This window comes from Staurois parvus, unplaced genomic scaffold (genome assembly GCF_062004578.1).
Source record: "Staurois parvus isolate SC_StPar_1 unplaced genomic scaffold, SC_StPar_1.0 ptg002419l, whole genome shotgun sequence".
Classification (NCBI taxonomy): domain Eukaryota; kingdom Metazoa; phylum Chordata; class Amphibia; order Anura; family Ranidae; genus Staurois; species Staurois parvus.
The window spans coordinates 10,282-74,352 of NW_028320215.1; the positions used below are offsets into that span (position 1 = coordinate 10,282).

Genomic DNA, 64,071 nt, shown 5'->3' on the forward strand with positions numbered 1-64,071 from the left:
GTTGTTGCTGCTGTCAATCACAGCTAGTGAGCCACTGAGGAGAGAGCAGGGTTGTGAGGCCAACAATGTCCTTTTACAGGAGAGCAGCTTGGGAGAGAGCCTGCTTAAGTGCCCCCTCAGCAAGAGGCTTGCCATTGGGAGCAATTGACAAAAGGGGGGAGCCAGGACTGCCGGGGAGGGACCCAAAAAAGAAGAGGATGAGGGCTGCTCTGTGCAAAACCATTACACAAAGCAGGTAAGTATAAGGCCCCTATCAGAAGGGGCGGACCGGCCAGCGGATCTCCCCGCTGAGCAAGCGGATGACAGATCTGTGTCCGCTCCACTGCTACAGAGCGGACACTGACACAGCCTGTTTTTTCCTATGGGGTGGTTGGATGGAAACAGACCGCCTGTCCATGCAGAGGAATACAAAGCAGCATGTCAGTGTTGACAGGGGAGAGCTATGTTTACACACAGACCTCTCCCCTGTCAGCTCCACCGATGATCACCGAGTCCCGGTGATTGACATCCCAAGGAGCCAATAGCTGTGTAAGCATGCTGCTTTGTATTGCTTTACTGTGCAGAGCAATACAAAGCAGCATGTCAGTGCTGACAGGGGAGAGACCTATGTTTACACACAGACCTCTCCCCTGTCAGCTCCACCCACGATCACCGAGTCCCAGTGATTGACATACCGAGGAGCCAATAGCTGTGTAAGCATGCTGCTTTGTATTGCTTTACTGTGCAGAGCAATACAAAGCCGCATGTCAGTGCTGACAGGGGAGAGACCTATGTTTACACACAGACCTCTCCCCTGTCAGCTCCGCCGACGATCACCGAGTCCCAGTGATTGACATGCCGAGGAGCCAATAGCTGTGTAAGCATGCTGCTTTGTATTGCTATGCTATGCAGAGCAAAACAAAGCATTGTGCTGGAGCTGATAGGGAAAAGATCTGTATTGCTTATATAAAGACCTCTCCCCTGTCAGTGTTCGTAGGCAATCGGCGGGGAATCTCCAGCCAGGACCCGGTGATTGACACCTGTAGTCGCCAATGGGGGCATGGGCAGGGACCTACCCGGAAATACAAAATCACATATACATACGTGATTTTGCGCAGCCCTGCCGCCATGTAGCAACAGTTCTGCTATAGGGCGGTAGGGAAGCGGTTAACCTCTTGATCGACGCATTGCGCAAAACTGCGCAATGAGCGGCTCCATTCGCTTGAGGCAACGGGGTATAATTCCTGCAACAAAGCACAGTATCGCAGCTGCAGCATGGGAGGGGGGGGCTCAACTGCCAGGTTTTACTGCCCCTCCCACCTTATGTGTGACACTCATACCCTGCTTTGGTGCCAAAAAACAGAGCGCATGTCCACTTTCACTACGTTGTGTTCACGGGCGGACTGATCATTTGGGAACTCAGGCACTGCCTGAGGGCCCGGGGTCAGTAGGGGGCCCTATGAGATGCCCCTGGTACCTTTCATAGGCTTTTTTGGGTGTGGTTTAAGTTTGGGCGAGGACACAGGGGCCCCATGATCCCCTATTACCCGGGGGCCCCATGAGGTGTCAGTCCGCCCCTGTGTTGCATTGGCTGCTCATACAGATGAATAGGCAGCCGCTGCATGCAAAAAAAAAAAACACGCAGTAATGCGACGGGTCGTAAAAGAATGAAAATTTTGCATTTCAAGTCGGTGATTTCACCCTCCAGCCTCTCCCATAAAGAAAAGGTCAGTACGGGGCGGAGTGACCCTTTTAGAGACCGCAGCCTGTTGTGACCTCCAGCGAACTCCCCCGCGAAGGAGGGCAGCGGATACAGTGCGGGTCTTTGTCTTTCAGCGTTCTCCGTCTGAGTCACGCAGGAAGGAGCCGCACGCCGTCATTGTCCATCTACTGGAGAGGTGGCGGCTTCTGCGGACGAAGGTTTCAAAGACTCGTTCGTAAAAAGCCGAAAGCATTTGAATGTAGAGCTTCGAGTCGTCCAATCACGAAGGAGCGATAGCACGCATGGGAAATGCCATTCACTTCTGCAGTCCCTCTGTAGGGCGCTAAAAACTGTTGCATGCAGCATTTTGATTTCTATGCCGACGTAGCAGTGCGATGACAACCTTTACAAATCCTACCAATAGTAAGAGCCGCCTTCGCAGGACTTTGCTAGGTGTAGCCGAGAGCATAAGAGTACCATTGTCTGAGCGGTGCCGGCGAGGTCTCTGGAGGTTGTCCAATGACTGGCCCAGTCTGGTCCCTCCACCATTGTTCTGGGCCCCCGGTGTAACGGGATCCTCCGGCTTCAGGTAATCCCACCTGTACAGTCACCTGATCTCCCAATCTGCTGTCCTCACACCTGGCAGGTGACTCAGCCTGGGACCTGGAAAGCCCCATAGAGGACTGGAACAGCTCCATCTGCCACTAGCGCAGTGTATATAGCTGGCCGAAAATTATGTTTAACCCTGTGCCCTCCAGAGGATTCCCCCCCTTCCTGACCAGGCGCTGCTTTACAGCTCTGTTCCTGCATACTGTGTGAAAGGGGGGGGAGGTGTCCCTTCCCTCCAATCAGCTCTCAGAGCTCTCCTCACTGAGCAGAGTGTAACTTCAGCTCTCCGCCCCCTTTTTTTCTGATAGCTCAGACAAGCTTTCATCACTTTGAATGGATGCAGAGAAGAGAAAACTGCAGATGAACAAGTACAACTTATGTTGGAGGATATTTTTTATTTTTGTGTATCACTTGAGGCCACTTCACTGGGTATATGGAAGGGTTTACAACCAATTTAACCCCTCCCCCTTTTGAGGATTCCCCTTCCTGACCAGGCGCTGCGTTACTTTAACTGAGAATTGCGCGGTCATGCAACGCTGCACCCATTCAGCACTTTGAATGGATGCAGAGATGAGAAAACTTCAGATAAACAGGTACAACTTATGTTGGAGGGATCTCCAGCAGATTGACAGTCTCAGCTCTGTTCCTGCATACTGTGTAAAAAGGGGGGGGGTGTCCCTTCCCTCCAATCAGCTCTCAGAGCTCTCCTCACTGAGCAGAGTGTAACTTCAGCTGTCCGCCCTCTTTTTTTCTGATAGCTCAGACAAGCTTTCATCACTTTGGATGCAGAGAAGAGAAAACTGCAGATGAACAAGTACAACTTATGTTGGAGGATATTTTTCATCTTTGTGTATCACTTGAGGCCACTTCACTGGGTGTATGGACGGGTTTACAACCAATTTAACCCCTCCCCCTTCTGAGGATTCCCCTCCCCCTTCCTGACCAGGCGCTGCGTTACTTTAACTGAGAATTGCGCGGTCATGCAACGCTGCACCCATTCAGCACTTTGAATGGATGCAGAGATGAGAAAACTTCAGATAAACAGGTACAACTTCTGTTGGAGGGATCTCCGGCAGATTGACAGTCTCAGCTCTGTTCCTGCATACTGTGTGAAGGGGGGGGGGTGTCCCTTGGGAGTGTCTCTTCCCTCCAATCAGCTCTCAGAGCTCTCCTCGCTGAACAGGGTGTAACTTCAGCTCTCCGCCCCCTTTTTTTCTGATAGCTCAGACAAGCTTTCATCACTTTGAATGGATGCAGAGAAGAGAAAACTGCAGATGAACAAGTACAACTTATGTTGGAGGATATTTTTCATCTTTGTGTATCATTTGAGGCCACTTCACTGGGTATATGGAAGGGTTTACAACCAATTTAACCCCTCCCCCTTCTGAGGATTCTCCCCCCCCCCCCCTTCCTGACCAGGCCATTTTTTGCGTTACGGCGCTGCGTTACTTTAACTGACAATTGCGCGGTCATGCGACGCTGCACCCAAATGAAGTTTACGTCCTTTTTTTGACCATTCTTTCTCTAGTATTTGATCGCATGTGCGGTTTTTATTTTTTGCGCTGTAATTTTGAGAAAAAAAAACTATATTTTTGACTTTTTGCTATTAAACATATCCTGTAAAAAAATGTAAAAAATCTAATTTCATCATAAATTTAGACCAGAGTGCAAGGTTGAGCAGTAACTCGGAGGTCTGTAGTAAGTTACACAAAGTGCAGGGATCAGGAGTAAAGAACGCAGAGTGCAGGGTTGAGGAGTAAGTAACTTGGAGGTCAGTAGTAAGGCAGAGTGCAGGGGTCAGGAGTAACTCAGAGGTCAGTAGTAACGCAGAGTGCAGGGTTGAGGAGTAAGTAACTTGGAGGTCAGTAGTAAGGCAGAGTGCAGGGGTCAGGAGTAAAGAATGCAGAGTGCAGGGGTCAGGAGTAAAGAATGCAGAGTACAGGGTTGAAGAGTAAATCAGAGGTCAGTAGTAACGCAGAGTGCAGGGGTCAGGAGTAAATAATACAGAGTACAGGGTTGAGGAGTAAATCAGAGGTCAGTAGTAACGCAGAGAGCAGGGGTCAGGAGTAAATAATGCAGAGTACAGGGTTGAGGAGTAACTCAGAGGTCAGGAGTAAAGAATGCAGAGTACAGGGTTGAGGAGTAAATGAGAAGTCAGTAGTAACGCAGGGGTCAGGAGTAAAGAATGCAGAGTACAGGGTTGAAGAGTAACTCAGAGGTCAGTAGTAAGGCAGAGTGCAGGGGTCAGGAGTAAATAATGCAGAGTACAGGGTTGAGGAGTAACTCCGAGGTCAGTAGCAACGCAGAGTGCAGGGGTCTGGAGTAAATTATGCAGAGCACAGGGTTGAGGAGTAACTCGGAGGTCAGTAGCAATGCAGAGTGCAGGGGTCAGGAGTAAAGAATGCAGAGTACAGGGTTGAGTAACTCAGAGGTCAGTAGTAATGCAGAGTACAGGGTTGAGGAGTAACTCAGAGGTCAGTAGTAATGCAGAGTGCAGGGGTCAGGAGTAAAGAATGCAGAGTACGGGGTTGAGGAGTAACTCAGAGGTCTGTAGTAACGCAGAGTGCAGGGGTCAGGAGTAAAGAATGCAGAGTACAGGGTTGAGTAACTCAGAGGTCAGTAGTAATGTAGAGTGCAGGGGGTCAGGAGTAAAGAATGCAGAGTACAGGGTTGAGGAGTAACTCAGAGGTCTGTAGTAACACAGAGTGCAGGGGTCAGGAGTAAAGAATGCAGAGTACAGGGTTGAGGAGTAACTCAGAGGTCTGTAGTAACGCAGAGAGCAGGGGTCAGGAGTAAAGAATGCAGAGTACAGGGTTGAGTAACTCAGAGGTCAGTAGTAATGTAGAGTGCAGGGGGTCAGGAGTAAAGAATGCAGAGTACAGGGTTGAGGAGTAACTCAGAGGTCAGTAGTAATGCAGAGTGCAGGGGTCAGGAGTAAAGAATGCAGAGTACGGGGTTGAGGAGTAACTCGGAGGTCAGTAGTAATGTAGAGTGCAGGGGTCAGGAGTAAAAAAACACAGAGCGCAGAGGTGAGGAGTAAGTATCTCGCAGATCAATGGTAATTACAAAGAGTGCAGGGGTCAGGAGTAAAAAAACACAGAGCGCAGAGGTGAGGAGTAAGTATCTCACAGATCAATAGTAATTACAAAGAGTGCAGGGGTCAGGAGTAAAGAATGCAGAGTACAGGGTTGAGGAGTAACTCAGAGGTCTGTAGTAACGCAGAGAGCAGGGGTCAGGAGTAAAGAATGCAGAGTACAGGGTTGAGTAACTCAGAGGTCAGTAGTAATGCAGAGTGCAGGGGTCAGGAGTAAAGAATGCAGAGTACAGGGTTGAGGGGTAAGTCAGAGGTCAGTAGTAATGCAGAGTGCAGGGGTCAGGAGTAAAAAACACAGAGCGCAGAGCTGAGGAGTAAGTATCTCACAGATCAATAGTAATTACAAAGAGTGCAGGGGTCAGGAGTAACACACATTTCCCCCCAGGATGCCAGAGTTAGTCACCCTATATCAGAGGGGAGGGAGTATGATAACTTGCTGGCAACTAAACCAAAAGAAGCTGACATTGGTGAGCCCAAGCCACCAAATTCCCAGGCCAGTCCTTTAGTCCAGGAGGCATGTCTCCTATTCCTAGGTTCCACAGCCTTCCTCCCCCCCCCCCCCCCGTTCCATTATGTACTGCGGCACCCCTGATTGGCTCCTTTTGCTGCTTGTCTCTCCCCCAGTCTGAGCTCTGCTGTACATGGACTGATACCAGGTCACATTCATGATGACAGAGCTGCATTCATTCTCTTCTTTTACAACTGAAGCAAGAGAAAAGGAACAGATAAATGTTTTATAAACCATGTTAAGCAGCCCCCCCTAGAGATTGTGTCCCCGGCTGCCCCCTCCAGAGTGTTGGACTGGGGGGGACGGGGGGTGATTAGGGGGGGTTGGTTCAGTTCTGAACAGATCGGGTGCCTGTGGAGGACTTAGAGGAGGAGGCCGGGTCTAACGGGAGACGCCAGTGCTGATCCAGCTAAGACGTTATTGTGATTCACAGCAGGAGGGACAAATCCCCGTCTTACACTCTATCTTCTTATCGGAAATATTCGTCTGTCCTAGACGGATACACCGCCAGGCTGACGTGGGGTGTCTGGGTCACCGGGACATGCGGCCGTTCACTCATCATGTGATCGGTATCGGTGGAGTCTGTGTCCTCATTAATGTGATAATAGGTCCCGATCAGGCCCGGTCATACCAGCACGGCTCTGTTCTGTGGAAACAGAAGGTGACGGAAAACAATATTTACCCTCCTGACACCCAACAAAAGCATTCGGGAGGGGCGTTAATGCACACACGCCGCACAAAAACATGTTCATTGACAGCTACAAGCACAGTGACCGAGCTGTCACAGACAGCTCTCATGATCTTGGTCGTGTGACCGTTGGCAGTGGGACCAACTCCTGATCATGTGACCGTTGGCAGTGGGACCAACTCCTGATCATGTGACCGTTGGCAGTGGGACCAACTCCTGATCATGTGACCGTTGGCAGTGGGACCAACTCCTGATCATGTGACTGTTGGCAGTGGGACCAATTCCTGATCATGTGACCATGGCAGTGGGACCAACTCCTCATCATGTTACCACTGCCAATGGGACCGGCTCCTGATCTTGTGACCATTGGCAGTGGGACCAACTCCTGATCATGTGACCTTTGGCAGTGGGACCAACTCCTGATCATGTGACCGTTGGCAGTGGGACCAACTCCTGATCATGTGACCGTTGGCAGTGGGACCAACTCCTGATCATGTGACCGTTGGCAGTGGGGCCAACTCCTGATCATGTGACCGTTGGCAGTGGGACCAACTCCTGATCATGTGACCGTTGGCAGTGGGACCAACTCCTGATCATGTGACCGTTGGCAGTGGGACCAACTCCTGATCATGTGACCATGGCAGTGGGACCAAATCCTGATCATGTGACCATGGCAGTGGGACCAACTCCTGATCATGTGACCATGGCAGTGGGACCAGATCCTGACCATGTGACCACTGCCAGTGGGACCAGCTCCTGATCATAGTGGGACCAGCTCCTGATCATAGTGGGACCAGCTCCTGATCATGTGACCACTGCCAGTGGGACCAACTCCTGATGATATGACCATTGGCAGTGGGACCAACTCCTGATCATGTGACCATTGGCAGTGGGACCAACTCCTGATCATGTGACCGTTGGCAGTGGGACCAACTCTTGATCATGTGACCACTGCCAGTGGGACTGGCTCCTGATCATGTGTCCATTGGCAGTGGGACCAACTCCTGATCATGTGACCGTTGGCAGTGGGACCAACTCCTGATCATGTGACCATTGGCATTGGGACCAACTCCTGATCATGTTACCACTGCCAGTGGGACCGGCTCCTGATCATGTGACCGTTGGCAGTGGGACCAACTCCTGATCATGTGACCGTTGGCAGTGGGACCAACTCCTGATCATGTGACCATTGGCAATGGGACCAACTCCTGATAATGTAGGAGTTGGCAGTGGGACCAACTGCTGATCATGTGACCACTGCCAGTGGGACCAACTCCTCATGTTACCACTGCCAGTGGGACCGGCTCCTGATCATGTGACCACTGCCAGTGGGACCAACTCCTGATCATGTGACCACTGCCAGCGGGACCAACTCCTGATCATGTGACCACTGCCAGTGGGACCAACTCCTCATCATGTTACCATTGCCAGTGGGACCGGCTCCTGATCATGTGACCGTTGGCAGTGGGACCAAATCCAGATTATGTGACCGTTGGCAGTGGGACCAACTCCTGATCATGTGACCGTTGGCAGTGGGACCAACTCCTGATCATGTGACCGTTGGCAGTGGGACCAACTCCTGATCATGCGACCGTTGGCAGTGGGACCAACTCCTGATCATGCGACCGTTGGCAGTGGGACCAACTCCTGATCATGCGACCGTTGGCAGTGGGACCAACTCCTGATCGTGTGACGGTTGGCAGTGGGACCAGCTCCTGATCGTGTGACAGTTGGCAGTGGGACCAGCTCCTGATCATATGACCATTGGCAGTGGGACGAACTCCTGATCATGTGACCACTGCCAGTGGGACGAACTCCTGATCATGTGACCACTGCCAGTGGGACGAACTTCTGATCATGTGACCACTGCCAGTGGGACCAACTCCTGATCATGTGACCACTGCCAGTGGGACCAACTCCTGATCATGTGACCACTGCCAGTGGGACCAACTCCTCATCATGTTACCACTGCCAGTGGGACTGGCTCCTGATCATGTGACCGTTGGCAGTGGGACCAACTTCAGATCATGTGACCAGCATCACCAGACGCCGTGCCTACCAACACCCCCAGACATCGCACCCTACGACCCCTCCACTCGCCGATCCACCGGACCCACTGAAGACCCCTCGGACGCCAGCATACTGCACCCACAGATTGCAGCCAGCCAGCTGCTGGACTTTACTCCCACTCTCCCCCTACAGAAGGACTCTAGTGGACTCCTCCACGGTGATACAGACTCTCCACATCACCTCGCCCTGACCCATATCCCTTCACCTCCCCTGACCCGAACAGCACTGCACTCACCCCAGCATGCCACCTGCACTTCTCCTCCTCGTTTTCCTCTCCTCCATCCCAAAAATCGCCTCCCTCTACCCGCCCACCCCCCCCAAAACAGCTCTACATTGCCCCTTCACTTCTGCCCTCTCCCCACTACAGCACTCACCACCTCCTCCTGGTACTCCACTCCCCCGTCGACCCACGTGCCACCACTACCAGACCCACACACTCCTGCACCTCCCATTCCCATGCCACCCTCCTCACCCTTCTCCTATCCGCTGGGGACATCTCCCCGAACCCTGGCCCCTCACCCCCCCTCCAGGGACCCCCCTGCTCCCGCCAGCCGCCGCAACCCCCTCAACCTCATACCTGTGCACCTCCTCCCCGCATCCACCCCCTCTCTCTCGGTTGCACTTCTGAACGCCCGTTCGGTCTGCAACAAACTAACTGCCATCCATGACCTCTTTATCTCCCGCTCCCTCAACCTCCTAGCCATCACCGAAACCTGGGTACAGGCCACTGACTCTACCTCCCCTGCGGCACTCTCCCATGGAGGTCTCATCTGGTCCCATTCACCAAGACTGAGGGGTTACAAAGGTGGTGGTGTCGGCCTGCTCCTATCACCATTGAGCACCTTCCAGGTCCTCCCTAACCCCCCCTCTCTAACCTTCTCCTCCTTCGAGGCTCACTGCATCCGGCTCTTCTCACCCACCCCCCTAAGGATCGCAGTGATCTACAGGCCTCCCGGATCCATACCCCGCTTCCTGGATGACTTCGCTGCCTGGCTTCCCTTCTTCCTCTCCTCTGAGCTACCGACCATCATCCTCGGGGACTTCAACATCCCCATCAACGACCACACCCCAGCTACCTCCCAACTCCTCCACCTAACCTCCTCCTTCGCGCTCACACAGCACACTCAATCCTCCACCCACACCATTGGGAACACCCTGGACCTTGTCTTCTCCCACCTCTGTACCCTTAACCACTTCACTAACACCCCCTTCCCTCTCTCCGACCACCACCTCCTCAGGTTCTCCACCTCCCCTTCCCCTAACTCCCCCCCCCAGTGCGCCAAACCATCACCAGCCGCAACCTCCGCAACCTGCACCCGGCCCCCCTCCACTCGGCTGCCGACCGCTTACACGACAGCATCCTTCCACTGTCATGTCTTGACATAGCCACCACCGCGTACAACGACTCAGTATCAGCTACCCTAGACTCTCTGGCACCCCTAACCACACGCAACATCAAACCTAGACCGCTCCAACCATGGCAGAACGACCACACTAAATGCCTCAAACGTCGCAGTCGTGCGCTGGAGAGACTATGGCGCAAAACCAAGTCCCCTCTTGTGTTCTCCCTCTACAAATCTGCCTTCCTCACCTACACCTCCTCCCTCCACGCCGCCAAGCAGGCCTACTTTGTTAACCTGATCAACACCCTCTCCACCTGCCCTCGCCGACTCTTCTCCACCTTCAACTCCCTGCTCTCTCCCCCCCTTCCTCCACTCAGTACCTCACTTACCGCCCACGAGATTGCCACTCATCTCCACAACAAGATTGACGCAATCCGCAAGGACATAGTCAACTTGCAATCTGCCTCCCTCTTTCCATCACCCCCTCATCTCTCCCCTCCTCTGACCTCGCAACGGCACTGCCCCCCACCACACCCAAGGCCCTGCCTACCGTAACCCCCCCATCACTGCACTCCTTCAGCCCTACTACCACTGAGGAAGTCACCAGAGTCTTCTCAGAAGCCCGCCTCACTACCTGCCCCCTATCCCCTCTCAACTCCTCCGGTCACCCCCCTCTTCCCTCATCCGCTCCCTTACCCACATCTTCAACCTCTCCCTCTCTACTGGCGTCTTCCCCTCCCCCCTAAAACATGCGCACATCACCCCCATACTCAAAAAGCCCTCCCTGGACCCCACTGACCTCAACAACCTCAGACCAATTTCCCTGCTGCCACTCACCTCCAAGCTCCTTGAGCGCTTGGTCTACGATCGCCTAAGTGCCCACCTAACTGACAGCAACCTCCTTGATCCGCTTCAGTCCGGGTTCCGTCCCCTACACTCCACCGAAACTGCCCTCCTCAAAATCACCAACGATCTACTAACCGCCAAAGCCAAAGGCGACTACTCTGTCCTCCTTCTCCTGGACCTCTCCGCGGCCTTCGACACAGTCGACCACCCCCTCCTCCTTAATAAACTACTCTCCCTTGGCATCAGAGACTCCGCTCTCTCTTGGTTCTCGTCCTATCTATCCCAACGCTCCTTCAGCGTTTCCTACAACGGTGCCACCTCCCCTTCCCTCCCCCTCTCTGTTGGGGTCCCCCAGGGCTCTGTCCTTGGACCCCTTCTCTTCTCCATCTACACCTCCTCCCTTGGCAAACTCATACACTCCCATGGCTTCAATTACCACCTCTACGCTGGTGATACTCAAATCTACCTCTCCACCCCTCTCCTCACCCCCACATTCTCCGCCCGCATCACTCACCTCCTAAACGACATCTCTGACTGGATGTCGCTCCATTTCCTCAAGCTCAACCTCTCCAAAACCGAGCTTCTTGTCTTTCCCCCTTCCCGCGCCCCCCCTCCCATCCTTTCCATCACTACCAACAACACCACCATCAATCCCGCCCCGCAAGCCAAGGTCCTTGGCGTCATTCTGGACTCTAACCTCTCCTTTCAACCTCATGTCAAATCACTTACAAACACATGCAGGCTCCACCTCCGCAACATCGCCAAGATACGTACGTTCCTTACCCCAGACACCACTAAACTACTCGTACACTCCCTGATTATCTCACGCCTTGACTACTGCAACTCCCTCCTCTCCGGCCTACCCCAGTGCAGGCTCTCCCCGCTTCAGACCATCCTGAACTCAGCGGCCAGACTCATCCACCTCACCAGCCGCTCCCTCTCTGCCTCTCCCTCCACTGGCTCCCCATTGCCCAACGCATTAAATTCAAATTGCTCACTCTGACCTATAAGGCCATTCACAACACTGCCCCTAACTACCTCACCGACCTGATTCCCAGGTACCACCCTACCCGTACCCTTCGCTCTTCACAGGACCTCCTTCTATCTTGCTCCCTGGTCTCCTCCTCCCACGCACGACTGCAAGACTTCTCCAGGTCCTCCCCCATCCTCTGGAACTCACTACCCCAATCCATCAGACTGTCACCTTCCCTCCTCACCTTCAGGCGCTCCCTGAAAACCCACCTCTTCAGGGAAGCCTACCCCACCCTCACCTAACAGCCGCTGCCCTTCCCTCCTCCTACCACTCAATCCCCCACAGCCATTTCCTCCTGTACCTCTACCCCCTCCCTCCTAGATTGTAAGCTCAAAAGAGTAGGGCCCTATAACCCCTTATGTGCTGTTTGATGTTACTGTTCTGTTTCATGTATTGTCCCCCCTCTATTGTACAGCGCTGAGCAAACCCTTTGGCGCTATATAAACTCGATAAATAAATAAATAATGTGACCGTTGGCAGTGGGACCAACTCCTCATCATGTGACCGTTGGCAGTGGGACCAACTCCTCATCATGTGACCGTTGGCAGTGGGACCAACTCCTGATCATGTGACAAATGTGCCAAAGAATCTCAAGTACCATTGTTTTGGCCCTGAGCCAAGCGGGTTTGGGGTCTTCTTTTTTATGTTGTGCAAAAAATGCAACTGATACCCATGTTTGGGACCGCCCCTAAGTGCCTAATTATCCCCGCCCCCTTTCCTGCTGTAAATTTTAGAATACTAGAAATTACTTCAAAGCTGATAAAGTGGTTGTAGACCCTTCCATAAACCCTGTGAAGTGACTGGCCTCAGGTGATACACAGAGATGACACAGATCCTTCTGCATAAGTTGTACATGTTTATCTGTAGCCTTCTCTTCTCTACAGCCATTCAAAGTGCTGCAATAATATAGCTTGTCTGAGCGTTCAGAGAAAAGGGGGCGGAGAGCTGAAATTACACACTCCAGAGCTCAGCGAGGATAAATCTGAGAGCTGACTGGAGGGATGAGACAAACACCCCTCCACACAGCTCACAAGAACAGAGCTGGGGCTGTCAATCACAGGCTGTGTGCTGGAGGTCCCTCCCCTGTCACCATGTTCCTCTTGGCGTCAGGAAAACTTGTCAGAAGTGATTCATGCTGATAGCAGAGAAACAAAGCAGAAATGACACTCGGTGCTCTGGACTGAGACAAGTACACACTATAGAGGGATAGGCTTTGTTCATATTTCATGTCTGAGGTTTACAAGAAATTTAAGGGGCGTATTTCTACAAACATTCTCTGTGCGACTGTCTCTGTGTCTGCACAGCCTCTGCCAATGATCCACGTAATGTGTCTAATATACGCATTTCCAATAATCGTCAGCGCCATCTAGTGGGCATAATGATCATTTTCCTGAAATACCGCAATCAGAAACAAAAAATGGCCACTAGATGGAGCTGACGATTATAAGTAATAAACATGTTAGATGAATTACGGGAATTATTCGTGAGGGCTGGGCGCTTTGTGAACCCATCCTGAGATACAGTGATAATCCCAGAGAATCGACCCTTCCCAATGTACTTATAAATAAACCGTCTGACTTCTTTCAAACAGATGTTGAAGTTATATTTTGCCCACATGGCATTGATTGATCTCTTTATAATATGCGGAGTGACGGAGGGATGACTGTGCTGGTACAGCCGAGCTATGGATGTGTCACCAACAGGGGAGGGGGCAGGCGACTGACACATGACTGGAGGCAGCAGATGGATCCCCAAAGGTCACTTGTGAGGAGGAATGCGGAATGGAGTGTCCGAGATTCCACCCATAATCCAGCCCAGGGCCCGGCCTGCTCTCATGTGGCCGGAGGGGAATTTCCAGCCCAGAAAAGAGATGAGGCCTTGGCCAGATCCAACACCATATCTTCTCTTCACTGAGCCAGTCCCATCAGTCTCTGCACCGGAGGAGCTTACGCTCTAATGTCCCCTCCCCCACAGTCCCATCAGTCTCTGTACCGGAGGAGCTTACACTCTAATGTCCCCTCCCCCACAGTCACATCAGTCTCTGCACCAGAGGAGCTGACGCTCTAATGTCCCCTCCCCCACAGTCACATCAGTCTCTGCACCAGAGGAGCTTACACTCTGTCGCCCCTCCCCCATAGTCCCATCAGTCTCTGCACCAGAGGAGCTTACACTCTAATGTCCCCCCTTCCCCACAGTCACATCAGTCTCTGCACCAGAGGAGCTTACACTGTAATGCCCCCTCCCCCACAGTCACATCAGTCTCTGCACCAGAGGAGCTGACACTCTAATGTCCCCTCCCCCACAGTCACATCAGTCTCTGCACCAGAGGAGCTGACACTCTAATGTCCCCTCCCCCACAGTCCCATCAGTCTCTGTACCAGAGGAGCTTACACTCTACTGCCCCTCCCCCACAGTCACATCAGTCTCTGTACCAGAGGAGCTTACACTCTACTGCCCCCTCCCCCACAGTCACATCAGTCTCTGTACCAGAGGAGCTTACACTCTACTGCCCCCTCCCCCACAGTCACATCAGTCTCTGCACCGGAGGAGCTTACGCTCTAATGTCCCCTCCCCCACAGTCACATCAGTCTCTGCACCAGAGGAGCTTACACTCTAAGGTCTCCTCTCCCACAGTCACATCAGTCTCTGTACCAGAGGAGCTTACACTCTAATGTCCCCTCCCACACAGTCACATCAGTCTCTGTACCAGAGAAGCTTACACTCTAATGTCCCCTCCCCCACAGTCACATCAGTCTCTGTACCAGAGGAGCTTACCCTCTAAAGTCCCCTCCCCCGCAGTCACACACTAATAACAGGACTCAGCACATGTTGCAGGAGGTGAGGTAGTGGAGGTAGGTGAGGTGGGTGTATTACCAGAGGAGATGATTGACTGATCTTCGGGGGGGGGGGGGGTCGAGGGGGTGACACCTGTGGGCGTGTCTCGCCGTGCTGGGACTGGCTGCGATCTCTGACGCACACGACTGCCTGCAGCCAGACGCTGAGCTCACACAATACACAGCTAGAGAAAACCAGACCGACCTCATGAGGTATTGCAGCCAGAAATAGAATCTTATCATATTAGAGATGATTTCATTGGCTGAGATCACAGATGATGCGAGGAAAGTAAACGCCAACAATAAATATATCCCAACATATCCCTATGAAAGTGTTTTGTTATATCTGTTCCTGAAAAAAAGAAAATATGTGGTGATCCTGCCAGAAACCGTGTGAGCTGACAACTTCCTGCGCTCTCCGCCTCTGGACTGTCATCAGTTAGCACTGCGCCCGGCTTTCTCTATGGACTACAAAACCCCTCCCCGTTATGGAGACATGCAGGAGGTCGTCCCAACATATTACCTGTCTTAGAGTGACAACGCTGCTCAGTACAGTTGTCACCCGAGGACAGGAAGTGTGTTAATGGCAGGATCGCAAGTTTAAAAAAAATGAGGAAAAAGCCTGAGAAAAGAAAACGAATGCAGCCACCACATCTTCGGACGGGCGTGCCACATTACTGGGGTGTAGATACTTTATCCCTCCCTGTCCGCCCCAACATCCCTTTAAAAAGTTCCGAACGTCCCGGGGGTGGGAAGGATTGGTAGTCATGTGACCACTGGGATCTGCTGTCGTAGTGGTCACATGATCAGGAGCTGGTCCCGCGATCTTTAGTCCAGATCGAGCTTGGTCTGTGTGCTGTGAGCGCGCTCTCAGCGCAGAAACGTTGGCCGCATGCTAAAGCCCGCCCTTTGGGCACGGCACGTATGTGTTGCACAGGCAGCAACCGGATTCGCTGTCGTAGTGGTCACATGATCAGGAGCTGGTCCCGCGATTTTTAGTCCAGATCGAGCTTGGCCAGTGTGCTGTGAGCGCGCTCTCAGCACAGAAACGGCCTCACACAGGCGCGTATGCGCATGCTAAAGCCCACCCTTAGGGCACGGCACCTATGTGTTGCACAGGCAGCAACCGGATTCGCTGTCGTAGTGGTCACATGATCAGGAGCTGGTCCCTCGATCTTTACTGCAGATCAAGCTTTGTGTGCTGAGAATGAGCAGGGAGCGCGCTCTCAGTACAGAAACATTGGCCGCACACTGGCGCATATGCGCATGCTAAAGCCCGCCCTTTGGGCGTAGCACGTATGTGTTGCACAGGCGGCAACTGGATTCGCTGTTGTAGTGGTCACATGATCAGGAGCTGGTCCTGCGATCTTTAGTCCAGATTGAGCTTGGTCCGTGTGCCGAGAGCGAGCAGTGAGCGCACTCTCAGCACAGAAACATTGGCCGCACACTGGCGCATATGCGCATGCTAAAGACCACCCTTTGGGCGCGGCACGTATGTGTTGCACAGGCGGCAACCAGATTTGCTGTCGTAGTGGTCACATGATCAGGAGCTGGCCCTGCGATCTTTACTCCAGATCGAGCTTGGTCTGTGTGCTGTGAGCGAGCAATGAGCGCGCTCTCAACACAGAAACAGCCGCACACTGGTGCGTATGCGCATGCTAAAGTCCGCCCTTTGGGCGCGGCACGTATGTGTTGCACAGGCGGCAACCGGTCATCTTAGTTTTTTAATTTTAACATTCCCGGTCCTTTAAGAGGTTCTAAATGCTTTGAGGCGGAGGTGGGCTGATCATGTGATCACTGTGAATGGCAGTCACATGATCAGGAGCTTCCTGGTACCCGCCAGTTAGCGCGCTGGGAGCATGCAGGGAGCGCGTTCTCAGCGCAGCACATAGGGACACATATATGCAGCCGCTCGCATTAAAGACCACCCGCCGAGAGGCCGCAAGAAGTGATTCAGGGAGACGTTTGAGCCCCGGTTTTACCTCCCCCAACTGCCCACCTAAACAAGGGGATACAGCTGCTCAAGGCAGTAAATGCAGCTGTGATGCTTTGCGGCTGCGTCATAAATGAAATGGCACGTCCAGGGGTGGACTGACCATTTAGAAACTCGGGCACTGCCCGAGCGCCCGGGGTCAGTAGGGGGCCCCATGAGATGCCCCTGGTACCTTTTTCATAGGCTTTTTTGAGTTTGGGAAAGGACACAGGGGCCCCATGATCCCCTATTGCCCGGGGGCCCCATGAGTTGTCAGTCCGCCCCTGGGCACGTTGCATTGGGCGGGTGGTCCTGCTGCTGAACATGATCCATTGTGAATGCAAACGCAACGCGGCGGGTCGGCCCTTTCAGGGTTACACCAGGCAGTGAGGAGGCTCCTCCTCACCGCCTGTGAATCGTCTCTCCAGAGAAATCCATCACTGATCGCTTTTCAGAGGGAAAGTACATAAGAAGCCCTTTAAATGGTTTTTGGGCATTTCATTTTTTTTGTGTCTTTCCTTTATTTGGTGTTTATTTTTTCCTTTTTTCCACATATTTCCAAATTTCAAAAATAATTGAAAAAATTTCAAAAGGCACAATTTCATTGTTTTTTTTGCTAACACTCAACAATGAAATATATCAAGAAAAGAAAAAAAAATAGACCTTTTACAGTTACTGTTGGGGGGGGGGGGGGGTAAAAACGCCATGTTTTTGCTGGCGTTAGCAGGCTACTAAAATTGCCTGCAATTGCTGCACCCGCAGTGTACATTGTTGCGATGGATCGCACACAGCCGGTGTATTGATTAGCGATCGATCACTTCTACCTGCTACGCCTTATGGTTTCTTGGGTGTAGTGATCGTTCGCTAATAAGTAACCCCAATGATTTTTCTTCAATAGTTTCTTTTATTATTATTATTATTATTATTATTAATAATTATTGAATAAAAAAGAAAACTGAGCTGATGCCCCTCAGTCAGCATTGCAGAGGGCGCCCACCCCGGCCGGCTCAGTGCAGCAATGCCATAGCTAGGGCAAACCTGCAAGTCTGCAGTGCCATCTTCTGGTAGGGTTGTGTACTGCGCTTACACCTATATTCTGCTCTCTCAGCAGGCCAGGATATTCAATTCATGTCAGGAATCAAAGGGAAAAAAGTTATTATTATACAGGATTTATATATTATTATACAGGATTTATATATTATTATTATTATACAGAATTTATATTAATATTATTATAAAGGATTTATATATTATTATTATTATACAGAATTTATATTAATATTATTATACAGGATTTATATATTATTATACAGGATTTATATTAATATTATTATACAGGATTTATATTATTATTATACAGGATTTATGGCGCCAACAGTTTGCTCAGCGCTTTACAATATAACGGGAGACAATACAGCAACAATACAGTTCAATATAAGAGGGATAGGAGGGCCCTGATCCTTAAAAAGGAACTCGTCAGGACTGAAAAGAGCTGCCAATGATAAGCTGAAGATGCCAACTTCCTAGCTGGTTAGACGCAGAACCAGAAAATTGCAGTTGGTACATCCATCTTTCATCCATTGGGGTCAGTGATGGACTGTTGGGACTTTAAAGGGGCAGCAGACAGTGCCAGAGTTATAAGGGGGCCGAAGGAGCAATTGCCCTGGACCCCCCTCTGCCATAGGGGGCCCCAGAATTCCTTTATTTTGAAAAAAAAATGTAATAATTACATTAGTTCATCCTGATTTAATATTCAAAAAATGGATGAGGGCTTCTGGACAGTTCTGATGCTCACGTGCCCATTGTAGGCTCTTTTGGCTCTGGCTATGGGTCAGCATGGGTACCCTGACAGGTCTGCGGCTACACAGCCCCGAACACAACACTAATGAGCCTTCCTCCCCTGCCCCCCACCTCCATCAATGAGCCTTCCCTCCCCCTCCATCAATGAGCCTCCCTTCCCCACCTGCAACGATGAGCTTTCCCTCCCCACCTCCACCGATGAGCCTTCCCTCCTCACCTCCACCGATGAGCCTTCTTCCCCCCACTTCCATCGATGAGCCTCCCCTCCCCACCTCCATCAATGAGCCTTCTCCCCCCGACTTCCATCAATGAGCCTCCCTTCCCCACCTCCACCGATGAGCTTTCCCTCCCCACCTCCACCGATGAGCCTTCTCCCCCCCACTTCCATCGATGAGCCTCCCCCTCCTCACCTCCACCGATGAGCCTCCCCCCCCCCACTTCCATCAATGAGCCTCCCCTCCATCAATGAGCCTTCCCTCCCCACCTCCATCAATGAGCCTTCTCCCCCCCCACTTCCATCAATGAACCGCCCTTCCCCTCCTCCATCAATGAGCCCCCCCCATCAAGGAGCCTTCCTTCCCCACCTCCATCAATGAACCTTCTCTTCCCCACCTCCATCAATAAGCCCCTCCCACCTCCATCAATGAGCCTTCTCTTCCCCACCTCCATTAATGAGCCTACTCTTCCCCACCTCCATCAATGAACCTCTCTTTCCCACCTCCATCAATAAGCCCCCCCCCCCCCCAATCAATGAGCCTTCTCTTCCCCACTTCCATCAATCAGCCTTGGCCACCCATAACCCTATCACTGGTTGGCCAGTTTTCCTTCCCGGGCCACTTTTGGTCAGTTCCAACCTTTGCAGACCGGGAACATCCCACAAAAGAGCTGCAGCTTTGGAGTTGCTCTGACCCCGTCATCTAGACATTACAATTTGGCCCTTGTCAAAGTCCCTTCAAACCTTACACTTGTCCGTTTATTCTGCTTTCCACACCTCAACTTCAGGGATAACATGTTCACTTGCTGCCGAATATATCCCACCCACTTTCAGATGCCATTTCATGGAGATAATCAATGTTCTTCACTTTACCTGTCAGTGGTCAGAATGTTATGGCCGATCGGTGTATATTAATCTGGCATACAGGTAGCAGCTCTCTGAGAATTAAAGGCTGGAAAGTCTACAGTGAGCCAATGACTGCTGGAAGCAGACGGGGTACATAGCAAACCTCCGTGATCGAAGGATTAGAGACAGGGGTGGACTGACAACTCATGGGGCCCCCGGGCAATAGGCGATCATGGGGCCCCTGTGTCCTTGCCCAAACTCAAAAAAGCCTAGGAAAAAGGTACCAGGGGCATCTCATGGGGCCCCCTACTGACCCCGGGCCCTCGGGCAGCGCCCGAATTTCCAAATGGTCAGTCCGCCCCTGATTAGAGGTGATCACAGCATTATTGGAGATGATTTATTGCTGGCACCATTTTAATTAACCCTTTCCTCAGCAGAGATTAAAGACTAGGCGCCCAGACCAAATGCAATCAAATCAACACACCTTGGATGAAGTGTATTGCTCATGCATTACCCAAATTGACCACCACCCCCCCCCAAACTTTTTTTCCCCGCTTCCTGATCATGCCCATGCAGTATTTATTGTTCTTAATTACTCCAGTAACTTGAAGTTAGTGGAAGACAGCGTTGGAATGGTTTAACTGGTAGGTATCTCCATGGAGAATATGGGAAGAATCACTTCTGGTGGGTTGTCACCCAAGTGGTGGAGGGTGGCGATAGACTCCCTTGGGGTCTGGAACTCCTGCCTTTCTGACACAACGATGAGGTCATTTCATTAGAAGACACTCAGGTGAATATGAAGAAGTGCCTGGTGTCCTCCTGTAATGAGAAACTGCTTGTGTTACCCTGTGAGAACACCAAGGTTGTAAAATTCAGAGTTGACTGCTGAGAGGTCAGGTCTTGTTGACGTAGGTAGTCATGGCCAAAAACCTTGGCACCCCTGCATTTCTGTCAGCAGTCACTTATCAAAATCACTACTTGTCAGACTTGTAATAGAAGGAAGTGTGCCCCCATCCCTACAGTACACCATTGCGCCCCTCCTGGCCACCCCTTGTACTGGACCGGCTACACAGTGTGTGAAGCTAAAGAGTTTTTGGAAGGTGGAGTTCTGGAGATGAACAGTCATGGCCAAAAATCTTGCCCCCACCTCCATTTCTGTCAGATAATGCACCACTTGGCCCAGAAAATTGTTGCAATGACCACTGTTTCAGCATTCTCATGTTTTTTTTATTTCGTTTGTATCGGTACGACAAAATAAAGCGGAGAAACAAAAAGCCAAATCTGACACATTCCACGCAAAACCCCAAAAATGGACTGGACAAAATTATTGCCACCTTCTCAAAATTGTAAGAAAAAAGTGCATTTTATATTTGTGATGCTCCTGTAATTTGTCATTAAACTCCCCTGTATCAATGACCAGGTGCTGACAATATAGAAATCACACCGACAACCAGCTAAAATGGTGAAATATTTACTCAGCCTGTCTGTTGGGTGTCTCTATGTGCCGCATGGAAAAGAGAAAGAGCAGCAAAGAATTGTCTTGAGGATTTGAGAATAAAAATGGTGGAAAAGCATGGACAATCTCAAGATTACAAGTCTATCTCCAGAGAGCTTCATGTTCCTGTGTCCACTGTGTGCAACATTGTCAAGAAGTTTACAACCTGTGGCACTGTAGCTAATCTCCCTGGATGTGGACGAAAGAGAAAAATTGTTCAAAGACTGCAACAAAGGATTGTTGGAATGGCAGATAAAGAACCTCGATCAATTTCCAGACAATCCAAGCTGACCTCCAGGCACAGGGTACAACTGTGTCAGCTCACACTATACATCGCCATCTGAAATGAAAGGGACGCTATGGTAGGAGACCCAGGAGGACCCCACTGCTGACACAGAAATATGGGAGGAGACCCAGGAGGACCCCAATGCTGACACAGAAATATGGGAGGAGACCCAGGAGGAGCCCACCGCTGACACTGAAATATAGGAGACCCAGGAGGACCTCACCGCTGACACAGAAATATGGGAGGAGACCCAAGAGGACCCCACTGCTGACACAGAAACATAAAAAAGCCAGGATTAGAGTTTGCCAAAACTTACCCAAGGAAGCCAAAATCCTTCTGGGAGAATGTGCTGAGGACAGACAAAACAAAATGACTGCATTTTGGTAAAGCCCATCATTCTACTGTTTTCAGAAAAGCAATGAGGCCTTTGAAGAAAAGAATCCAGTCCACACATGGTGGGGGGTCAATGCATGGCATTGTGAAATCTGAAGGCGACCAAAGGATTCTGGGATGCAATGTAGAGCCCGGTGTCAGAAAGTTGGTCTCCGTTAGAGTCATGGTTCTTCCAGCAGGACAATGACCCAAAGCACACGTCACAAAAGCCCCCAGAAATGGTTTCAGACAAAGCGCTGGAGAGACTGAACTGGTCCAGGCAATGAGTCCAGATCTTAATCCCATAGAGCTCCTGTGGAGAGACCTCAGAACAGCAGTTGGGAAAAGGAACCCTTCCAATCTGAGAGACCTGGAGCAGTTGGAGAAAGAAGAGCGATCCAAAATTCCAGTAGAGAGATGGAAGAAACTCATTGATGGTTACAGGAAGCCATTGATTTCACTTATTTTTTCCAAGGGGTGCGAGACCAAATATTAAAATTGAGGGCGCCAATAATTCTGTCCAGTCCATTTTTGGGGTTTTGCGTGGAATTTGCCAGAGTTGGCTTTTTGTTTCTCCACTTTCTTGCATCACACCGGTACAAACAGAAGAAAGAAACATGAGAATGCCAAAACATTTGTAACTGCAACAATTTTCTGGGCGTAGTGGGGCATTATCAGATAGAAATGCTGGGGTGCCAATATTTTTGACCATGACTGTACATCTCCAAAACTACACCTTCCAAAAGCTCTTTAGCTTCACAGTGTGTAGCAGGGCCAGTACAAGGGGTGGCCAGGAGGGGCGCAATGGTTTACTGTAGGGATGGGGGCACCTTCCTTCTATTACAAGGCTGACAGGAGTAGAGATAGTGCAGTGCTTCTCAATTATTTTCTGTCATGCCCTCCCTAGGAAGAAGAAAACATTTCGCGCCCCCCGCGCGACTGTAAATGGTATCATTTGGGAAGAATAGCGCCCCATCATTGGTGTCGGTGGGAGGAATAGTGTCCCAACATTGGTGTCAGTGGGAGGAATAGTGTCCCAACATTGGTGTCAGTGGGAGGAATAGTGTCCCAACATTGGTGTCAGTGGGAGGAATAGCACCCTGTCAGTGGGGAGAGGAATAGTGCCCCATCATTGGTGTCAGTGGGGGGGAGGAATAGTGCCCCATCATTGGTGTCAGTGGGGGGGAGGAATAGTGCCCCATCGTTTGTGTCAGTGGGAGGAATAGTGCCCCATCATTGGTATCAGTGGGAGGAATAGTACCCCATCATTGGTATCAGTGGGAGGAATAGTGCCCCATCATTGGTGTCAGTGGGAGGAATAGTGCCCCATCATTGGTGTCAGTGGGAGGAATAGTGCCCCATCATTGGTGTCAGTGGGAGGAATAGTGTCCCATCCTTGGTCAGTGGGAGGAATAGTGTCCATTCATTGGTGTCAGTGGGAGGAATAGTGCCCCATCGTTGGTGTCAGTGGGAGGAATAGTGCCCCATCGTTGGTGTCAGTGGGAGGAATAGTGCCCCATCGTTGGTATCAGTGGGAGGAATAGTGCCCCATCGTTGGTATCAGTGGGAGGAATAGTGCCCCATCGTTGGTATCAGTGGGAGGAATAGTGCCCCATCGTTGGTATCAGTGGGAGGAATAGTGCCCCATCGTTGGTATCAGTGGGAGGAATAGTGTCCCATCGTTGGTATCAGTGGGAGGAATAGTGCCCCATCGTTGGTATCAGTGGGAGGAATAATGCCCCATCATTAGTATCAGTGACACCAATGATGTGGCACTATTCCTCCCACTGACACCAATGACACTTGCTGACCCCTGTTGCAGTATGGTGCTGCTGCAGCCAGCATATGTGGTTGCAGCAGCACCTCTGCACTGCACACTTACCGGCTTTTCCGCGCGGTTCCGCCTCCTCGCCCGTGATTGGCCGCCTGTGTACCTTTCCTGAGCTACAGTTCTGGCGGCCAATCACGGGTGAGGAGGCGGAGCCGAGCGGCAGGAGTGAGGGAGTGGCCGGAGTGACGGAAGGAGCAGCGCTTCCTGGATGGATCATCGTGGGAGCCAGGTAAGAGACAGCAGCCCTCTGCCCACCCCTGTACTTAGTGTCCCTTCTGTCGGAAGGGGGGGGGGCAGCACCACCCCCCTAAAAAGTTCCACCCTAAAGTATACCGGCGTATAAGACGACCCCCGACTTTTGAGAAGATTTTCAAGGGTCAAAAAGTCGTCTTATACGCCGGAAAATACAGTATGTTCCCCGAGGTCAAACGCGCCCCCCTTGACAGAGCCTTGCGCCCCACTATTTGAGAAGCACTGAGATAGCGGCAGTGATTTTGATGAGGGACTGCTGGGCATAGGATCCCCTAAGTTTGCACATCACGAATGGGGGAAGTGGGGCACAGTTTGGAATCTTTGCCCTGGGCACTGGATGACCTTGTCTTGGCACAGGTGCATGGGCATGCTCTTGGGAGCAACATAAATTGGAAAGAAAGATATCGAATTATGCATTTGGAGAGCAACAGAGAGGGGTAGGGCACTGTTTGGCATTTCAGTGCAGTAGAGACCCCCGTGTTGTCAGCCCAAACAGGAACGTAGGCACTCACAGGGTTTTCTTGCAGATCAGCAGATATTTTTTCGCACTCGGATACAATGTGGAGACGTGTATCGAGTGTTAGGGTGGCTCCACTCTATGGGGGGGGGGGTTTAAGGGAGCCATCCTTGGATAGCCGCAATATCAACCAGTGAATAAAGGAAGTGTTAGACGTGCTAACAAATTTAAACAGTCTTAGAGATTGGCGAGAACCTCCCTGTGGCCCCAGGGAGAAGGGAGGGACCTACTGGAAAGGTAAGTGAGCCAGTCAGAACTGCTGGAATAGTAAAGCCAGGGAGTACGAACAGGATACAGGCCTTCAAAGAGGTAAGGAGCTAGGATCGAATGTGGGTGGCAGGATGTTCTCTAGCCACGGGGACTAGGCTGACCCTGTCCAACTTATCTTCTCGCGGAGCAAGAACATCCTTTGGATAACCCTGTTCTTTGAAGGTTAATGAGATCGTCCTCCATGCCTTTGCTATACGTCTCTTAATAGTGAAAATAAGACTTTGAACCCTAGTCTGGTGCAGGTCATAGGTAGTTTGCAGAGTAAAGCTTCCACATTTTGTGCAAGGAGCTTGCCTAATACACTGTTCCAGAACGGCTGGACCATGGGACAGTCCCCCCCCCCCCCCCCCCCCATTGCAGCTAGAGGTTCCAGGCAAGTGGCAGCCTCTGAAGCACATAAAGGGAGACGTAGAGATTGCCTTTGAGACACAGGCGGGTAGGAGGTACCAATGAAGCAAAAGCTTGTAAAATTTGCCCCTACAGCTAGCACATGGGTCAAGCTTTTAGATGTTGCATTCAGTAGAGTCCCATTCCTTTCCAGTGCACATTCTGTAAGCAACTCCTATTTGCATTTGTGGTACAAGAAGGATGGGAAGATGTTTTGGAAGATAGCAATTGTAGATCTAGTGATATACCCAGTAAACCGATATGTTTGAAGTCCATAGAATAGCATGGAGTATCTGCAAGCATGATAGAGGAAATAAGTGGTTTGACTTTGGGCACCTGATAATCATTTGTTACATGAGGCAGACTACACTCAACCAGATATTTAGGCCTATACTGTTCCTCATGACTCTAAACCTAGAGCTCACCCGACACAAAAATGTTAGGATTCAGGATTGTAGCAATCGGAACTGAAAGGTTTGTATCCAGGTCAGCAGAGATTTGGCCAACAGGATTATTTTTGGTAACGGTGATTTTGCCTAACCCCCAAGATGTGATGGTCACCTGTTATTTGAAATGCCCGATGATAGATTCTCTCCCCCCCCCAAAGCATACAACCACCCGGCTAATACCAATCGTCACCCCATTAATCATGGGGAGGTCCAGGGGGATAGTTATCAGGGCTCTCTGCATGTTTCGACATTCTCCTGAGACTGCAGCATAGGGTTTCAGAGCCCAGCCATGTTCTCAGCACCATCTGGCCTTCCATGTGTCTGATGTGGCTCCAACTATCCTATATTCATGGACTTCCTGACCTCCTTTTCTGCATGTTTGAGAGTGCATATTTTTTCAATTAGATATTTTTTATTACTGAATTTTTTATTCAGTTTCTTTACACTGGGCTTACATTCTACTTGCCCATAGTTAGCTAACTTTGTACTCAAACTTTAGGGCCTTCTCTTCGTATCCACAAGTCTACCCCCAGCTACATCACCAACCTGGTCTCAAAATATCAACCAAACCACGCTCTTCAATTCTCCAAAGACCTTCTGCTCTCTAGTTTCCGTGTCATCTCCTCCCATGCTCACCTCCAGGACTTCTCCCAAGCTTCTCTCACCCTACCCCCAATCTGTCCAGCTGTCTCAATCTATCCACCTTTAGACAATCCCTGAAAACCTCTTTAAAAAAGCCTCTCCTGCTTCTACCTAGTAAACAGCCCTTTATTTTGGCCATCAGCTCCTCCCCCACAGCTATTACCTTTTGTATCACTCAAACCTTCATTACCTAGATTGTAAGCTTTAACGAGGCGGGCCCTGTTTCCTCTTGGGCACTATGACTCCCACCGACGGGGCACTATTCCTCCCACCGACAACATTTTCTACTCCAGCCGTAAATTAGACCAGCATCCACTTCAGTGGTAGATTATGGCAACATCCATCATTCCAGTAGTCTGTTATCTAAGCAGCTAGAATACAACTATCGCAAAGTTGTAAAGTTCTCTGCACAGGAGTGCCAAGTCCAATTTAAACTGAAGTGGTGCTACACTGCCCCCAATCACAGGTACATATGGTAGCCAAAATGAGCCCACAGTTGTTCCCAGCTCTCCTACTGGATCCTTCTTTGATAGATTAGTTCTGGTGGAGTGGGCATCTTGAATAAAATCTGCTGTTCCCAAGGGTAAAGTGCCAAAAAGACATGATGGTGGCAAGTAAACCCAATATCTTGGCTTCCACCTGCAGTGCCATCATCCCTCCTGGACAGATCTTGGAGATTGAGGCAACTCATGGAGAAGAATATTCTCCTGTATAGCATCTACCTCAGCATTCCTAAGGGCCTTTTCTTCAGGTGGACAACATTATCTCCTGCACTACAGAAGGTACGTAAAAAGGACGAGTATGTCATCTACCCCACTTAGGATGTTTTGAGCACTCTTATGAAGAGCTTAAGAGTGAAATATGACCAATGCTCGTTTGATCACCTCAACTTTTGCACTCCTGTGGCTCAGAATCAGCTGGCTGTGGACTAAAGAGCACTTCCGGGTGACGTCACAGATTTGATCCAGTCTGAGAACATCAACAATAGTGTTGGTATCTACCAGGATTACGGACCAGCAGCTGGCTCAGCCTTTCCACACATTTGATGAGAACCTGAGCTAGCTGCTCCCTGCCCCAGCAGATGCTGGAGGGGCAGAGTAGAGAGCAGTGACCGACAGTCACCACTGGGCTTAAAAACAGACCCAAGAACTGAGCGTGATCAGCAGCCATGTGATGGCCATCTCATGACTGCTGATCGCCAAGTTCTCTGGCTTAGAGGCTGCAGCATCAAACCAATCAAGTCCATTACTTCCTGCACTTTAACCCCTTCACGCCAGCACTTCCCAGCCCTTTAAGGGTTCCAGAAGCTGGGAGGCAGGGCAGGGTTTAGGGTCATGTGACCGCCGTGACATGATCGGGAAAGGTTCCGAACGAAAGAGATCGGGACCTTTCCGTGAGTACCAGACGTGTGCTGGGGGCGTGCACTCCCGGCAGGTTTTTTTTTTAATAGAACGCAAATGTGCGGCCACTCTGCGTCTAGGCCCAGATGCCAGGAGGCCGCACATTTGTGTACAACTGGTGTGAAGAGGTTAAGGATGGGGGGCCACATTATGGGCTCCTTTGCACTAGCATTAGCCCTCTGAAGAGCAATCCACAGTGGGTGTTTAGAAGCAGTACAGAGGCATTAACCCCTAAAATGCCACACAACTGGATGCATTGCAGCTCTCATTTACTTGAAGGGGTTGCAAGCAGTAGAACCATCTGCCAAATGCAAAAGGAAGTGTCATTCTCGCAATGGATTTTAAACAAGCCCAATACTGGGCCATGCTGGATTTAAACATTAGAACTTTATTTACACATGTCAGAGACAGTCAGTATAGAGAGCAGGTGGCCTGAATACAAAACATGTTTGTAATTGCTCAGCTGTTTGTCCCAAAAAGAAGAGCCCCAGCCACCTCCTCCATAATGTTCCACCATTTCTAACAATGAGCAACTGGGGCCCATGGAGGCCTTCTAAAGGAATGGAGGAGCCACCAGTGGAAACTCCTTACCACGAGACCGATTTATGAAAAGCAATACAGTTACCCATAGCAACCAGACTGAATCAAATGGTAGCCATGGGCAACAACTCCACGTTTCATAAAAATTGGCTCCACCACCAAACATCTCAATACAAAGCCTATGTTCTACCCATGCAGACTGATCTTCGGCGCTGTATATATAAACACCGATTAAAAACACACCCCATAATACATGCAAACCAGGTTTACTCCAACATAAAAAAAAAAAAAATTCCAACATGGTAAAAAAAACTTTTGGAATAAAAACTGATGCAGCATCAGTAATAAAATTGGATTCATCCTCCACTCTCAAAATTGAGAAAGTTAAAATAAAACATTGCCGTGCACACGATAAGCCGAGTCATCCTCGAATACCGCGTCTCCGGAAGTCTCAGTGCCAGGATGGCGCTCTGCATTCACCAATAGGCTGGTGACACCCTCCCCCACCCTGCCGCCATCTGCAGGGCAAACTCACAAAGCTTTGAAAGAAAAAAAAAAAATTCTGGAACAGTGGTTAGTCTCTGGTTCAGTTGGTGACCTCTGAGGTGCGTCTGCTCCAGGCAGTTCATCTCCGGTCTGACCAAATACACAAGCCTGACCCTCATTTCCCAGAAATCTGTGCAAATCTGATGGCATCTGGAGCATTGTGACAATATGGCGCCACCTTCTCCCGCTCAGCAGGACGAACGCCGCTTGATGTCCCCTCATAGCTTCTTGAGGCGGCTGTACAGCTCTCGCTTGCTCCGCTCCCCGGCCCAGGTCCGGCTTTTCATGCGAAATCGCCGCAGGTCCTCTTTGAAATCTTCGTGCAGCATGGGCCGGTAGCTCTGGGGCTCACAGAATGACTGTTGAGAAAGATGAAGACCATGAAAACCACCGATGGGACAAATGAAAGATTTCCATTTAAAAAAAAAACAAAAAACGGATAAGGGCATATCTTACAGGATGGATATCCAGCCAACAGTGGAAGTTCAAACAAACTTTATTGCTAGTAAAGCAAACTCACAAAAGCAGGATGGGACATACCACTCACTCCTATTATGCTTTTCTCCCCCGTAGCAGCTTGGTCATGAAGGGGAGAACTTCCAATGAGCAAATGGCCACATTAAACATACCCGGTCTATCAGCGAATTCGATACGTTCCTCTTTTGACCCAGCTACTACAGGTGGTAACCAAACTTCACTCAGACTCCCACCTCAACTCTCGTCTCCTGGACCCTGTTCCCTCAACTACTACAGCCTCTATCCTACGCACCCTCACACATTACAGTGGATGGAAAGATGCAAAGAATGGAATCACCAAAACTGTCCTCTTCACTCCTCCCAAGGCCTCCTTGCTGTCTAGCTCTAGTCTCCTCACCAGGACTTCTCCAGAGCCTCATTGTGACAAACCGCCCCTTTGTGATAACATTTTGCCCTGTTCAGGTTTTCTCCCCTTGCCACGCGGTCTTGCCGTTCTCCCCTTGCCACGCGGTCTTGCCGTTCTCCCCTTGCCACGCGGTCTTGCCGTTCTCCCCTTGCCACGCGGTCTTGCCGTTCTCCCCTTGCCACGCGGTCTTGCCGTTCTCCCCTTGCCACGCGGTCTTGCCGTTCTCCCCTTGCCACGCGGTCTTGCCGTTCTCCCCTTGCCACGCGGTCTTGCCGTTCTCCCCTTGCCACGCGGTCTTGCCGTTCTCCCCTTGCCACGCGGTCTTGCCGTTCTCCCCTTGCCACGCGGTCTTGCCGTTCTTTTTAAAGCTGTATATCTTTAGCAGCAGTTATGTAGACAGGCATTCTGCACTGTTTGTTTAGGGCAGGAGTAGGCAACCTGGACTACAAGTTCCATCATGCCTCTGCAAGTCATAGCTGTAATGGTCAGTTTTGTCATCTCTGCAATGCCTCATGGGAAATGTAGTTCAACAGCTAGAGAGCCGCAGGTTGCCTACCCCTGATTTAGGGGAATGTGAACTTGTAGTCTTTCACTTCTCTAGATTTCATACTGTGCTGATTGCTGTTGTGTTGAGTTTTGTTGTGGGTGGGGAAAACTAGGTGCCCGACTGTCTGGTGGGGGTGAAGGGGGCAGGGATTACTGCCAGGATGTGCTGTATATACTGAGCTGTGTTCAATAAAGATTCATTCACCCTACAAGAAGTTCCGACTCGTGGTTTGGGATATCGGGGAAGGATGTCTTTGAGCTCTAATACCGCCTTGGCAGAGCGCTGGAAGACTTGCAGGACAAGGGGACCATTGGCTGAGACGCATCGCTCTGCACAAGGAAGCCCAGGCAGAACAGTTCCACCACACTCATGTCCTCTGGCTGCTGCAGCATTTGGGTAGAGGGTTCCAATGTCACAGCACCCCAGTGTACTGCAGTCCTAGCTACATTTTCAGAATCTCCAAATTTGGAGCACACACAGTTAGGTCCATAGATATTTTGACACGGGCACAATTTTCACTTTTGGCTCCGTATGCCACCAGAATAAAATTAAAACAAACCAATCCAAATGAATTTGAAGTGCAGACTTTCAGCTTTAATTCAAGGGGTAGAACATAAAAATCAAATAAAAAAATTTTAGAACTTCAACCATTTTTATACATACACAGTCCCTCCATTGTCAGGGGCTCAAATGTAAAAATTGGACAAATGAATATAATCAAATAAAAATGTTCATTTGTAATATTTTGTTGATAATCCTTTACTGGCAATGACTGTCTGAAGTCTGGAACCCATGGACATTTCCAAAGACTGGGTTTCCTCCTTTCTGATGCTTTCGTCATGTCCATGGGTTCCAGACTTCAGGCAAAGCATCAGAAAGGAGGAAACCCAGTCTTTGCCTGAAGTCTGGAACCCATGGACATGACCAAAGCATCAGAAAGGAGGAAACCCAGTCCTCGGACGTGTCCATGGGTTCCAGACTTCAGGTAAAGACTGGGTTTCCTCCTTTCTGATGCTTTGCCTGAAGTCTGGAACCCATGGACATGACCAAAGACTGGGTTTCCTCCTTTCTCATGCTTTGCCAGGCTCTAACTGCAGCTGTCTTCAGTTTTGCCTTCAGCAAGTGAAATGCATGCTCAATTGGGTTGAGATCAGGTGACTGACTCGGCCATTGCAGAATATTCCACTTTTCCTTCAAAAGCTCCTGGGTTGCTTTTGCAGTGTGTTTTGGATCATTGTCCATCTGTACTGTGAAGCTCCATCCAATCAACGTTGCTGCATTTGGCTGAATCTGGGCTGACAGTAGATCTGTGAACACGGCAGAATTCATCCGGCTGCTTCTGTCACATCAATAACCACCAATGACCCAGTGCCACTGGAAGCCATGCATGCCCATGCCATCACACTGCCTCCACCATGGTTTACAGATGACGTTGTGTGCTTTGGATCATGAGCTGTTCAAAACCTTTTCCACACTTTGTTCTTCCAATCATTCTGGTACAGATCCATCTTCATTTCATCCGTCCAAAGAATGCTTTTCCAGAACTAGTCCGGCTTTAGATTTTTTTGGGCAGTCTAATCTGGCTTTTCTATTCTTCAGGCTTATGAATGGTTTGCACCTTGTGGTGAACCCACTCCAAAGACATGCTGGTAGGTTAATTGGACCTTTACTAAATTGGTCCTAATGTGTATGTATGAATGTGAGTTAGGGACCTTAGATTGTACACCCCTTGAGGGTTAGGAACTGATGTGAATGTACAATATGTGTAAAGCACTGCGTAAATTGACAGCACTATACAAGTACCTGAAATAAATAACCCTCTGTATTTGCTCTCGTGAAGTCTTCTCTTGATTGTAGACTTTGACAATGATACGCCCACCTCCTAGAGAGTGTCCTTCACTTGTCTGGATGTTGTGAATGGGTTTTTCTTTATCATAGAGGATCCTGCGATCATCCACCACTGTTGTCTTCCGTGGACGTCCATGTCTTTATGTTGCTGAGCTCACCAGTGCGTTCTTCTTTCCTCAGAATGGACCAAACTGTTGATCTGGCCGCTCTTCATGTTGCGATCTCTCCGATGGATTTGTTTTGTTTTTGAAGCCTTACAATGGCTGGTTTCCCTTGCATGGACAGCTCCTTTGAATGCATGTTGTAGGTTCACAACAATAGATTCCAAAATACCACACTTAGAATCTGACAAAAATAGCCCTGCCACCTTCCAGAGGTTCAGACTTTCCTCAGAACCCATCCAACGATACGGCTGGGCATAGAAATCAGTGACGAGAAGAAGGCCTCTAGTCCTCCAAGGGCATAGAGAGGAGTGAAGCGCCATCATTACGTCACTTCTGGTTCCAGCACCATGTAAAGGCTTGTTTGATCTAATGCTTTAAAATTGCAGAGGAAAGATGCGGGGCCTGGACTCCAGATCTCTCCATAAAGAGGACCTGCCACTGCTTGTTTGCTTATTTCTAAAAAACTAATCTAAATATATTTATATAAATGTAAATTCTCTTAAAAAGACAGTAAAAATTATAACAAGAAAACAAATTTTTAAGTACCTCCGCCCCCCCCCGTGCTCACAGTGGAGCATGCATACGTAGGCCATGCCCACATATGTAAACAGCGTTCAAACCACATATGTGAGGTGTCACCACGAACGTCAGAACGAAAGCAATAATTCTAGCACTAGACCTCATAACTTTGAACTGGTAACCTTGTAGAATTTTTTTTTTTTTTTTTTTAGTACTGTAGTTTGGAGTCATTCTACCAGCATGCACAATTTTAAAGCATGAAATGTTTGGTATCTACTCAGCATTCCATCTTTCACAAAAAAAAAAAAATTTTGTTACATATTGAGTTTTGTTTTCTTATTCATTAAAGTGTTTAAAAAAAAAAAAAAATGCGTTTGAAAAATAACATTTAAGGTAAAAAAAAAAACAAAACAAAAAAAAAAAAAACCCACCACCATTTCAGTTTTGGCCAAGTGCATCCTGAATTTTCAGTTCCGGCACCAGAATTTTTATTTCGGTGCAACACCAATGCCTGTGTTGGAAAGAGATTTCCCCAGCAGAAGCTGCAGCTGAAAGGACTTCTATGGTGGCCTCAGACAGAAGTTCTGCAGCTCATTCAGCTCTGTCATGAATCTCACCTTACACTTGGCGAAGAAGTCTTTGTAGCCTCCAGCCAGGATGTAGAGCTCGGGGTAATGCAAACTTGGATACTCATTCATGTCCCGGTCCTTCTCACGGAGGAACTTGCACCTGCAACCAAAAGGAGACACTGAATGAGACAAGGAGCAACTGACCGACATCAGGTAGTGAAAACCAGGAGATTTACACCACAGCCGTTACCCGCTTCCCAACCGCCCGCCATGGACTGCAGCTCCCCAACTGCGGGCACAGCAGAATGAAGTTCCCGGTGATCATGTGATCGCTATGCGATCACATTGTAAGCAAAGCTGTTCTGAATCGATCTCATTTATAAGAGCTCTGGTTCTTCCTAGCGAGTTGTGATTGGCCCAATCACAGCACCCCATGTGACCAGTTCTAGCTACAGATCACCATCTTGAGCTGTCAAACTCAACTCAATGACTGTTCAAGAATGCATTAGATTCATGATAGCAAGCTTTGCAGGAGAAATAAAGAGAATTTCTCCTGAAAAGTATATATTAACCTCTTGCCGTCCGCCTGCTGTTTATAAACGGCATGGCGGTGGCAGTCCAGGGTCGGGTTGCCGTCCATAAACGGCACCCGCCTTTTCTAGCTGTGCGCGCTCCCTGGGAGCGCGCACCACCGCGATCCGGTGCCCGCTGTGTCCTCCGGACACAGTGAAACACCGATCGGACGGGACCTCTGTACGAGGTCCCGATCATGTGATCACGGATTGGCGAATCAGTGATCACATGCAAAGTAGTAAGCAAGATGTCACTTGTGACATCATTGCTTACTACGTGTGAAATCTGAATGGTCACAGAGGTCACATGATACAGGGCCATTCACAACAGCCCTGTACCATGTGACAAGCTGTGACCACTCACAGCTCACTCAGTAATTCTCAATGACTGCAGGAATGCAGCCAGAGAGAAGGAGAAATGATTGCTTTTACATCCTATATGGGTGCAAAAGCAATCAGAAAAAAAAAAAATCTTCATCACCCTCCACAAGTAGTACAGTGTCACCTTGGTGACAGTGTACTGCTAGGGTGACAGTATGTAAAAAAAATAAAAAATATTACAAAAAACTAAAATAAAATGTAAAAAAAGTGTTTACAAATTATAATTTTTGGTTATAAACCAATTTGGATTTTTTTTTTTACTAAAAAAATAAACGGAATAAATTTTGGCTAAGATTTATGATGAAATATTATTTATTTGCAAAATTTTATTTAAAAAAAAAAAAACACTTTTCAAAATTTTTGAACTTTCATTTACATAGTAAAAAAAATAAAAATCCCAGCGGTGAATAAATACCACCAAAATAAAGCTTTATCTGTCTCAAAAAAATGGTAAAAAATTCATATGGGTACAGTATTGCATGACCGCGCAATTGTCATTCAAAGTGTGATAGCGCTGAAAGCTAAAAATTGCCCTGGACAGGAAGTGGTTAAATATCTATCAAATAAATAAAAAATCTATCAAATAAAAAATCTATCAAATAAAAAATCTATCAAATAAAAAATCTATCAAATAAATAAAAGTCTATCTAATAAATAAAATAAATATCTATCTAATAAATAAAATAAATATCTATCTATCAAATATCTATCAAATAAATACCTCCCTGATTACCACCACATTGTACTAGTCAAAAACAAAAATACAAAAAATTAAGGTTTTTTTAAAAACTACTTGCCAACCGCTTACCCGCATTTTGTGGGCAAGCAGCAGCTCTTGGCAAAGAGACGCAATCTTGTGTAGCTTCCTATTTTGGGGTATGAATGCACCTGCGCCCCCACCCCCCAGTCAGTCCAGGTAGAGAGGAGAGAACATGGCACTGAGTAAAAGCGCTACATTTTACACGCACACACGGTCGATTAGCACATTTAACCCTTTGATCACCCAGCAACATTAGTACAGTGTGAGTATAGAAAACATTTTACTGATCCCTGTATCCCTGCCACTAGAGACATCAGATATCAGGGTTATTCCACATATATCCATGGCATGCATGAGCAATAGCTCATTAAAGTGACAACTTTGTGTGCAAAAAAAAAAATTTACAAAAAATAAAATGTTACATGGACTCAACATGCCTCTGCAAAATCCTTGGGGTGTCTACTTTCCAAAAAAAGGGGTGTTATGGGGGGGGGGAGGTGTTCTGCCCTGGCATTTTAGCACCTCAATCAATGCGATAGGTGGTCGACAAAAGCCACATTACAGTTTTTTTTAACCAAAGACATGTAGCAGAATACGTTTCAGCCTAAAAATTGAGGAAAAAAAAAAAAAAAGTTGATTCTCACTTCTGGTTCTAAATTTAAAAAAAAAAAAAAAAAAATCCGTCTTTGCTTATAGCAAGAAAGTAAAAAAACTAGGTGATCAAGTCCCACCAAAAGAAAGCTCCATTTGGGTGAAAAAAAAAAAAAAGTGCCTGGTCAGGAAAGGGGGGGGGGGTTAAATCATCTGGAGGGCAAGTGGTTAAAGGACAAGTTCACCATTGGTATTCAGCCATTTTTAGGGTGGAACATTTAACATGTTCCTATAGCCACAGCTGCCACCCCTCTGACAGATAATAGTTCTGTGAATGAATGAACTACAAGTCCCAATCGCCTTAGCGGCTGTCTGCTTGTAGTTTTCAATTAGCTACCCCCTGCTGTTTTCCTTCTGGGTAAATGCACCTCTCCTACCTCCACTCCTAACTCAAAATCGCTTTCACTCCTGTTATATTCAGAACAAATGGTGTATTTATATTTGTGTATGTTGAGCAGTCCTCACCTCCAGTTGCACCCAGTTTACGACTGTAGCCTGGTTCCTATGAGACATCCCCCACTATTCATGTGAGCCTTATCAGCTTCTAATTGGGGGGGAGTTGAATGCTCATTTGAGCATCTCCCTATAAATTCAGATCAGCTCATGGGGGGAGATCTCTGATGGGGGGCACAGTCTCTGATGGGGGTGCTGCTTCTGATGGAGTGCGGCTTCGAAAGAGTGCGAAGCAGTTAAACACAGCAGTTGAACTAAAGCAGGAGAAAGACAACAACAGCAAGAAACTCTACTGCATGCTGGACAGACTGCAAGCAAACACCCCGGGAAACATCTTACATGCCTGAGACCCACTCCATGTACCTTTATATAATACATCCCCTCTTCATATTACTATCCTCTGTTCCCAAATCTCATTTCTTTACCCCTCTACTCCACCCCAAAACTAGCACATCTCCCCCTCATTGCTATCATCTCCCTACTACTGCTCTCATCACCCCCCAAAATTCCTCTTCTACTCCTCATTTTCCTCTCCTCCATTCCCAAAATCCATTCACTATATCCCTCTGCTCCTCCTAAACATTTGTATATTGTGTCCTCACTGCTTCCTTCGCCCCTCTATGGCACCCACCACCTCCTCCTATTATTCCACTCTCCCTCTGACCCCAACACCTCCACTAGGAGTTTCTCACGCTCCTGCACATCCCACTCCCATGCCACCTTTCTCACCCTTCTCCTCCTCCTAGCCGCGGGAGACATCTCCCCGAATCCTGGCCCTCCACCACCTCCCTCACCCGCACAACACGTCCTACCGCAACCCCCGCAACCTAGTATCTGTCCCCCTGCTCCCTAAAATCTCCCCCCCCGTTTTCATGTGCACTCCTGAACGCCCGATCGGTGTGCAACAAGCTTACCGCCATCCACGACCTCTTTGTTTCCCGCTCCCTCAACCTCCTGGCGATTACAGAAACCTGGATCCAGCCCACTGACTCTACCTCCCCTGTTGCACTCTCCTACGGAGGTCTCACCTGGACCCATTCACCCAGACCTAATGGTCGTAAAGGTGGTGGGGTTGGTCTGCTCCTGTCACCGCAGAGCACCTTCCGAGTCCTCCCAAACCCCCCCTCCCTATCCTTCTCCTCCTTCGAGGCCCACTGCGTCCGACTATTCTCCCCAACCCCCCTGAAGATTGCTGTGATATACCGGCCTCCTGGATCCATACCCCGCTTCCTGGATGACTTCTCCTCCTGGCTACCCACCATCATTCTTGGGGATTTCAACATCCCTGTCAACCTTGACAACCCGGACACAGCCCGTCTCCTCCACTTAACCTCCTCCTTTGCACTTGCACAGTGCATACAATCCACCACCCACTCCGACGGTAATATCCTTGATCTTGTCTTCTCCAACCGCTGCGCTCCCCACAACCTCACTAACACCCCCTTCCCTCTCTCTGACCACAACCTGATCACCTTCTCTATCTCCTCGTCCTCCAACGCCTACCCCTCCAAATGTCACACTACTACCAGCCGTAACCTCCGCAACCTTAACCCTGCCCCCCTCCACTCTGCAGCTGATCAACTCCATGACAGCATCCTCCCCCTGTCCTGCCCCGACTTGGCTATGACCGCCTACAACAATGCGCTGTCAGCAGCCCTTGACTCACTAGCGCCTTTAACCACATGCAACACCAGACCCCGACCGCTCCAGCCCTGGCAGACTGATCACACCAAAACCCTCAAACGACGCAGTCGTGCCCTGGAGCGACTATGGCGCAAAACAAAATCCCAACAAACCTTCACCCGCTACAAATCTGCCTTCCACACCTACACCTCCTCCCTCCACGCAGCCAAACAAGCCTACTTCCTGACCCTCATCAAGGCCCTCTCCTCCAATCCTCGCCGACTCTTCTCCACCTTCAACTCTCTACTCTCTCCACCCCCACCCAGCACCTCACTCACCGCCCTTGAGATTGCCAATCACTTCAAAAACAAGATTGACACAATTCGCAAGGACATTGCCGCAACTCACACGCCTTCTCAACCCGTCCCCTCTCACACAGCTACCCCCTCATCCCCCCTCCCCCTCGACATTACCCGCAGGGACTTAGTCACTGCTCAAACTCCCTCCAACCCCGTTCCCCCTCACTCAGCTACCCCCTCATCACCCCTCTCCCACGGCCCCACCACTGCTCTGACCTCCACTCCCACCCTACATTCCTCATACTGAAGCTCCCCCAACACTCCACACCTTTGACCTTACTACCATCAAGGAAGTCTCCAAGATCCTCTCTGATGCCCGCCTCACCACCTGCCCCCTCGACCCTATCCCCTCACAACTCCTACGACCTCCCTCCATCCTACGCTCCCTCACCCACATCTTTAATCTCTCCCTCTCCTCCGGCACTTTCCCCTCCCCACTGAAACATGCACACATCACCCCCATACTTAAAAAGCCCTCCCTGGACCCCAATGACCCGAACAACTTCAGACTCATCTCTCTGCTCCCATTTACATCTAAACTCCGAGCGCCTCGTCTACACCCGCCTATGCTCTCACCTCAACAACAACCTCCTCGATCCCCTACAGTCCGGCTTCCATCCCCTACACTCCACCGAAACCGCCTTACTCAAACTCTCCAACGACGTTCTAACCGCCAAAGCTAATGGCCACTATTCAGTGCTCCTACTCCTTGACCTCTGCGGCCTTTGACACAGTTGACCACCCCCTCCTCCTCAAAATACTACACTCCCTCGGCCTCAGAGATTCTGCTCCCTCCTGGCTCTCATCCTACCTGTCACAACGCTCTTTCAGCGTTACCTATAATGCTACCACCACCCCCTCACTCCCCCTCTCTGTTGGGGTCCCTCAAGGCTCTGTCCTTGGGCCCCTTCTCTTCTCCATCTACACCTCCTCCCTTGGCCAACTCATACACTCTCACGGCTTCAACTACCACCTCTATGCCGACGACACAAATCCATCTCTCAACCCCCCACCTCACCCCCCTCGGTCTCAGCCCGAGTCACACACATACTGAGCGACATGTCAGATTGGATGTCGCTCCACTTCCTTAAACTGAATCTCTCCAAAACCGAGCTCCTTGTCTTCCCCCAGCCCGAACCCCACCCCCCATTGACTTCTACATCACATCCAACAACGCCAATATCAAACCCGCCCCGCAGGCCAGAGTACTTGGTGTCATTCTGGACTCCAACCTATCCTTCCAGCCCCAAGTCCAATCTTTAACAAACTCGTGCAGACTCCACCTCCGCAACATGCAGACTCCACCTCCGCAACATCGCCAAAATCCGCACGTTCCTAACCCCAGAAACCACTAAACAGCTCATCCACTCCCTCATCATATCACGACTCGACTACTGCAACTCCCTCCTCACTGGCCTGCCTCGCCGCTGGCTATCCCCGCTTCAGTCCATCCTGAATACGGCTGCCAGACTCATCCACCTTTCCAACCGCTCCATTTCCGCCACCCCCCTCTGCCAATCCCTCCACTGGCCTCCACTCAGTGTCCTCCACCCCCCTCTGCCAATCCCTCCACTGGCCTCCACTCAGTGTCCTCCACCCCCCTCTGCCAATCCCTCCACTGGCTTCCGATTGCGCAACGGATCAAATTTAAAATCCTAACACTGACGTACAAAGCCGTCCACCATACTGCCCCGAACTACATCACTGACCTAATATCCAAGTACCACCCAACACGCACACTCCGCTCCTCACAAGACCTCCTCTCTAGTTCCTTGGGCGTCTCCTCCCATGCCCGCCTCCAGGACTTCTCCAGGGTGTCACCCATCCTCTGGAACTCCCTTCCCCAAAACATCAGATTATCACCTACTCTCCTCTCCTTTAGGCGCACCCTGAAAACCCATCTCTTCAGGGAAGCCTACCCCACCCCCTGCTAACTTGCCGACCTCCTCCACTCTTCCTACCACTCCATCCCCCACAGCTATCTCCTCCTGTACCACCATCCCCTCCCTCCTAGATTGTAAGCTCCAGGGATCAGGGCCCTCGATCCCCTCATGTTTTGCATTGTTCCGTCACATGTTCTGTCCCCCTTTGTAATGTACAGTGCTGAGTGAACTATTGGCGCTTTATAAATACTGTACAATAAATAATAATAATTGAATCTTCCTGTCAGTATATCTGCTTGACTGCACACCCCATACACCCCCCACATATTCTGACAGGTCTGCAGGAGACCTGCATGGCACCAGCGATCTACTGAGCCCCGGTGCAATGCTTTCCAGGCTCCTGTAGTCAAAATGCACATTTTTTTTGCAGGTAAAAAGTGCATTTATTATTTTTGCCAAAAAGGTGAACTTCTCCTTTAATGCTACTCACTGAAGCGCTACAAAAGTGTATATAAACCCAAGAAGATGTATATACAGTGTGGCTTACTAGAGCCAATCGGCCAAATGGACATTGCCTCAGTGGCCAATAAGTTCCCAACAGGTGGTGGGGGTCTTGGCACCAAAGTCAGGTCAGAGGGGCACACAAAGGATTAAAAATTCTAGGTGCCATTTTCTCATTCAGGGCCTTAGACTTGACAGGGTCCCTTTATTCTCATGCAGGACGGTTGTGGACATGGGAGTGGTTATGTGACATTGCAGGAGGGAGAGGGAGAAGACAGGCGGACATCACTCACATTCGTGGCCCACGCTCGGAGGAGAACTCGCAGTGGAAGATGATGATCACTCGTTTGGTCCCGTCGGGTTTTATGGGGCTCTTCAGCAGATGGTCCTCCAGCTCCTTCTCCATGTGTAGGTTGATGGCACCCTGTAAGAACACCCGGCACAGGTCACATGAATGGGCAGCCATTGTGGGGTTACAAGCATCGTGTACAATTGGACTTCTCCAGAATATTCAGATGCGGTGACGGCATTACGCTGTGATGGGTGGTTGTCAGCCCAGGGCAGGTTTTCCTAGGCAGGAAACACTAGATACCACACATGTGTAAGAACTGAAATCCAGGGAGGGCCGGCTAAGGGGCCATCAGGCTGGGAAGAGAAGTCACCCTGCCAACCCTTCTCACCAGTCATGATCAGCCTGCATTGCATAGAGATACACAGAGATCAGAACACTGGATCTAAAAATGGGGGTAGATCGTGATCTACCAGTAGATCAGTCTGGGCTTGCTGACCCACCATCCCAAAGCACTAAACAGAGTGCAATGCAGAGGGACTACTTGTAGAGTTGGGAGCAAGAGCCGCATACGATGCCTCCTCTGTAGTGCCGGCTCCTGTCCCAATGCAGTGATACCACCTGCACTCCACCTCTTATCCCAGTGGTCTCCAGAGTGGTGCCAGCAGCAGGAAAGATGATCTTGAAATCCATGTGAAGCAATACACTGGGTATTATAGTACAGAGCTGCTTTCACACTGATCTGCTGCGGTTTCCCCACACCACAGGTGCAGTGTATGAGATTGCTGCACTTAGCCACAGACTTCAATCATATCCTGCGGTTTGGTGAACCTTTCTGCATCTAATCTTCGGAAGGCACGAGTTTTGCTGCGCTTTCAGAAAGTGCACCACACCTGCAGGATATAACTGAAGTCAATGGCAAAAAAGACAGCCAACACAGGAAAGTCACAGATGCACTGAACCCGCATCAGTGTGAAAGCCTTATGGGGGCTCATTTACATTTGCAGTTTGGTAAAACCCCCATGTGTTTTTACCACCCCTGCCACAATCACACCTTTCCAATATAGAAGAAAAATATATTTTTCTCCTAACCCTCTTGTATTGAACTGTATTGTATTTTCTCCCTTTATATTGTAAAGCGCTGAGCAAACTGTTGGCACCATATAAATCCTGTATAATGAATTTGAAATGCTACAATTTTGGCCGTATTAAATATATTTTTATTGATACTGTATGTTGAAATGCATTTTATATATTACAAAATATATGAAATTTAATATATTTTTAATAGATTTCTGCAGATTTTTTTTAACATAAGTCAATTTTAACATTTGTAAATGGATTCCAAAAATGTAGATTTGTAGCTTTAAAAAGACAGTATTTGAAAAAAAATGTAAAAATATTTTATATTTCCCGCTGTACAGGATCCTCTGTGCGATGTCCCGATCATGTGATCACTGATTGGCCAATCAGTGATCACATGAATAGTAGTAAAGAGGTCACCTCCTGACATTGCTTACTACCTGTGAAATCTGTGAATGATCAAAGAAGTCACATGGTACAGGGCTATTCACAACAGCCTTGCACCATGTGACAAGCTGTGACCAATCACAGCTCACACAGTATTTCAATGGCTACAGGAATGCAGCCAGAGAGAAAAATTGCTTTCACACCCATAAAGGCTATAAAAGCAATCAGTGTAAAAAAAGAAAATCTTCACCACCCCCCACAAGTACAGTCACTGACACCGTACTGCTAGGGTGACAGTATTTAAAAAATGAAAAATTTGGAAATATTAAAATTTTTGGGTAAATTGGGGTTTTTTTTTTACTAATACATTTTGGCCAAGATGAAAAAAGATTTGCAAAATTTTATAAGAAAAACACTTTTTCAAAATGTTTAGACTTCATTGATCTAGCAAAATAAAAATCCCAGCGGTGAATAAATACCACCAAAATAAAGGTTTTCTGTCTGAAAAAATACTAAACAATTCACATGGGTACAGTGTTGCATGACCACGCAATTGTCATTTGACGTGTGAAAGCACTGAAAGTTGAAAATTGGCCTAGGCAGGAAGGGGGTGGAAAAAAAAAAAAAAACTAGTAGAAAAATAATTTGGTTAAATTTTTTTTTTTTTTTTTTTATTAAAACACTAACAGGGTGACAGTATGTTAAAAATAAAAATGTAAAATTTTGAAAAATTTTTACTTTTTTTACTAAAGATAGATGAATACATTTTGGCCAAGATTTATGAGGAAAGATTTGTAAAATTTTTTAAGAAAAAAAAAAACTTTCATCTATATAGCAAAAAAATAAAAATTCCAGTGGTGAACACCAATATAAGTTATCTATCTAAAAAAAAAATTCATATGGGTACAGTGTTGCATGACTGCGCAATTGTCCAAGTGCGATGGCGCTGAAAATTGGCCTGCTACTGAGTCAAATGCTTCCAGAATGCTGCCGAGGCTTACGGTAATCGGTAAGTTTCAGCACCATGGGCTGAACAGAGTCATAAAACACGCCGTGTGCAGGAAGGCGACGTGTAACCCGGCATCTAGAGTGCCGTAGCTCAAGTGTGACCCTGGTTCACATCTGTGCGGGTGGTGCCACTGCGGATCCGCACAAAAACCTGTGCGGCCGCACCACCCGCACAGAGAATTGCGGACCCGCGGGTGGATGCTGTTAGTTCTAATGGCACACCGCACGCACTAGAACCCGAGGTTCCCCTGCGGGCTGCGCTTTCCAAAGTAGTGCAGGGACTGCTTTCCTAAGTGTCCTGGGCACAGGAGTCCAAATGAATGGGCTCTCATGCCTGAGCAAAACACGGCCCTCACAGGAGTGAACTTGGGGTACAGCAGTGGAAGACTGAGCACCCTAAAACGCCAACGCACCTTGATGTGACCGCCATCGTACTCGTAGGGGTATCTGCAGTCAACGACGAAGCAACGCTGAAGGAAATGATCATAGTGCCCGTTTATTATCTTGACCATCTGTGAGGAACGAGACAAAAATGAGCCCAGAACAGACCGGTGTCAGCAGGCAGGGCCAAGGACAGTCAGAAGACAGGACTCACCATCTCCGAGGTGATGTATCTCAGCTCCTGGTGTCTCCCGCTGATGGTGGGAAAGAGGAAGACCTGGGGAAGGAATGAAGACCGTCTCATGACATGACCCAAGCAGAGGCGGAGTAATTACCTGCTCATCACACCGCTGGGTAGGTACCTTTGAGAAGTCTCCAATCAGATCCCTTTGGTCGCCGTCAAATATAGTTTCTATGGTTTCTCTGGAGAAGGATTTCGAGCGAACCATCTGTGGATGTAGAGGGAGAACACTCAATATCTCAGATACGGGAACATTTTCAAGGCATTGTGGGATTTACCAAATCTGGTGCAGCTCTGCGTAGTAACCAATCAGCTTCCAGGTTCCGTCAATGAACAAGTTGAAGTCCAATTGGTTGCCATGCACAGCTGCACCAGTTTTAGTCAGTTGACTCCGTGTCCTACACACCTTCTCAGCTTCGTGGTCATCCGTCACCTCGTACATGCTGCGCCGCCTCTTGATCTTCTCCGGCATGTCTCCTTGTACCCGCTCCGTCCTCTTCAGTGTAGGTCTGGCCACAGGAAACTGCTTTGTTGGGGATTCGGATTCACAACACTGCAGAGTCACAACAGAGTTCAGTACAAGGATTCTACACCAATCAGAGGGAAGGAAAAGTCTAGGGTTCACCTACTCACCAGTCCCGTGCTTCTTATAACCAGGGGAGCGGTCAGGAGACTGGCAACGCCAAAAGGGATTTCCGGCTCTGTCTGGAAAGGAGACCAGGAACAAAGTTTTATTATTCAAAAAAAAAAAACCTTAGGAAATTATTGCAAATTTCCTGTACTAACAGTGATTAGGCTGCACCGATAATCAGGGCCCTGGTCATCAGTGTAAATCTCCCTTCACAGTATAGCCAGTTATTGGTTCTCTTTTCCTCATGCTGTGACAACAAGCTCTGATCGCAGCTAATCACAGGTCAAGGGCCAAAACACCAGCCCTTTACCATGTGATCAGCTGTGATTGGACACAGTAGATCACATGGTAAAGGGCCACCATGACTGGCCCTTTACCTCAATCTGTGATCAGCTGTGTGACACAAAGCGATCATAGAGTACGCACCTGGGTTCCGAGGGGATGTCAATAGACGACCCCCCCCAGAACTGGACAAGCACGTTTGTAGCAGTCTGCTGGCTATAGCTCGGTCAGCAAGTGGGAGGCAGATGGCTGACAAAAGCCCAGGTGCCAGGACACCATTTCTAGTTGCCATGTGACCTGCGATTTGTCGAGCCCTGATTTTGTATATATTAACCACTTTCCATTGTTAAGGGTGGGGGGGGGGGGGGGGGGTGGAGAAGGCAAAAAAAAAAAAAAAAAATTTAAACCGCCTTACAGTTTAGTGGTGCACCGAAATGAACATTCTGGTGCCAAAACCAATAGAAGATTCAGAATGCATGTGGCCGAAAAACAAACATGTCTGCGTATTTGGGGGTGGGGAGGCTCCAATTTTTTTTTTTTGTATTTCTCTACTTTCATGTATATAATTTTTTTTAACTTATTTTATTGTCATCACATAGGGGACCAATAGTCCCAATGAGTGACAGGTCCTCTTTGTTGGGGGGCAGCAGTGTATACAGTGAGGGAGTAATGTATACAGAGGCCAAGTAATTGGCTGTCACTATATATCGGTGCCGATTTTTGAATGCAATTGCTGGCTTTTCTCATTTTTTTCATCACTATATCTCACAGAATTAGCCGTCACTTTCCCTGGAGCTAAAGGAAATGGTTTAGCTGGGGGGAAGCGACAGCTGATTCTGAGCTATAGTTAACCGCAGGCCGCCCAGCCACTGTACATATACGGTGGCAGGGCGGCACTCACAGGCAAAACCACGTTTTAAAAACGTGTGTTTTGTAAACAAATAGGAGGCGCGCTGCCGCCCTATTTGTCCTGTGGATCACCGCCGTAGATGTCAGTTGCCGGGTCACAGCCGCGATCGGCGGTAAACTGACAGAGAGCACAGCTGCAGTAGCTGTGCTGTCTGTCACCTCTCTGTCAGCTCGAGGATGAGCTGATCGAGAAAGAATAGTTTCTCTCTTGATCAGCCTTGTCCCACCCAGTACACACCCCCACCCCACCCCCTAGTAACACTCCCCTCACTCCTATAACCCTTCCCTGCTAAATAAAGTTAACCCCTTCCTCCCCAGTGCTATTAGTACAGTGTCAGTTTTTTTTTTTTGCACTGATCACTGTATTAGTGTTTTTGGGGATGTCAGTGACCCCAAGTCAGTACCCCCCAATGTCAAAATGTCCGCCGCAGTCCCGCCATAAGTCCCTGATCGCCACCATAATTCGCTGATCGCCGCCATTGGAAAAAAAAAAAAACCTAAAAATCCCAGTATCTTTCCCGCCATTTGTAAACGCTACAACTTTCACGTAAACCAATTAATTTACACGTATTGGGTTTTTTTTTTTTAGCAAAGACATGTCGCAGAATGCATTTTGGCCGAAATTTATGACTAAATTTGATTTTTGCATTTTTTTTTTACTGGACATGTTTTATAGCAAAAAGTCCAAAATATTGTTTTTTTTTCCTCAAAATTGTCAGCCTTTTCTTTTTATAAGGCAAAAAAAAAAAAAAAAAAAAAAAAAAAAAACCACACCACACAGGCGATCAAATACCACCGAAAGAAAGCTCAATTTGTGGGGGGGGGAAAAAAAAAAAAAAAAAAAAAAAAGTAAATTTCATTTATGTACCGTATTGCATGACCGCGCAATTGTCCATTAAACTAGCGCAGCGCTGTATAGCAGAGAAATGGCGTAAATTGCAGTATCTATACCATAGTTTGTAGACGCTATAACTTCCACACAAAGCAATCAATATACACTTATTGGGATTTTTTTTACCAAAAACATGGAGCAGAATACATTTTGGCCTAAATTTATAACCAACTTTGAGTTTACTATATATATATTTTATAGCTGAAAATAAAAAATATTGTTTTTCTTCAAAATGTTTGGCGTTTTTTTGTTTATAGCGTGAAAAATAAAAAAGCGCACAGGTGATCAAATTACACGGAAAGAAAGCTCTATTTGTGTGCAAAAAAGGACGTAAATTTCGTTTGGTTGCAGCGTTGCATGACCGCGCAATTATCAGTTAAATTAGTGCAGCGCCAAGTAGCAAAAAGAGGCGTGGTCATTAAGGGGGGTAAATCCTCAGGAGCTCAAGTGGTTAAAGAAAAAAAAAAAAAAAAAGTAAAAAATTTAAATAAACAAAAAATAGTTTTGGGAGTTTTTGCATCTTCAGGCCAAAAACCACAACAAACTCAAAACCCAACAAAAGCACACGTGTGCAAAAACAGCTCCGGCAGCCAAGTTGTTAGAAGCGACACACGTCTTGTGGCAGACATCCATTGGTATGCCGGTCAGCACAGTCTCACCTCTGTATCCTCTCCATCCAGCATATCCAGGAAGCCGTCATCACTGCTCTCAGTAGTGGTGGAAGTGCAGGAAGATTTCCTTACGAACGGCAGGTCACAGGATCGAATCTCAAAATCCTTCCCCGGTGAAGAAAACTATGGAGAGAAAAAAAAAAAAAAAAGTTAGGTCAACTGTAAAAGTGAAGATAAAACACCTAGCAATGTTAGCCGTGCCTAGGCAATACCGGGAAACTCACTTTTATCCACTTCCTAAGAAATACAAGTGCACTTCCTGTGCCTAGGCACTCCTGTTCTATATCATAACTGTACATCTGCAGTGTGAGATCCAATCAATTGCTGCCTCTCACTGCTAGTCTCATTTGATGTCACTACTGTGCTGCTCACGGTTCTATGCCGGGGACTCTGCCATGAGGATGCAATGCATAGCCTCTGCCACCTCTACGTGGAGAACATGGCAGGTCAGTAAAAGCTAAAGGATCAGATGTTGTTGGGAGCCTACTGGCTAGTGACCAGGGGCGGACTGACCATTTGGAAACTCGGGCGCTGCCCGAGGGCCCGGGGTCAGTAGGGGGCCCCATGAGATGCCCCGGGTACCTTTTTCATAAGCTTTTTTCAGTTTGGGCAAGGACACAGGGGCCCCATTATCCCCTATTGCCCGGGGGCCCCATGAGTTGTCAGTCCGCCCCTGCTAGTGACCCCTTTTTTGTGCACATCTTCCCCAGTGCAGGTAGTTTTAAATCAAAACCCACGACACAAGGACAGTTCCCGCCAGAGTAGCATCAGAGTGAACAGGCAGTATTATTCCCGACAAAGGCTGCAACTTACCATACACGCCGGCGCCGACTTTTGCCTCTGTACCAGAACTTCCTTCCCACTAGCATGACACCGAGGTGGCTCCATGCCTCTGAAGCTGGGCCTTGCTGGCAACTTGAACTGGAAGGGCTCCTGAAAGACACAAGCGATTGATCAATGTGCTTTACCGGGGCCAAGTCCGACAGGGCAGACTGAAAGTAACTGGAGACAGCACTTTGCACCGTCCCACTGTGCTATTGGGAAGGGGGGGGGCAGGCCATGTATAACAAAGACACCTACATTGGCAGATCAGAAAAGTTTTATTAAAGCTGAATTGTAATGTACGCTTATAATTCCTTTGGTTCGCCCGCCCACGCGATCAAATAATTTTTTTTTTTTTTTTTATAACAAAAGGCCTCTGGACACCAAGTGACTGCTTGGAGCTTTCTGCTGTAGTTTGTTGTGGCAGGAATGGCTAACCGGGTCCTGTAAACATGGCGCTTGGAAGAGAAACAATCCCTGGCAACCATGTAGACTTGCATACTCCTTCCTGCTGCTCACTGTACTCTGCTGTGCAATCAGCTGATCAGTTCATCACCAGAAGCTAATCAGCAGATTTCACACATCTAGAGAGAAAAAAAAAAAAAAAAAAAAAAAAAAAGTATGTCATGGGTGCATTTCCTCCCGTTTTTTGGAGCAGAAATTCAGTGAAAAGCTGAGAGGCGGGCCAGTACAGTAAGAGCATGGATTATGACTAACGTAGTTAAAACTAGGAACCAATTAGGTTAAGCACAGTACATGTGCCTGTCCATCTCCCCCCAAAAGCAAGAGGGTTACTTCAAGGGATTTGTATAGGCATGGCCAAAATTTTCCCATCCCTCCATATCACAGAGCAGCATTACCACCCCCAACATCTTTGTGCTCAGATGCAACTGATTTATACATGCCCCCAGAACTACATCTCTCAACAAACCTTTCCCTACATGGTACATGGACAAGATCTTGGGAATTAGGGCAGCACCATTATTTTGCTGAGTAAGAAATGCAGGCTTGCGGAGAAGAACCACGTGGTAGGAAGAGTCAGTTCTGTACCTCAACAAAGGGGTAGGTAATGGGGTTGTAGGTCAGCAGAGGGGTAAGAATAAGGGAACATTGTAGTCCAGGAGACAGGTAGGTATAGGGAAAGTTCTGTAGTCCAGCATGCAGATCTGCCAACACTGCTTGGGTTTTCAGTGTAGCAGAGACCGAACACAGGAAGTAAGCCGCTCACAATGTTTTGTACCTGCAGCATTTTTTTTTTTTTTTTTTTTTAAAGGATTAAGTTTACAAAAAAAAAAAAAAAAAAAAAACCACACCACACAATTTCTGCAGGAAAAAAAAAAAAAAAAAAAATTTTTTTTTTAAATTTATTTCAAGTACTTAACCACTTGCCTACTGGGAACTTTTACCCCTTCCTTACCAGGCCAATTTTCAGCGCTGTCGCACTTTGAAGTAGAATTGAGCAGTCATGCAACACTGTACCCATATGAAATTATCATTTTTCTCAGAAATAGAGCTTCCTTTTGGTGGTATTTAATTGCCGCTGGGCAAAAAAAAAAAAAAAAAATATTTGTTTCTATTATAAAATTTTGCAAACAGGTAAATTTTTCTCCTTCACTGATGTGCGATGGAGGCGGCACTGACAGGCGGCACCGATCAGGGCAGATAGTCGGTCCCCTGATGATCGGTGCCGATCCCTGCTCGGACAACCGCCGCTTCTCGGCAGTACTTTCCTCATGCTATGACAGTGTGAGGAAAGGGCAGCCGAGAACCGGCAATTGCATTTCCCGGTGATCAGCGTGTCATTGGACACGGCTTATCACGTGGTAAAAAGGCGCTGTGATTGGCCTTTTACCACATCACATGATCAGCTATGTCCATAGGACTCAGCGATCACCGGGGGCGCGCAGGAGAGTGCGCTCTGGCAGGACGTCATGATGCTCTCCCAGAACTGGCCGGCCGAAGTGCAGCCGTCATTCGGCTATCTGGTCAGCAACTAGTTAAATGACGCCGTCAATGAACGCAGCGCTTTACATATATATTGTACATTCACATCAGTCCCTAACCCTCAAGGGGTGTACAATCTCAGGTCCCCAACTCTCATTCATACACACACATACAAGGGCCAATTTAGACAGGAGCCAATTCACCTCCCAGCATGTCTTTGGAGTCATTAGAAGCCTGTACAGTACTGCATCAGCAATCAGCAGATGTTGGGTGCAATCTCAGGCTCCTGTAGACTGTCAGTGTAGCTGTCCACTCATCCCTCGTACAGGCAGGCAGTTACTGAATAAGGAACAATGAAACACCTAGAGAGCCCATGAGCACCCCTTAGTAGTTCATTGAGAACAAGCGGTCAGCCGTAATGGTAGTTGTAGTACTGCCATTCACAGAACTCAACGAACGACCTGGCTGGGTGGAGACTTTTAGAAATTGTGACAGTGGGTGCAGGAAGGAGATCCCCGGCCTGCTGCCCCAATGAGGACCCAGGTGGAGGGGCTGCTGCATCAGTAACATGTCACATCCCTGAAAACAGATGTAGCAGGTTATAAAAAGGGGAACTTATCCTTTAACTACTTCCCAAAGGACAGCTACAGCGCTGTTGTATAGTTCTAGGAGGTGCATGGACGTCCTCCCAGAACATGACCCCTGCACTGCCCCAGCTGCACGCACTCGGCGCCGCCAGTGATTGCTGTGTCCTACAGACACAGCTGATCACGTGATGTGGTAAAAGGCCAATCACAGCGGTCTTTTACCATGTGATCAGCCATGTCCAATGACAGCGGATGACCAGTAAATACAGTTGCCGGTTATCGGATGCACTTTCCTCACACGGTCACAGCATGAGGAAAATACTGCTGAGAACCGGCGTTGTCAAAAGGGATCGGCACTGATGATCAGTGCCCACCGGTGCTGCCTATCCGCGCCGCCACATCAGTTCCCCCCAGTGCAGCCCATCCATGCCACATCAGCTCCCCCCAGTGCAGCCCATCCATGCCACATCAGCTCCCCCCAGTGCAGCCCATCCATGCCACATCAGCTCCCCCCAGTGCAGCCCATCCATGCCACATCAGCTCCCCCCAGTGCAGCCCATCCATGCCACATCAGTTCCCCCCAGTGCAGCCCATCCATGCCACATCAGTTCCCCCCCAGTGCAGCCTATCCATGCCACATCAGTTCCCCCCAGTGCAGCCCATCCATGCCACATCAGTTCCCCCCAGTGCAGCCCATCCATGCCACATCAGTTCCCCCCAGTGCAGCCCATCCATGCCACATCAGTTCCCCCCAGTGCAGCCCATCCATGCCACATCAGTTCCCCCCAGTGCAGCCCATCCATGCCACATCAGTTCCCCCCAGTGCAGCCCATCCATGCCACATCAGTTCCCCCCAGTGCAGCCTATCCATGCCACATCAGTTCCCCCCAGTGCAGCCTATCCATGCCACATCAGTTCCCCCCAGTGCAGCCTATCCATGCCACATCAGTTCCCCCCAGTGCAGCCTATCCATGCCACATCAGTGCCGCCTCATCAACGCACATCAGTGCAGGAGAAAAATTACATTTGCAAAATTTTTAATAAAGAAAAATTTTCTGTTTTGTTTATAGCGCAAAAACCCAGCGGCAATTAAATACCACCAAAAGAAAGCTCTATTTGTGTGAAAAAAAAAAAATAAAATGTCATGGGTACAGTGTTGCACGACCACGCAATTGTCAAAGTGCGACAGCACTTAAAGCTGAAAATTGGCCCTGGGCAGGAAGGGGGTACAAGTGCCCGGTAGGTGAGGGGTTCGAGGTATAAAGCATGAAGTGTGCATTTATTATGAATAGCATCTCTTATTTTGCACTTGATCATTACAGCATTGACCGTCGTACATTTTCTTTGTTTTCCGAGTCGCCCAGATGAAACACTTCACAGTCCAAAGATTCCGACAGGTTCCGCCTGAACGTAGGACCACTTTGCTGCAGAAGAGGAAAAAAAAAAAATGGAAGAGAACATTAGAGGAGATTCAGCATGCACAGATCATTCTATCATTGGGTTGAAGTGTTCAGCAATTGGTTCAGCCGCTCTCAACCTTTTCAAATGCAGAGGAACCCTTGACACAACTTTCCAGTCTCAGGGAACCCCGGCTAAAAATGACTTTATGTACAATTCATGATACATTCGTGATGGTCAGAGGTAAGAAGGCTTCTTAGGAAGACTTACCCCCTTACAGATTGCTAAAAAGATCAATGATGTCAGTGGGAACTTACCTGGGGAGGCAAAAATTGCTCAAGGAACCCCTGGAGGAACCCTGGTTGAAAGACTGAATTCGATGCCGAGAAGGATCCCAATTGGGAAATTCTTAGACAAACTAAACATGGTGCTACATGAATACTGAACTATGCCAACGGTACATCCCAATGCAAATCCACCAGTATATCTGAGAACAGCACATGGTGGCATCCTGGGGGAGCAGAAAAAGGCAGCGGGCAATTTCCTACAACCTTACTAAGATAGTTATTAAAGAGGTTATTAAATATATTAACGTGTCACCCAATGTATGGTCTCCATTCAGTAGCCAAAAGAGGCATACAAAAAAGGAGGGTTGTGAAAAGAGATTCACAGAAAAGCGGCTACATAATGAACAGAACGTGACACTAAGGGAATAATTTCCAAAAATTATGCTTTATTACACACAAATGAATATGACATATGGGCATTCGCCCTGGTTTACCATCACCTCAGTATGAGACAATACACACAGACCTAAAACCATTTAAAATGACACAAAAACCGGTCTAAATGTATGTGTAGCAGGAAAAATGGCTACATGAGTCTAGTGTCCCTGCAACACAAACACATAGGTGAACACTTCCCTAGGGAGGTGTATCCAAAAATTATGCCATGGGCATACCATAATAGAGGATATGAGGGATTAAACAGTAACCATAATGGCAAATCCCTATCAAGAAATCCAAAAATTATGCTGTAGATATATATATCGCATGTATGCAATGAAGCAAGCACAATATGCGTCAAAAAGGAGAGTAGCAGGCCTCAGGCCTGTATGAAGGAAGACATAAATGTCAAATATATGGTACAATACATTCCTGTGCCGGCACAAGTGGTTGGGGCCCATTCATCTGTAATATAGATAGCTGTTTCCTAGAGCTCTTAGATGGGAATAGGAAATTGAAATGCGGTTGTTTCATTGGTCCTGACGAAGCTGAGTGAGATACGCCCATCGGCGAAACGCGTTGACGTCATACGTCAGATACGTCACTTCCGGTCATGCGCACTAGGTGGAACGCACGCTGACCCATAAGGAGGAAGCCATCTTCACAAGCCATGAGGCAAGCCTAAGCAGCACAAGCGCCGAGAAGGGGCTGGAACCCGCGGTATATCGGCGGATGTCAGCGGTGGTTCCTTGGCCGCCTTGGCCCTGTATGGCAGTACCTATGAAGGACTTCTCTTTCATTCCCGTTATCCATAGCACAGGTGGTGAGTGGATCGTTACAGGACATTAGATATATGGTCCTCTGTGATCTATATGACCTATATATCTTTTCTATAGAGTGTTAGCTCTGTCAGTGACTTCCCACATATTGTTTGTTTCACTACAGGATGGGGACATCATGGTGCGCTGTATAGGAAACAAGATATACCATATATATTTCAACAGGCAGAAGAGTCTTTGGGATGTGTCTTGTTTTTTCCTACAAAAAGTGGTGTATAGTCCACATATAGTGGTGAAGAAACCATTTCAAGCAGAGTGCTGCTGCGTGCATCTTTTCCTCCATCCTGGAAATAAATGGGGCATATTCCCATCCAAGAGCTCTAGGAAACAGCTATCTATATTACAGATGAATGGGCCCCAACCACTTGTGCCGGCACAGGAATGTATTGTACCATATATTTGACATTTATGTCTTCCTTCATACAGGCCTGAGGCCTGCTACTCTCCTTTTTGACGCATATTGTGCTTGCTTCATTGCATACATGCGATATATATATCTACAGCATAATTTTTGGATTTCTTGATAGGGATTTGCCATTATGGTTACTGTTTAATCCCTCATATCCTCTATTATGGTATGCCCATGGCATAATTTTTGGATACACCTCCCTAGGGAAGTGTTCACCTATGTGTTTGTGTTGCAGGGACACTAGACTCATGTAGCCATTTTTCCTGCTACACATACATTTAGACCGGTTTTTGTGTCATTTTAAATGGTTTTAGGTCTGTGTGTATTGTCTCATACTGAGGTGATGGTAAACCAGGGCAAATGCCCATATGTCATATTTGTGTGTAATAAAGCATAATTTTTGGAAATTATTCCCTTAGTGTCACGTTCTGTTCATTATGTAGCCGCTTTTCTGTGAATCTCTTTTCACAACCCTTTTTTTTTGAATGTCCTACAACCTGCCTGACCAATTCACAGTTCCAACACCCCCCCCCCCCCCCCCCATACATCAAGACACTGCAGGCCAACCCTAATGGTAGACTTGCTGGTTCCCACAGGATGCCGCCATGAGCTGTCCAGACAAGGTCTACCTATGGGTTTGGCCAGCAGTGTGTTGACGTATTGGGTGGGGGGGGGGGGGGGGGTAACCGTGAATTGGTCCTGCAGTTTGTAGGAAATTGCCTGCTACCTCTTGCTTGTCCCACCGGATGCCGCCATGAGCTGTTCAGACAAGAGGCAGCAGGCAATTTCCTACAACCTGCCTGACCAATTCACGGTTCCAACCCCCCCCCCCCCCCATACGTCAACACACTGCAGGCCATCACTAATGGTAGACTGGTCTGAACAGCATCCAGGGGGACCAGTAAGAGGCAGTGGGCAATGTCCTACAACCTGCCTGACCAATTCACAGTTCCAACACCCCCCCCCCCCCCATACATTAACACACTGCAGGCCAACCCCAATGGTAGACTTGCTGGTCCCCTAGGATGTTACCATGAGCTGTTCAGACAGGTCTACCATTAGGGTTAGCTTGCAGAGTGGACTTATGGGGGGGGGTTGGAACCGTGAATTGGTCCTGCAGGTTGTAGGAAATTGCCTGCTGCCTCTTGCTGGTCTCCCAGGATGCTGCCATGAGCTGTTCAGACAAGAGGCAGGCAATTTCCTACAACCAGCTTGACCAATTGACGGTTCCAACACCCCCCCCCCCCCCATACATCAAACTGCAGGCCAACCCTAATGGTAGACTGGTCTGAACAGCTCATGGCAGCATCCAGGGGGACCAGTAAGAGGCAGAAGGCAATGTCCTACAACCTGCCTGACCAATTCACAGTTCCAACACCCCACCCCCCCCCATACATTAACACTGCAGGCCAACCCTCATGGTAGACTTGCTGGTCCCCTAGGATGTCACCATGAGCTGTTCAGACAGGTCTACCATTAGGGTTGGCCTGCAGGGTGGACTTATGGGGGGGGGGGGTTGGAACCGTGAACTGGTCCTGCTGGTTGTAGGAAATTGCCTGCTGCCTCTTGCTGGTCTCCCAGGATGCTGCCATGAACTGTTCAGACAAGAGGCAGCAGGCAATTCCCTACAACCTGCAGGACCAATTGACTGTTCCAACACCCCCATATACATCAAGACACTGCAGGCCAACCTAATGGTAGACTTGTCTGAACAGCTCATGGCAGCATCCAGGGGGACCAGTAAGAGGCAGCAGGCAATTTCCTACAACCTGCAGGACCAATTGACGGTTCCAACACCCCCATATACATCAAGACACTGCAGGCCAACCCTAATGGTAGACTGGTCTGAACAGCTCATGGCAGCATTCAAGGGGACCAGTAAGAGGCAGCAGGCAATTTCCTACAACCTGCAGGACCAATTGATGGTTCCAACACCCCCATATACATCAAGACACTGCAGGCCAACCTAATGGTAGACTTGTCTGAACAGCTCATGGCAGCATTCAAGGGGACCAGGAAGAGGCAGCAGGCAATTTCCTACAGCCTGCAGATCCGACTGTTCCAACACCCCCCCCCCCAATAAGTCAACACACCGCAGGCCAACCCTAATGGTAGGCTTGTCTGCAGCATTCCTGCAGAAAATAAAACTCACCGGCATGGATCTCCTCCGTCCGAGAGGCAACTTGGCACTGAAAGATAAAACCGGATCATTTGTATACAATAAAAAGCTCCATGACTGTACAAAGCCAAACATAACACAAAGGAAATGAATGAATGGAGGGTCAAAGCATAGGACTGCCAGATTGGACCTACAGCAGCCAACAAGACGGCAGTGAAGACCGGTAGTCCATCCCACAGATCAGGACTGAGGCTACGTTCACACGTGTGACTTCTCATATGACTTTGGACACACAAAATTGCATGACAAGTCGCAGGCCATTGTGTTCAATGCACCCGTTCGGCACTCAGTCTCAAAGTAGTGCAGTCACCTTGTCAAAGTCACGTCTCAGATCCAGAGTGTCTTTATGACGTAACGCGCATTTTATGTTTTTGTTTAGATGTGAACTTATCCACCAATTTATGGATAAGTGTATGCCCATGTTCAATATATGGGGGGGGGGTAGAGAGGGGGACTTCAGGGTGCAAGGTGGAGAAAACACTTACCTCATGCGTTGGCCAGAGTCAAAGATTGCCTTCTCAAACCTGAAACATACAATTAGGAAATATTTCAACCCAGGCAGTACAAGACTGGAGAGGGTAAGGAGGAGAAGGGGGGGGGGGGGGGGGGGGAACAAAAAAAAACAAAACAAAAAAAAAAAAAAAAAAAACACAGACTTCTGAGGACAGCAAGCCACAGGCTAGTGGTGGTATAAAAACGACTACAAGCCTCAGACAAGAGCAGATTTCATGAATAAGCTACAGGACAAGTGCACATCCACCACCAACAGATTATGTCCTACGAGGACAATGCCACCCACTGTACAAAGAACTACATTTCATTTCCCTGGACAGAAGACTCAAAATAAAAAAAAAAAAAAAAGTTGTCTCAGAACCACCCCCCCCCTTTTTTTATTTTAAGCTGGGGCCCTAGAGAATTGATTTTTGCAATTTACTTTTTTTATGTCACAGTATTTTCAAACTATTTTTGGGAAAAAAAAATGCAGTTTTTCAATAAAATTCAAACCCCACACACTACACAACCCTTTTTTGTAAAATAGAAAAAAAAAAAAAAAAAAAAAAAAAAAAAAAAAAAAAAAAAAACACACGTTACACTGAGTAAATGGATACAAAACAGGTCATGCTTTAAAATGGTGCACACCCGTGCAACAGCAACATACGGCAAAAATTTTACTATTCACAGGCGACTCTTTACAAGCCTTTAGGTCACCACTGTAGGTTTAGAGGTCTGGTGCTAGAAATACTGCCCAAGATCCGACGGCCCGGTGATTAACATCCACGGCAACAAACGGCAAATTATATACACTTTTCTTCTTTTACCTGAAAATGCCGCATCCTTACAAGCAAATGCACAATAAAACACATTTTTATCCTCGCCGTGTAATTCGGTAGTTTGAAGGCAACAGGAAACATGAAGGACTTACGTTTCTTCCAGGTCTCTTAAACTCAATGAAGACGGCGAATCGAGACCAAGACCTGCGAGTAGAACTTACATATTAGTAAAATACAAAAAAAAAAAAAAAAAAACTAAAAAATTCTTAGTCAGAAGAGAATGAAGCGACAGGATCTCCCGCAGAAGAGAATGAAGCGACAGGATCTCCCGCAGAAGAGAATGAAGCGACAGGATCTCCCGCAGAAGAGAATGAAGCGACAGGATCTCCCGCAGAAGAGAATGAAGCGACAGGATCTCCCGCAGAAGAGAATGAAGCGACAGGATCTCCCGCAGAAGAGAATGAAGCGACAGGATCTCCCGCAGAAGAGAATGAAGCGACAGGATCTCCCGCAGAAGAGAATGAAGCGACAGGATCTCCCGCAGAAGAGAATGAAGCGACAGGATCTCCCGCAGAAGAGAATGAAGCGACAGGATCTCCCGCAGAAGAGAATGAAGCGACAGGATCTCCCGCAGAAGAGAATGAAGTGACAGGATCTCCCGCAGAAGAGAATGAAGTGACAGGATCTCCCGCAGAAGAGAATGAAGTGACAGGATCTCCCGCAGAAGAGAATGAAGTGACAGGATCTCCCGCAGAAGAGGTCAGCAATCCCTACAATACCAGTTCAGCTCAATGCTTCATGCAGCGCAGGTTTCCCAGCCACCAGCTGCAATCTAAACCTAAAGGATGACCAATGGCCTGACCAGGGTTGGCCGCTTCCAACAGTACTTCCCAGATTACGGGACATGCACCACTGACAGTACACAGTTCAGAGCAGAATGCTCATACCAGCTACCTATAATGGGCACTAGAGGGAGCCAACAGAGTGAAAATGCAGATTTCTGCAGCCCCCTCTACAAAGGAATATTCCCTCCATTGCATTATTCCTATCACTAATGGGTTTTTGTTCACTCCCCTCCTTCACAGAACGCCCCCCCCCCTTTCCCCCCACAGAACGTCCTAGCCCGCCCCATTTTCCCCCACAGAACGCCCTGGGCACCCCTCCACGTGACTTTACACAGCTAACATTACCAGCGTTATTAAAGTGCCCCGTGTGCATGGAGCCTTATGATTGTGCATTTATTGAGGGGGAGGTGTGGGGAGAAGATTCCCCACTACCAAAGCTGGGGAGCAAGGGCCGGTGCCTTCATAACATGTTACACCCTGAAGCAGCAGTCACTAAATAGCGGACCACGGTCCGCGAACAGCCGCTGCCCGCACCGCCAGCCCACAATGACAGACTCACCGCTGAGCAAGGCGGTTGTCACGGCACGATGACATCACATGTGCGACCTGCTCCTTTCAGCTCTGTCGTTTCCCACTCCCTGCCTGTACACAAGCGTCCAGCAAGGATCCCGGCACAGCTCTCCTCTGCCCTCAAGGTAGGGTGTAGTCTTACAGGGGCACTCTGATGGGCACATTGAATGTGCCCATCAGAGCGCCCCTTTTTGATGGGCACACAACAGAAAGGGGCACTCTTGAGTGTCAGGGGGCACTCAGATGGAAATACCTGATGTAAAGTTGCACTTTGATGGCGACACCTGATGTAAGGGGGTACACTGATGGCCACACCCTATTGGGACCTCCGCCAGATGAAAGTTTAGTGACCGCACCTCCTGGAATTTTAATTCAATACCCCCACTTAAAGCAACCCTACTGCTTAAAGGGTTGGTTCACCTTTCCAAGGCAGATGAAAATAAATGAGCAACCCCCCTCCCCCCCAAAGAAAATTCTGAGAGCCATCACAGAGCATGGAGTCACTTGCCTGCATCCATGGAGTCCGCAGAGTCCGTCCTGGGGAGGAAGTAGCGATCAGACAGCTTGCGTTTCGGAGTTTCACATTGACTGCAGAGAGGAGAAAAAAACCTGTTACATTCTGAGCAGAGACCAAAGACCCGTCACAGCAACAAGGACTGGAGGGGTCTAAAATACACACAAAGTCCCTTCCCTCTAGAATCGCACAGGCGTACCGGCTCCGCTCCCCCATCCACACTCGCACAGGCGTACCGGCTCCCCCCCCCCCCCCCCCCCCCCCTCGCACAGGCGTACCAGCTCCCCCCCCCCCCCCCCCCACAGGCGTACCAGCTCCCCCCCCCCCCCCCACTCGCACAGGCGTACCAGCTCCCCCCCCCCCCCCCCACTCGCACAGGCGTACCAGCTCCCCCCCCCCCCCCCCACTCGCACAGGCGTACCAGCTCCCCCCCCCCCCCCCCCCACTCGCACCAGCTCCCCCCCCCCCCCCCCACAGGCGTACTGGCTCCTCCCCTCCAGTCTTGCACAGGTGTACCGGCTCCTCCCCTGGACTGAAATGGCTTCCTCTGATGTTACTGCACACTGTGAGCTTCTCACAATGTGCATTAAAAGCTGCAGCAAGTGAGCCAGAGAGTCCACCTCATTTCCTGCTTTAGGACATCCAGCATCACCCATCTCTTTTCTTCCCAGCCTGACTGTCCCTGGCCCCGTCCCTTGTAATTAGATTTCAGTTTTTTCAATTGTGGAAACTCAGCATCACATGTGGGTGATATGCACATTAGTGCTACTAAACCCGCCCCCCCCCCCCCCCCAAAAAAAAAAAAAAATCAGGAACATCTTTGGTGCGATTTGAGCCCATTCAAAATGAACGGGTTCAAATAGAACCTGAATCACATTGCACAGGAATCCAGTGCCGTTCATGTGAACGGAGGGCAAGGCACAGGTCCACTTTACTTCTATACTGTACTTCATGTATGCCGGACACCTCCCTTTACAAATACTCATGTATGCCAAACCCCCCCTCTTTACAAAGCCAAATCCAGCATGTGGTTGTTTTGCACAAGCAGTTAAAGACCCAACTGCCATTGGAAATAATATTTAGATGCTGGAAGTGGCTTCTTTGTGGGGGCAGGAGAGACTGGTTTTCACCCTCTACTGTAGTTGAGCATCTGAATCTGATGGACTCACGTCTGTTGGCGGCGTGACGCAACAATGGAGCCACGTCTTCTCTACAACGGTTCATGGCAGGACACAAAATAACGAGGAACAGATGGAGCTTGGTAGACTTCCAGGCTCAGAAGGAGTAATGAGGACAGGAAGTTCCCGAAGGATTGCACAGCCATCACTTAGCACAAGACCTCTGTCCTGGGCATGAGGACTGAGGATGGAACGATCCTGAGATTCTGCTGCAGGACCATCACTGGTAGAGGTTTAGATATCGGCATGTTGTAGACTCAGGTGATCACCTAAAGCTCATTAACGGCAAACTCAACTCTTTCTGGATACTCCACCCCAAACAAAAAAAGTGCAGCCTACATCCATAGTGGTAACATCCTTCAAAGCTTTTGCCGTGCCGAGTTATCTCCATTATCTAACCATTCCTCCCAGCCTCCCCAACCATGGGGCACCATCCCTCCCAGCCTCCCCAGCCATGGGGCACCATCCCTCCCAGCCATGGGGCACCATCCCTCCCAGCCATGAGGCACCATCCCTCACCAGCCATGGGGCACCATCCCTCACCAGCCATGGGGCACCATGCCTCACCAGCCATGGGGCACCATGCCTCCCAGCCTCACCAGCCATGGGGCACCATGCCTCCCAGCCTCACCAGCCATGGGGCACCATCCCTCCAGCCTCACCAGCCATGGGGCACCATCCCTCCCAGCCTCACCAGCCATGGGGCACCATCCCTCCCAGCCTCACCAGCCATGGGGCACCATCCCTCCCAGCCTCACCAGCCATGGGGCACCATCCCTCCCAGCCTCACCAGCCATGGGGCACCATCCCTCCCAGCCTCACCAGCCATGGGGCACCATCCCTCCCAGCCTCACCAGCCATGGGGCACCATCCCTCCCAGCCTCACCAACAATGGGGCATTTTCTGTTCCCACTGGCCAGAGTCTGGGCCTCCTAAAGTCTAAGGGGCAATAAACTGGCCCTTTGTTTAAAAAGTTTAGACACCCCCATTTTAGAATGTCAGCCTCCACCTCAGGTATTGGCAAGAACCAACTACACAAACCTGTACAAGCAATTGACAATATGCCTTGAACCTAACAGTTTTAGGAAACTTCAAATTTGTGCATTTAGTTCTACTTCAAGCTGGCCATACATGACACATACTGCCAAGAATGAAGGGCGGCTCAACAAAGACGTCATTTCCTTCACTGAAGATCCCAACAGAGACATGGTACACCCATTACAGGCAGAGCCTCTACAACCCTGGTTCCCAACCCATGGCTCTTTTGGTGTAAGATGCGTGGCCCTCAGCAGTCTGTATTTAGAACACCGATTAGGGCAATGCCATTTATTTCTACTAGCCTCATGTAACCTGTTCCCAGCTCTGTATGGTCTTCTCAGCATATCCCCAATGTCTACACTCTGACCTCCCTTTCCTCTATTAGGTCTGCAGTCTGATATTCCTCAAGCATTACATATTGAACATTATGTAGCCCTTGGGTGTTGTCAGGGGCCTCATTTGAGGCCCCCCCCCCTTAAACTCAAGTTGACAACCACCGCTCTACAACCTTGGGTACCCAACACAGCCCACCATATAGTGTCACAGCTGGCAGTCTTTGTGGTGGAGCCAACTTGTTGCCATGGCCACCAATACAGGGGTGAATAGGTGGTCATCCATTGTCACTGACCACCAATGCAGGGGAAGGGGGTTTGGAATGACAATACTACTGATACCAACATGGAGGAGGGGAGAGTTACGGTTGATTCTGCGCCAACGCTGTGAGGAGTAGGTTATTGATGCGCCCACCTACACCAACTCTGAGCATTGTTGTGCTTGCAACTTCAGTGCACATTGTGATACAACCGGCCATTGGCAAGAGAATTCCTTTACAGGAGACCAGGTGACTGGCAAAAAGGGAACTGAAAAGCAGACATACTCCAGTCAGGACTCTTCCAGGGCCCAGGAGAAGTACAGGGCAAACCAGCCACCCTCCTACCCCAGGGGGGTATTGCTGAAGCGCTATAACAGCAAGATCCAGAAAGTAGACCCCCCAACAAGCTTCCAGGCAGATCTAAGAAGAACCTTTCCAGGCAGATCTAGGAGAACCTTTCAATGGTTTCAGGAAACATTAAATACCGCGCAGGGGCCTGGTAATGGGTTTCCTATCCCAATGGGAGGAGCTATACATCTCCTGGGCCTGTCCCATCCCAACGGGAGGAGCTCTGCATCTCCGAGGCCTGGTAATGGGTTTCCTATCCCAACGGGAGGAGCTCTGCATCTCCCGGGGCCTGTCCCATCCCCAACGGAGGAGCTCTACATCTCCCGGGGCCTGTCCCATCCCCAACGGGAGGAGCTCTACATCTCCCGGGGCCTGGTCCCATCCCCAACGGGAGGAGCTCTACATCTCCCGGGGCCTGTCCCATCCCCAACGGGAGGAGCTCTACATCTCCCGGGGCCTGTCCCATCCCCAACGGGAGGAGCTCTACATCTCCCGGGGCCTGTCCCATCCCCAACGGGAGGAGCTCTACATCTCCCGGGGCCTGTCCCATCCCCAACGGGAGGAGCTCTACATCTCCCGGGGCCTGTCCCGGAAGACTACTGGCGTGGGGGAGAGGACTGAAATTTTGGGGTGTTGCACATGGCCCTCTGGAAGTGTTGGGGATGCGCTTAGGCCCTCTACTTTTTAAGTTGACCGCCACTGATCTACGACTTGGCCCGTAAGGGTGAAACATGAGCTGCAGCAGTTTTCTTGGCTGAATAAAGATTGTTGGGAACATTGGTGAGTGGCCCTTCCTGGCACAGAATGAGGACAGGCTCTCGCGGCCAGCACCCCCCCCCCCCACCTCCCAGTGTGCCTGCAACAGAGGGAGTCTATTAGAGTAAAGAGGTTCTGTGAACTCCAGACGATAAGATCCGATTGTACAATCTCCTCTAGATGTGTCCTTCTGGTTTTGGTAAAGCCAAACAACACATTCCACCTTTGTAACTACTCAGGAGGGGCCTTGCACCGTTGCCCATGAGCAGGCAGTGAGGAGACTTCCTCCATTGAGGACACCTGTTCTGGTCCCAAGAGGGGATCTCCATCTCACTTCCTGAGATGACACAGCGAGACTCTCTACGTACAGGACAAGTCATGTCATGGTTTCATTTATAACCGATACCAACTACACCAAACTGAAACTTCACAAGCCCCGGATGGTCTGCCAGCTGGTTCACCCCATTACCATGCCAATACCACATGGATGGAACCATCTGTTAGCACATCAGGGGGTTTCTGTGGCCTTGTTGGCTCATAGGCTGCAAATTACACCACACAGAAGTGGACCACCGGACCGTTTTATACAAAGCGCCATCACAAGCCAACAGAGCACTGAAGAGTTCATACCCAACATTTGCCCCTTCAGGGAACGGGAGAGGTCTTAGCATCGAATGTCGGCATTTCCGGAGAGAACGCACCCAGGAGGTCCAACAGGGAATTCTGGCTGCATGCGGTGAAGATCCCAGAAAGTATCCCCCAGGTTTGGGTCCAAGACCAAGGACGGTCACATGGAGCACATCTTATACCCCCCCCCCCCCCCCCGAGATCTATACAACGCAGCATAATGACAGGTTCTCTTACATATGGCATAGGGAACATTGGCTGCTGCTGCATGGTAAGTGCGCAGAGTCTGCAATGTATGCTCTGTGCCGGGTCTATACCCCCATAACTCCCCCCCCCATACTGTCCATATAAACACTACACATGCATTGCCTATAACCATCCCCCATACACGACACCCACCCACACAATGTACATTGC

General features: G+C 49.0%; 1 protein-coding gene across 1 annotated transcript; it reads right to left on the bottom strand.

Moving 5' to 3' along the window:
- Window positions 1-27,807: 27,807 nt before the first annotated feature.
- On the bottom strand, window positions 27,808-59,220 carry LOC149430904 (M-phase inducer phosphatase 1-like; the record flags this gene model as incomplete). Its single annotated transcript, XM_089665936.1, has 15 exons — window positions 27,808-28,884; window positions 33,104-33,215; window positions 40,532-40,662; window positions 43,419-43,517; window positions 43,601-43,663; window positions 43,749-43,835; window positions 44,034-44,180; window positions 44,261-44,332; window positions 47,001-47,135; window positions 47,826-47,945; window positions 51,703-51,789; window positions 55,889-55,925; window positions 56,401-56,439; window positions 57,339-57,390; window positions 59,110-59,220. Coding segments are annotated over 15 exons (1,433 nt in total), but the record flags the coding sequence as incomplete, so codon positions are not given.
- Between the last annotated feature and the right edge of the window lie 4,851 nt (window positions 59,221-64,071).